This window comes from Indicator indicator, chromosome 1 (genome assembly GCF_027791375.1).
Source record: "Indicator indicator isolate 239-I01 chromosome 1, UM_Iind_1.1, whole genome shotgun sequence".
Taxonomy (NCBI): domain Eukaryota; kingdom Metazoa; phylum Chordata; class Aves; order Piciformes; family Indicatoridae; genus Indicator; species Indicator indicator.
Genome location: NC_072010.1, coordinates 75709942 through 75782030, shown reverse-complemented (window position 1 = coordinate 75782030; position 72089 = coordinate 75709942). Strand labels below are relative to the sequence as shown.

At 39.2% G+C, this 72089-nt stretch overlaps 1 protein-coding gene across 1 annotated transcript; it reads left to right on the top strand.

Moving 5' to 3' along the window:
• The first annotated feature begins 27482 nt into the window (after positions 1-27482).
• On the top strand, positions 27483-46237 carry MXRA5 (matrix remodeling associated 5). Its single transcript, XM_054389117.1, has 7 exons — positions 27483-27682; positions 29945-30154; positions 32330-32459; positions 32752-33142; positions 36285-41279; positions 41920-42820; positions 44326-46237. Exons 1-7 carry the CDS (start codon positions 27483-27485, stop codon positions 46235-46237), a joined length of 8739 nt encoding a protein of 2912 aa, XP_054245092.1.
• The last annotated feature ends 25852 nt before the right edge of the window (positions 46238-72089 follow it).

Below are 72089 nucleotides of genomic sequence, written 5' to 3'. Positions count from 1 at the left end.
TGCATTTGCACAGAATCTTTAGAAGATAAATCACTGGGTTTTGCAGAAATAGAGGACAGCACAAGACAGGCTAAACAGAGTGAGGTGTGAAGGCCAAGAGGCAATGCTCGACTGAAGAATGGCAGAGTGAAAATAGGTGAGAATGAAGTAATTCTACATAGTCATGCACAGCAGCACAAGAACAGAAGCAAAGAAATAAAGTGTTTGAAGATGAGCCAGCAATGGAGATTAGTGAAACAGACAGTGTAAGAGAAGAGATGGGTAGGCAGACCTGAATTCATGCCAACGTGGAGCCAAAAAAAAAAAAAAAAAGCCCAAAAATATCTTGACAACGAACTCGATAGAGGAAAGAACAGAGATCAGAAGACAAACAGGCATTTAAATCCTGGAGAGTGCTCAGAAACTGCCTGAGCATTATTCCAGATCATTGTCCTGAAGGTGGGTTCATTCCCCTGCTCAGTCAGTCTTTAACAGTTCTGCTATATATCTGCCAGAAGAGAGATCCATTTTAATTGAGGTACTAGGCTGAAAATGAAGCAATACGCAGACAGAAGGTAATCCTCCAAAACCACCTATTTCTTAATCTAAATTGCTGAAAGAGATCTGGATTTGAACAGGTGATTCAAGACACATCTAAAGGGCAGACAGTGTTGCAACAAGGGGAGTGTAGCAATACCGTAAGAAGGGACAAATTTAAATTAAAAGAGGGTAGATTAGATTAGATATTAGGAAGAATATCTTAACTATGAGAGTGGTGAGACACTGGAACAGGAAGTCCAGAGAAGTTGTAGAGGCTCCCTCCCTGGAAGTGTTCAAGGCTGTGTTGGGTGGGGCTTTGAGCAACCTGATCTAATGGAAGGTGTCCCTGCCTGTGATGAGGGATTGGAATCAGCTGATGATTTGGGTTGGAAGGGACCTTAAACATTCTAAGACTCTGACTTTTATGATTCGAATTATAGTGTAGTGTAAATATTCCAAATATATTAATTATCCATCTTTGGAATTTTGTGTCACCATAAAACCCAAGTATAAGACTTAGAATCATGGTATGCATGTGCTGCCTCTGTCCATGCCAACTCATTAGAACAACTTCAGACATGCCTCTACTTTATAGTGATATGATAACCAACAGCTTTAGAGGAGAGATGGTTGGTATCCTGTCCCTAATCTCATGAAGCATACTGTGAAGTTAATTTAAAATCAATGATAGAAGTCACAGAAGTGTTTAAAGATCTTTTGTTTTCTATTTTATTAATTATAGTTTAACCATTGGCCATAAAATCAAAGCTCTGGAGCTGGACAAAGCTCCCAACTCCATCTTCAGAGCTAACGTTTCAGCACCAACTATTGCTCACATTCATCTCGCCGCATTCCACCTAAAAGCGGAATCCCATCACTTCACTGAAAAATCTTAATTTCAAATGAAATATATATATATTTAAATGTTCACAACCACAAATTCCCAGATGGTAACTAGTTTGGAATAAAAAAGGGAAAAACCTGCAAGGCATGGAAAAAATGCTTTCTGGCAGAACCAAAGAAAATTACAGGAACTGGCTTGCCTTTGCTGTACTTCCTCCAAGATACAAAAAGAACGCCAATGGATGGCTGCTTGCCATTTGTCATAACCAAATATGTCTCCTCATTACCTTTCCTTTTTTTTTTTTTTTTTTTTACTTTTTGCACTACCTTTATTCCTCCTTGTCTTCAGTAAAAAAAATCTCTACTTCTTCTAAAGAACTGTTACTGCAGTAAGATTCTCCTGGGTTTATTATATTGTTAGAATATTCTAAGCTTGGATCTAGTTCAGTACTCTATCATAGCTATGTAGCACATGCTGACATAAACAAAACAGTCTGGCCCTTCCATTCAAAGTGCCTAAGTGCTCAGAACTCAGAGTGTTAAAGATACCATGACTATCAGATTATTGCCATTAGTCTTCAAAATTATTCGTTATTGACATTTGAAGTTTTGATATAGCTAAATAGATTATTTGCTTTCTAAATAAATATATAATATAATATTCAGGTACCTAAATAGGGAAGTCTAGAAGCACCCAAGACACTATAAAGTATTCCTTCCCAGCCTTCAGATGACTCGTATGTTGTACCTGCTGGGCCCTTCTGATTACCTCAGGTATTCTAAAGAATCGCAGCTGGCACAAAACCTTTGTTTGGGTAAATGAATTGTGCCCTGATCATAGATCTCCACTGAGTTTTGAAAGCTACTCAGTTGATTATGGGTCAGTGGTTTTTTTTACCCTCCAGTTGCAAAGCAACCATGACTATAACCAGTAACAATAAAACCTTGCCTTGGTTTTAACTCATAACATAATATTATAGGAAGTTAGTGGTTGGCTATTTGGGGTGGGCGTTTTATATAATTCTAATATGGATCTTTTTTTCTCTATGAAAATTTTGAGCTATTCTGAGCTCTCCAAGAGTACAGTTCTCTTAACAGGAGTCAAACTGGTTAACCTAAACTTTGCATAAATATTATCTGGACTAACTACCTAGGATCCAATCAGAATCAAGAAGGTTGGAAGAGACTTCAAGGATCATCGAGTCCAACCTGTCACCCTACACCTTATGCCTATCTAAACCATGGCACCAAGTGCCACGTCCAGTCCCCTCTTGAACACCTCCAGGGATGGTGACTCCACCACCTCCCTGGGCAGCACATTCCAATGGCCAACCACTCTCTCTGTGAAGAACTTTCTCCTCACCTCCAGCCTAAACCTCCCCTGGCACAGCTTGAGACTGCAATGATGCAGAGCTCCAAAGCAAAGCTTGAAAAGCGAAATTATTATATGCAAAAGATTACACAAAATTATGTACAGGAACTTTTTAATAAGTACATTATTACACAGAAACATTTCAAGTTCATTCCAGCCCTTACAGCAAATTAATTGAATTCTGCATATACTCTTGTACAAACAGGATAAAGCTCCCTTTTCTCACCCTGTAGGGCAAAGGATATTGGATCTCAAGGCCATAATATCTCTGTGCATAGAAAACTTATTACAAGGCCTGAGCCAGACATACATATATTTTAGGAAATCATTCATTTAGAGAGAAAAGAAGGAATGATATCCCTTTCAGACTGAAGTTATAGGTTATGGGGGGGGGGGCTGTTTTCTTTTTCTTTTAACGAATAGCAGCTGTTCAAATGTGCTCAGAAGGTAGAATGCTGAATAAGCTCCAGTGCATGGGATTATTGGGCAAAGATCTGGGGACAAGGTCAAAGGGGAGCTATAAATATTTAGAGATCACAGCTCTGATTTTTTTCAGTAAGGTATAAGGGCTCAGCAATTCTAAAAATCAGCAAAGCTTTGTTTGGGTGTCTGGATATGAATTACAGATCAAATGTGAGGGACTTTACACAGTCCTGAGATAACCTGCATAGCTGTGGAAAAAATAATACATCTGTGTTAATCTGACTTCTCACCTGAGCTATTGATTCCTGATGATAATGATTCTGATTGTATTACACTGCTGTTATAGATACACCCTTCATTTTAGAAAGGGAAAAAAAAAACCAACCAAACAACAAACAAAACCAACACTCTGTTGTACAGGTATTAGTAGTATATGTGTTTCCAACGCTTCCTTCATCTTCTGAAAATCTGTCTCAAAAATATTGATGCAGCAGAATGAAACCCTTTTACGTGATCTTGGCATAGGTCTTCTAAAGTGCATGTCACAAGAACCTAACTTTAGAGTGTATTCTGTTGATACTAAAAAGTCGTTTCAATATCTGAGGAGATAATTCAGACTGGCTAAAGATATCTTATTAATTCTTATTATATTAATGCTAGTGTTCTCCACAATTTTAACCCAAACTTCTCATGAAGCCATCTTTGGTGCTACTTGCTGACATCTGTGTACAAGCACTAGTACCCTCTACTGGTCATAAACTGACTCTGGTGCTCAAATAGTCTGAGGCAGAGGCAAGCCATTAATAGACATATGGATAATTAATGCCTCTTCCTTTCCTTTCTTCTTTTTCTGATCAAGAGGTCATGATCTCTATTCCAGTTATATGCACGACATTACTTGCTAGCGTGAGGTGGTTTCTATCTGTCTTATAGGTCATTACAACTGTACGTAAAAGCATGAATAGTGAAATCAACAAAAACCAGAACTGCTGGAAAAGACATAAAATACTGCACAGCTAATCATAGGGAAAATATGGTGTATATAATAGTTCTTTGTTCTCCACATTCTTGCTGTCATCTGTTGTGCTGTTTTCAAGAATGTCAGATGCGAATTGATTGGCAACATCTTTCCTTGAGGGAAGCAAAGCTGTATTTAATGTCTATGGTTCCTAAACTTCCGTAGCAGTGTTAACAGTGCCTTGGCAACAGTAAATTCAATTTGAGTGTAATTCTAGTTGAAGAATAAATAGTAACAAAAATATGGTTAAAGGGAGCACCATGGAAAAGAAAGAACCAAATTTCTCAAAAGGCAGATAGAGCAATTTGCCATAGAAGGAATCTAGTTAGCCACTTGGAACAGCTTGGCAAAGTTATAACAAATCATATAATCATTAGATGCCACCAAGAACCCCATCTCTCTCAATAAATTCAATTATAATTTTGATCTTAAATACTGCAACATATATATGCCCAAAAGATTTCTAGTTAAAGTGGTATAGAAGTTAGTTTTAATAATTTCTTAACATTAATCCATAAATAAAGCTATTTCAAACTACAATTGCCAGAGAATGGAAAAAAGAAACACTATTATTATCCTGAGACTTGAAAATGTCTATGGTAATATTTTCATTTTGACTACTGAATAGGATGCTGCACTTAAATAATATTTAATATAGTGTGATACTGTGCACAGATCCTGCTTATCCCATGGCAAATACTCTAAAAATACTACTTTCTGTTTTAGCGCTGGCACACAGAAATGAATTCTTGAAGCGGTTAACAAGATTTTGCAGTAACAATGCCAGAGGATTCTTAGATTTCATAAGCAGAGCTGTGTCACTGGACACTAATCCCACCAGATTCAGCTGTGCCTAGTAAAACCCAAACGACAAACTACTAGTAAAACCCAAACGACAAACTACAGTAGGTGAAGGGAGAGAGCTAAGTTGGGATGTTGGTTTCTTTTGTTTTGTTGGGTGTTTTTTTTTAGCTTATTTTTTTGATGTTTACAGACTGTTATTTTGCATGAGGGAAATAAATCCAGAAACTTTTGGGGTTATTTTTATTGAGTGCATTTTCTATATAATATCAAAGCCCTCAAAGAGGTTTCTCTATTACGCCTAAGACTGGTTACGCATGAACTTTTTCTCCCTTTGTTTTCATACTTGGCCTTGTTACAAAGGATCAGAAATTTTATACACCAAAGAAACTTGAACAGTAACAATAAATTAAGAGACCAGATAATTTATTGTGAGTGTTGGGGGGTTTTCAGTAGTAAAATGTGAAGACTGATCTTTCCAAAGAAGAAAAAACAGATTTGTTTTTCCTCTTGAAAAATATGAAATGGTTTCTGCATTTTCTTATGCAATTAAATGGAAATTATCACAACTGATCTCCTCAGTCTATTTCTCTAAGAAAGGAAGATCCAAATAATCCCCACTTGCTTGTCTATCTGACTGTCTTTTGTTCTCTTTTTCCCTTATCTGGTAACCTATGAAATTCTTAAGCTATTAAAATATCTTTAGTGAGAGATAAAGAATTCAACACCTATTATGTTCTTATATTTGCCATGCAAATAAGATAGTAAGAAGACTCATTTATGTTGCTCCTGTGAAAAAGGGAGGCACAGTAAAGATGTAGTGACTGGTAGGCCAGTCAGGAGCATACATCTATAAACTACTAACTTGGCACTCTGCCTCTTGCTCAGCTAGACAACAGACAAAATGTATTTAGGAGTTATGGTACAAAGCTGAATGTATTGTGGGGGAGCTTTCTGGGATCAGGTGAGGAAGTGGAGTGTTGTTTTCCAAGCTCTTGGAGAAGTAGGGAGAAGGGCAAGTAATAGGAGAGGAAACGAGGCTTCCCTAGTCCTGCTTCTCAGGCAGTCACTGAACAATACTCTTGGTTGCTTATTGTTTGGGGTTTTTTAATTAACCTGACTTGATTATATTTATTTTCAAGAGTGAAGTAAAGATTAGGAACAATCTTTTTTTTCTGTTTTATTTCCAGTTTTGCCTGATTGGATTTCCCCTTACACCAGCAGGTAAAGTATGCTATAAGGGCTGATCATTCCATGTAAGATGAAGAAACGCCTTTTTCCTGCTTCTTGTATAGAGACGGTCAGACACGGAAATGTACCAGCAGCGTAACATTTTCAATGATCATCAATGTTGATGATGTTCATTTCACATTCAGCTCTGTAAAGCAAAATTGACACTGTGCATAAGCATCTAGTGTTTAGGCATAAGACTGCTGTGGTGATAACAGCTAAGTATTCCACCGTTTCTCAGATGGAATAGAAGGGTTACACTTTGAGAAAAACAAAGAAAACAAGCTAGAAAATACCTTGGGAGAGAATTTCATTCAATGCACAGGCCAAACCTAAGCCAAATACACTTAAATCATTGTTTAAAACATAGTTTGTTGAATTGGTCTCAAAAGCTTTGGGTGATAGATATCCCATTCCACTTCTTGAAGCACTCTGTCCTACTATACAAGTTACTTTATTTAAGGTAGAAAAACTGAATCTTCATTATTGCCTTGATATGGTTTAGAAATAAAAACTTCTAAATTTTGAGCCTTTGCTTAACTGTAATGCAGATAAGAGCACAAAAATAACAGACAAAAGCAAAGAGGGCAAAGAGAATTGAAATTATCATCTGGTTGAAATATATCTGCTGAGTCTTTCAAATTTAAGCAGTGCTGACATTATGAGCATTTTTGTGCTTAAATTGTGTGCCTACAACTGCCTATGTATTTCATAAATGCGTAAGAAAATTATAATCTTTATTTTCATTTTGTACTACTGATCTAATTAAGTTGCAGCAATGACTGCTGGGAAAAAACTTGAGATGCAGATCATTCAGGGATGATTCATTTGACAAGTTATCTAAGTAAATATTGTTATGTTGCAAAGGTAATTTTAAAGAAAATGAAGAGTTGTTAGTTACAGTCGCCTTAGGGAAAAATATATCAGTGATATTGTCTTCATACTCCTACTCATTCTGCCCTTTGCCAAAACATTTACATTATTTGTTTTTAAGTTTTTAGTTACATGATGTATTTTTACTGCATTTTGCTGAAAATCACATTTTACACAATATATGAAATATATGCATTTTTAATATATAAATATATATATACTACATATATAGATACATATTTACACACAGCAAAAGAGGAAGAAAAAGAGAGAATATGTGTTACCAAAGGGGAGCTAATCAGCTTTTCCATTATTAATGTCTCAGCTGGCTGTTTTCTGTGAATGGATGACCAAATCAAGCAGAACCATAAGAAAGCCAAACAGATATTATAAACCATCATGTGTAAAGCCAGATCAGATTATACATAGGTGGAAGATTCAACTTAATTATAATGTCACGGCTCATGCTCATCTTACAGCATCTATTTTGCAGTAAATAATAAGCATTTATTTTCAAATGCTTATTTTATTTACTGCTCACCCCTTTACTGTGTCTCCCTTTGGCTTCAGGTGCTGCCTTGAAATAATGCAAGCAGACATACAGTAATTAATATTGTAACACAATATTGCAGTTTTGCATGCAACAATGGAGGTTTCTTTGCCACTGGTGTTATGCAGGGCTGGATTCACTGTTAGTAAACCATATTGGAGGAAATCCAGAGGTTGTTAGTTCTAAAAGGTGTACAATTTAGTAAAAACAAAGCAAAAAACATTTGAAGTATTGAGTCACTACTGCTTCTAGTAGTTGAATTTCAGAAACTCCAGAACTAAATCCATATACCTAAAGAAAGGTAATGGAATTCTGACACACAATATTGTGGTGATTTCAAAGACAGAAAATCCATTTACACTGATACTTAGCCTTTATTCTGTCTCTTTTCAGTCTCTAACTGAAAATTCTACTTCTCTTTATAAAATGTAGACTGAGGCATCCAGTCCATTTCAGCAGCTGTAATCAAAACAAAGAACCTTTCAACCTGGTGGTTTTAATACATTTGTAAGTGAACAGCATATAACGTAAATAAATCTAGTAGCATTTTCATTAACCTTATTTGTTCTCTTCCAGTTCTGATTAGTCCAAAAGGAGCTTTATTGAAAAGGTGGAAATGTTTGTGTTGTTTCCATTATAGAGCCTATTTTTACGAGTTTAAAGCAAATTTATAATAAAGTTATAATTCTGTTTACAAATTACACTGCAGTTGTTTTCCTAAATATAATAATCTTCAATGCAAGTGATAGTATTGCTCCAAGATACTGTAAATAAAGTACTGAAAATTTCCAAGTTAGTATGCATTTGGACAATTTTAAATGGCACAAAATCTTCTACAGGACATGAACATTAACATAATTCAGTTAAATAATATTTGAATAATCAGCATGCCGAAGTATCTCAGACTGCTCTACTCTGTGGAGTCCAGGGTCCCTTTCCTTCCAGCTGGGTCAAAAAACTACAGACTATCTTTGGAACATGACCTCTTTCTTGATAAAAAGTGTTCCAGGGGAATTAAGGTCACAGCTTAGAAAAGCATAAGTAAAAACTGAAACAGCAAAGGAGAAGAAAAATTATATAGATCTGCCTCTTATGCCCACAAAATAGAAAAAGTTGACTTGAGTGCCCCTCTAGCAAAATAATCCTGTGTGAGGAGATCCCAACAGCACGAAGATAATTTATGTTATGAAGACCACAAGTCCACCTCCCTGAGGGACAGGCCCAGGACCGCCCAGAATTTAACATGGTTGTATAAGTTTGGAAACTACGTTAGCATAGTGCCGGGCATGAGCTAACATGTGCACAGGCTTTTAAATCCAGGTTGTTTGCATCTGGCTGTCCTAGAGCAAAGGCGAAACAGATGTATAACTGCCACCAGCTGCTCCTGTACATATTCTATATGCAAATAAACACATTTCAGTCAGCAAAATATGGCTGTAACCGATTTTCTTTGGCTGGCAGATCCCTGTTTCAAAATAACTACCTAGCCAGGTCATCAGTTTGGCCAATAAGAATTTGCACACCAAGCTAACAGGAGTCTCAAGGGAGCCAATGTTACTACAGACCCAAAGCCCAGGGAAGTGATGCCACTTTAAAAACTGCTTCTCATTAAAACCATGGGATATTGGATGTTGCCTCTTTGTATCATTCTTTGGCAAATAGATTAATATATTTTAAACATGATCTTTCCTCTCTTCCAGAAACACTATATCCTGCAATACATAAGGTTTAATGTTTCATGTGGGTACACCTATTCTGGACTTTCATCTCGGTCTCATTCCTCCTCCTAAGATGACATTCAGCAGAAAAGTCATTGCTGTCTGCTTAATGTAACTAAGAATAGTAAAAAATATATTCTTTCTAGTTTTCATTTTATTTTCACTTTTGCTTTTGACAGAATTTAGCTTTACAGAACATCACTGTTTTGTTGTGCTTCATGTTCCTACATAGCAGTTAGAAAAGAGATGCTGTTGACAGCACTGACCAAACTGAAAAGTAAAGTAACTTCTCATGAAGAAGGGAAGGGTGGTGTAGAACTGGGCAGGACAGAGGATAGGAAAGGGTGGGACAGGGAGGCAAAGGCATGCTCTGTCCTTTAGATATTAGATGTCTACTTCAAACATTACTGTAAAATACCATCCACCTTCCATTTGCCATAAAACCTAAATTGCTTGGCCAATTTCCTTCATGTGAAATACATTTTATTGAAAAAAAAATTGGCAAGTTCATAGCTATGAATCCAACCTACTTAAGTGGCTGGTAATTGTGCCATTAACTTGAGTAAACATATGGCCAGGTCCCTATTTAAATGTGCTTTCTTATGTAGCTATATTTACATGTGCTTTCTTATGTATGCTTTTAAGTTACAAGTGTCTAGAAATGCCCTCTATAAAGTTGTTCTGAGAGCATTTGGAGACAATGTATCACACTATTGTTTGTAAATGGGTGCTCAAATTATACTGCAAGAGTAACAACGTCAGGAAACAGTAATAATGTGTGCCTAATAAAATCCAGACTATATTCTAGGGAACTGCTTTTTTCTTTATGAGATTAGTCTTTCCTCATAAGAAAACAAACAAACAAACAAACCCACAAAGCGGCCTAACCACTATGTAATCCTCAAGGAAGTTATAACACATGGAGTTCATGTATCTTGGAATAAAGCAATGTGTAAGTCCACAACCCTGTGTATCCCATCTAGATAATTTAACTCTCTATCTGATAACCAAGGCATGACATCATAAATCACTAAGACGGTTTTTGGTTTGCAAGTAGTTAATTTCTGGTTGTATTACCTCTAGAGAAAAAAAAGATTTTAAGCCATTCCCCCAACTACATCATTACATTGCTTTGTTTATTTATGTGTTTGGTTTTTTACTTGATCTTCCATGCAGTTTTGTGAAAATTTTAAGGCCTGATCTAAACTTTTAAGACTTGATCAAAAACAGGGCACACAAAGAAGTGGCTCATTTGTATAAATCAAGATGGAGTATGTTGCTTTAAACAGATTTCTTGCCACAACTAGTATTCAGTTGCAGTGACACCCCAAAGATTTATCTATATGGTTAGATTAAAAGACGTCTTATGATTAAGGATAACTATGTCAAGACCTGGGACTCATCCACTTCCAAATACTTTTCTATGTGATGTTCTAGAGCAAGGGCTCAGGGCACCCAGGAAAATGTGACTCTTCTGTTAGTGAAATGCACTGTTGCATGGCCCACTGTTTCCAGATCCAGTGGGAACAGTGGGTTACCACACACTGTACACAAAAAACAAGTGTTTGATCCCCTATCTAAGGTGCCAAGCATGTGCAGGCCCGCAGCAGAGGCTGTCCCTGCCTCTGGTCAGCAGTGCACTGGAGCACTATCTAAGCTGGAGAATGAATATGTGTTTACATATAAATACTGGTGAGTCTAGACTAGAAAAAACAAACAAACAAACAAACACAAAGAGGTTTTACAGCATTGTCCACATGCTGGCAGAAGTGGAAACCATAGAAGAAATAATATGCAGTTCTAGTATGTCATCCAACAGGAAACCCTGAAAAAGTAACTACTCGATGTATGCTAAAAGCCAATAAATACACAGTGACATCCTTACATTTCATGATTCATGACACTCAGCTTATATTTGGTTTCCATTAAATTTATGGACTATTTGTCCTTCCTATGCTGCCATACCCTTGACAATAAACATTAAATATTAAAAAATCACAGCTGCACCTCCTGTCATTTGTCTTTTTACTATGTATCTGTTTGAAAGCAGCTTCCTCCCCTACACTTCCCTATTGCCCAATTTCAGATAATATATGGTTCCTAAAAACATGAATCTGTACCTAAATTGGAGAGAAAAAGGTAAAAGGAGCAGGCTGAACTTGATCCATCTGAATTTTCATATTATGCAGATCTGTATTAAATGCTGAATTTAATCACTGAGTACATTTCACATATGAGAACATTGCAACATTAATCAACAGGAAAAAAAAACACAAGAAGACCATTGAACAGATATATCACAAACATGGGTCTGTTGACAAGCTTAATCTTGCCAATTAGATCTGAACCATATTCATTTCTTGAAAGAAGAAAACATGACAACACCAGAAAATGGGAGATATTCTGTCATAAGAGCTACAAAGCCCTACTGGAGATGAGGCAATTCTGGATGCACCAGAGTCATGAAATGTTTACTGACTTTAATGGAGACAAGATTTCACCAGCAAATATTCAGAAATCTGTGAGAATTTAAATAAAAAATATTAAGACACTAAATCTTCTTCCACTCTGAGCAACATATAGGAGCAATCTGTCATGCCAGTCAGGTTTGTCTTTCTAAAATGGAACTGAACACCTGTAACAGAGTGCTCAGTTTTGGTAGCCACTGTACGTTTGGACAGGCTGCAGGGGGTCCAGAGAAGGGCTACAAGGATGATCAAAGAATTGGGAAGCCTGTCATGTGAGGAAAGCCGAGAGAACTGGGTTTTTTCAGTCTTGATAAAAGGTTTAGGGGCACCTCAGCACCATCTTCCAATATTTAAAGGAGATGGAGTCTTCCTTCTTTACAAGGAGTCACATGGAGAAGACAAACATTAAACCTGTTCTCCTAAACTGAAAGTTTTAGTCTTATTTTAGAATAAAGAGTCAAGAAACAGGAACCACAGAGACAAGTTTAATCTAGCACTATCACAACCTGAAAACATTGCTTTTGTAACAGTTGAACCACATCTGTTGAACAAAAAAATCATACTTGACATGGCAGAGAAGTAGACTTCCAAATCCAAGATAAATACAGAGATTTTTCACAACTTTTTCTGTCCTAACTTGTAGTCGCCAAAAGCTTTAAAATGCAGGTGGACTGAAATGGACATAGGGAGATGTGGAATCTTAATTGCTCTGAGAAGCCCTGGAAACAAAAAAAACTGGCATATTATCAAGTTAGCTGCAAGAATTCAAGAAGATTGAGAAGCTCAGGTCTCTCAAGACTTCCATGTTCTTGGCTCAGAAATATAACTCCAGGTGGTCAGATGATGATTCTGTAGCTTGGAGAGGAGGCTCTGCTAAAGAGCCAGGGAGGGAGATTTTCATCCATCAGACATGTCTACATTCCTGCAAACAGCTTCAGCAAGTCAACATTTTTCATTTAAGCAATATTCCATTAAAAAAATTCAGTCAGTTTGAATACTGCCTTCATGCTACAATACAAGGCACATGTGTCCTGCCTCTCTGCATCTCTTTTCCCCGCATTCCTATGCTCTTTTTGCAATCCGATGAATTTAAAATCATAACAAAATGTATTCAAGTTTTATACTGTTTATTCTGTGTTTGGTTCTTCACAGTCTTTTTCACTCACCTATTTAATCCAATGTTTCTCTTGAACAAATACTACAAAATGGGAATTTTGGTCACATTCTAGTAAGGTTCCCTCTCATAGTTACTTTATACTCACTGTACTGTATAAAAATACCTAATAGTCTAATGGATGCTCAACTAAGCTAGCATTCAAGAGTCTGTTTCCATTCTTCGTACCACCACTGGCCTGGCATGCATCTTGGATATTGGGTAAAATGGATGTTCTTTATAAAGAGCTTTGAGTTTTATGGATGAGAAGTAGAATATAATACATATTTATGGATTCAAAGGAAGAGTTTTAAAATGTTATTTCATTTTTTTGTAATAACTGTATTAGTGGTTTTAATCTTGTGCATCGTGGAATTATGGAAGTATCTACATTTCTATGTGAAAGCTGTTTATGAATAGCAAATCTATTGCTGGTTGGACAAAATTGCTTTGCTGCTCTCAGAAACTCCATGAGAAAATTCTCAAGATTTCAGAATAGGAAAATGTATAAAAACTCTTAGCAGAAGAGGGAATGATGTGTTGACTAATTCAGAGACAGAATCATTCAAACAGTCTCAGGTAGCTTACCGTCTTGGGTATCTTATCAACTTAGAGTCGATCATTAAATACCTAGATCTTAGAAACTGCATTCCTATTCCTGTTAAAATCAAGGACAGTCATGCATCTAAAAGTCCATTACATCATTTATAAAAGAAAATCACCTTTCAAACATTAGTGGGGTAAAATTCCTAATCTAGAAAGTTCTGTACCCAGTTTTCAGTTTGACTGAAGACCAAAGCTTTCCATAGCACAAAGTGGAAATGAACCTCAGAAAACTGGTTTTAACTTTTATCTGAACACTTACATGGGGCTTAAAAGCTTTGCGTGTTTCTTTTTGTTTGTTTCTTTGTTTGGGTTTGGGGTTTTTGTTTGTTGTTTTTTCTCCTGAGGACATACCACAGCATATTTAACTTCTTATCATCTATTTTCATTTGTTAGAGGCTATTTGATCCCTTGGAGGCAGCATGATACTTCTTTCAGTCACACAAATTGGACAGCACTATTGCTGGTCGCCCCTGCCCTAAGCAAGAATCTCTGATATCAAGTCAAAACCTATCTATTCTTTAGTGGTCCTTCCTTAAAGATGACATTCATAAGAAAGAAGTAGTTCTCATAACTACTCATAATCTTAAACCACTATGAGCCTGCTTAGCAATGGATATTCTTTACAACTGACTTCTATATCTAATATGCACAAAGGGCAAAGTCATCTTTCTTCACATCTAAAACTCACCAGGCCCACAAGCAAAGCATGAAGTTAGGTCCTTCCTGTCATGGATGACCATGTTAACTAGAGACAATCAAAGCAAAGATCCATAGGGCAATAAAAGTTGAACAGATACAACCACCCATACTGGTTACAGTTGTTACACACTGGATTCAGTTTCCTAAACTCAAGCATCTGAGATACCAGGGCATAAATCACTAGCCTCCAGCTGTCACTTCAGAAGTCTGGAAGTCTCCTGTGTGGTGTCTCAGCGAGGCAGGGAAACTCAGTGGTCACAAGACATGTAGGTGTAGACAAATGGTTCAGTGTTCCTTACAGTAATATGGCATAAAATGGGACTAGGCCTACAGGGTATGCTCGACTGAGGTAGCCAAAACCTGACCATATTACTCAGATTGACAGGACATTTAATATGTAAGGTGAAGTTGGTCTCATTTAGTTAAGAATACTATTATTTGACATTTACAGCTTAGAATCACCTAGCTTCCTTTGAAAGAAAGAGAGAAGTGGGCACCCTGAGGATGTGATTCATCTCATTTCAAGGGACACAGCATCTAGGTGTCTCAGCCTCTCTGTATTGTCTATAAAGGGAGTCTGGACAATTAGCTCGTTTGTATATAGACACCAGTGCATACATGGCTTAATTAGTATTTTGAAATTTTGCTCATGATTCCCACTGACTTTGAAGGGTACTTGGGAGCTAAGAAATTCAGAATATAGGGTGATTTACTGGTATTTTCCTATTACAACATGAAGAATGATGCTTTTTAAATGCAAAGTACTCTCAGCTGTCTAGTACTTGCTGACCAAGTTCTTTCAGATATTCAGATACAGAGAAGATAATGTTTGATACAAAATTTGCTTATTTGAAGACAGATGATATCACATGGGATTTCTGATTTAGCAAAATGATACAAAATATACTGAAAACAAAATACAGTTCAAGCATAATACCAGTGTGATTCCCCTTACCACTCTCTATAATATGTTCATCTTCATAACACTGAGTGTCCCTAATTGCCAGAAAAGAATACATGGAGTAAAGTGAGTAAAGTGAGCTCAAATCCATTATTTTCTTCAAAATCCACTTGCTAGTTGTCTAGTTTTCACACTCTGCCTTGGGCTGAGCCATGTATTTACTTCCCCTATGCTAGTCTCACCAACTCAGGGAGACAGTCGCACTCTTAATGAACTCAGGGAGCTTGGGCCCTGAGCAGCCTGATCTAGTTGGAGGTGTCCCTGCTCACTGCATGGGATTGGACAAGATGACCTTTGAGAGTCCCTTCCAACATGAGGCAATTTGTGAATCTGTGATCCACTCAACTGTTTATCCAAACCAAAGGTGACCTTCCAGTCGTGTTCCGTATTGAGGTACAGTCAGCTTCTTTGCAACAGCTGTGCTCAGTCACACCCTGCTTTTACTCCCTGACTTCCACAGGAACGTCTTCCCTGCCCATATCTTTCTTCCATTTCAGTGGTTTATTGATCAGTTACACTCAGTGAGATGGCTTATAAACATTTTTGTGTTACTGTTTTAGGTATTACAGGTGAAAAAATGCAGCAATACAAGAAAGATTCTTTGCTCCAGCTGGAACAATGGATACCACGAGGAAGCAATTCAGAAGGCCAAGTTGGCTTCACCATCTGCCTGACCCACTTAACTTATGTTGTAAAAAGGAGTGGTTCTGATTAAACAGATCTATCTTCATTGTGTAGGTCTAATTCTGTACCCTTGTCAAAGAGCCACTGCCATGCCCCTGAATTGCCTCTACAATGCATAAAAGATCTTGACCAGAATTTTTGACAAATTTTTTATGTTCTCCAACTGGGGGAAAGTTGTTCTTCCATGCAGTCTTCAAACAAGCTGACACAAGAGAAGCCTCCTGGAGTTGGCTCAGTTTATCTGTGGTGAGCGCAAAAGGACTGAAGCCAATATTCCACCCTGTAGCTAGAAACATCAGCTTATCTGATTAACTGTTTACAGTGAAGCTGGTATACTTGAAGAACCTGGTTTCCTTTCCCTTTCTTTCATGGAAAACACATTCAGTTGAGCATTCTCAGGCTACAATTTACCCTTAGTTGAAGCCTGTTATGAAGTAACTATGCTTTTAGAAAAAAGCTCAAGTGACCACTTAGGGTTTTTACGGCATTTTTACCTAAAGATGATGCTGTCATTCCACATCACATTGTGATGGTTTCCATTTGCTAGTCAAAGCTACTTTAAACTTTTAAATTATCTAAAAGCATGGATAAAACTCTCAGGACACATCTGCAAGCTCAAAAAGCCACACTGAAATCAAACTAGTAAAAAATGCTCCTTGACCGATATCTTAGATGCTAAATTGTATTCTGGAACCATTTTTTATAACCAGATTCTGAACTCTGGAATAGGGGTTTATAATGGAAACAATTACAAAACAAGGACCAATCCCTGCATCTGAATTCAATGGGAGCACCGTAAGGCTTGGATGTTCTACATAAAAGTCTTTACAAATAAATGCTACATACCTCAGTAGCGTAGACTTAGTGGAGGTGCACAGTGTTTTCCTGAGGAAAAGAAAAAGGTATCAAGAAATCTTTTTTAAATGTATGTACATTTTCCAAAGGAAAAAAATGCAGATACCTTTTATTATTTAAGAACATATTTCTAAATACTTAGTACTTTGAACTCAACTCTACATTTGTGCTAATAGATTTAACCCTATTCCTAAATATATCCTCTAAGTGTCATTTATACTATATTGTAGGAGGAAGCCTGGACTTTTGCTATGTCTGCTTATTACAGCAGGTGTATGCTTTGCATGTTTGTCTCGTACCAGCAGGAATATCAAACTTTCCTAGAAGGACATCTTGGTTGTAAACTACAGGAGATCGTTACAGAATGGGATCTGTAGGCTGCTTGAACTTGAATTGCTCACACACCAACCACATCATACAACTGAAGATAGGGATAAGTAAAATGGACTCAGATAGCAAACTGGCCATTCTGCTTTATGCCCCATGCTCATAGAAATATTTTTCTTGCAGCACTAAACATGTGCTTGGGAAGTTTGCTACAAAAATATGCAAGTTACACTTTGTATAGAAACTCTGATTTCTAATATTCTGGTCCACCTGATTTCATTTAGTCTTTCATACCATGAAGATTTGTCTAATACTGAACTATTACAAACATCGTGAAACTTAATAAGACACAGCAAAATATGATCTAAATCTGTACTTATCTGCCATGACATGCTGAGCATTAGGAAAACAGCTTTCCTCCTAGTTCATATAATTTGTAATGCCACTTACACAGCTCACATACAAAACATTTACAACTGTTCCTTCTGTAAGACTATACATAATTAATTCAAAAAAAGCTGTTTATTGCTAAAATCCTCTAACCGCTAAAGATAAACATTGCTTTTGCCACATCTAATTCTGTTCTTATGGAGGGGATTAAGATGTCCATGGCTAGAGGTTTCTTTAGAGAAGGAGAAGGGCGTATCTCACAGTTTCTCAGAGAGTCACTTCAATGTTTGTGCTCACTAGTGTCATTAATTACCTGACACCAACTACACAAAGACTATTTCAGTATGACTACTCTTAGAGCTGCAATAAATTCAATCACAATGTATCCGGGCATCCACTTTAGGATTTCAGGCTTGCCTTCAGACATGTAAAACCAGTGGCTCTGAAATGCTTCTCCGTTAGCCTCTGATGCAGAAACATGTCTGAGAATACCCAAAGGCACAGGAGAGGCACTTGTTTAAATTAAGGGACTGTTTGCAACATCAGGGATAAAAATTCAGAATAGAAAATGGTTTCTAACTTAATATGCTGGAATAACTATTCAGTGAAAGTAAGAGAAGAAAGATCTCTGATTAGTTTCTGAAAAAGGTTGTTCATCAGTATAGCATGTGTTAATAGTAGGCTGTTTATTGACCTGAAGTCATCTGTGCTTCTTAGTGAGGTTACAAGAAGTGACTGCAGATTGCGATGTTTTGAGCATACACCAGGAACAATATCAGCAAGATTGGGATCTTAAAGGGAAGTACACTGCTAAGAATTGAGTATTTGGGTCTAGGTTTCACTAGCAACAGGAACTTGCACAGCTTGAGAATGGATTGGAAGCAGATTTACAAGGACAGAATTAGTTCTTCAACTTGAAATGCTGTTCTTCAGTATAAAATGAACGAGAGTGGTAAAAAGGTTAAAACTGAGAAACTGAGACAGTGGAGGAACATTGCATAATTTGTAATGCCAAATAATACAGCACAAACCACACTCACCCCAGTAAAGTGAAAGACTCAGATGGACAATGTTTAATGCATACTTTAACAGATCTCCTTTCTTTTTAATACCTGAATAAGTTTGAATTCTTGGCTAAGGAAGGAAGACAAATGAAGTAAAGTTCTCATCACCTCTTTTATTTCAGCTTTTGTTTTGAAAAGAGGGAAAAAATATTCTTTCCTTGGTTAATTCTTTAGCTCACAACATAAAAAAGAAAATGTGACTCTGTTATGCTTCATTTGTGAAACCATATATGTGGAAGTAGCATAGAAAATGCCTGACAACAGTTTTCATGTTATTATTCCCAGGTTATTAACAGTCTGATAGATGTATCCTATGCAGCTGAAAGAAAAACTTCCTTTTCACACCATTTCACTGGGAAAATAGAATTTAAATGAGAGGAAAAAAGAGATAAAGGCATACAGTCAAAGGAAACTAAACCTACCAAACCTACCTTAGCATCATAGGATCATTTAGGTTTGAAAAGACCCTTAAGATCATTGAGTCCAACTCTACATCCAACACTTCCATGTCCACCCTAAGAGTCATGTCTCCACATCTTTTAAATACCTCTACAAATGGTGACTGAACAGCATCCCTGGCATGCTGGGTTTGCCTGGAGTAGAGTTAATTTAGTTCACACTAGCCAGCATGGGGTGATACAGGTCTTAGATTTGTGCTCAAAACAGTGTTGATAATTCAGGGATACCTTAGTTATTGCTCAGCAGTGCTTACACAGAGTCAAAGTCCCCTTTGTGGTATCTCTCATCACAGATTGCAGCAGATTCCTTCATTCATCCTTTTCATCAGAGTACATCCTTAAATACCTTCACTAGTTAGTACTTTAAGGTCCCACCTCACTTGCTGCCCTTCTGCTTTGTCATTTAGAGCAAAAGGGAAAACAGCACTGTATCTCTCAATGTAACACAAGGAATGAACTTGGCCTCAAGATTTTTATCCAGATCTCCTCTCAAATATGCCAGGTACAAATGGGCTGCACTGGACTGGGAGAGGCCAAAAAGTCCTGTGTAACTGCAGCAGTGTAGATAACACTTGTTTGTCCTGTGCTTAAATGTCTCCGGATGCAAGTCAGTCTGGAGGTATGTGATGGGCAGAAGTATTAGTGCAGCACTGTGCTCAAGCAAACAAACTCTGTGGAAAGGCAGACATGAGATCAAGATAACACAGCTACACAATCCCTGTCTGGAGCTGGCCTGTAGCCACAGCCAGTGGGCTCCAGCCACCCACCAGACATGGCCAAAGGCACTGGAAGCAAAGACAGTCCTGTGACATCTTTGTTAGCACTGGCATAAGAAATGGTTTTGTTTTGCTGATGACAGCTCAGGGCCCACCAAGGCTGTGGCAGACCTGTAACACAATCTATTGCAAAGTCCCTGACTTCCCTTGTTGCCCAGGTTTTCTACATACCTCAGAGAGTGTTGGCCTATCATTGCTTTCCTTCCCACACTGCTAACCTTCATTTTTCTTCACTTCTTAATCAGCATTTACTGCATTTAGTTTGTGATATAACTTGTCAGGCACTACAGAACAAACATATGCAATGTCAAAAGTAAATAAAGGAAACACTGACACTGGCACTGGAGTCAGCATGCTCTCCCAATACAAATACTCAGTGCCTGAGGACAAGTAGAGAACAAGTCACAACAGCACATGAGTATTATTCTGTTAGTTAACAGTTTGTTTTTCTGCATTATAAAATTGAATGGAGTCCGTCAACTTTCTAGAACTCCTCATTTTTCTTCTGGAAGTTAAACAATGTCCTAATTCATCTGCAGAAATTTATTCCCAGTTCTCTGCCAAGTGGTAAAAACAAGAGTTAATTTAATAGCAGCTCCAACAGAAGACATTATAAAACCTCTGGTTTTCACATGTGTACCACTCACTGGATTTCAGTCTTTTGGGATCCATTCTTCTTTTTAGGATACAGCTGAGAAAGTCAACCTGCCTACCAGGTGTATTCATCAGTGGGATTGTGACAGTTTATTCCTCTCTTCATTGACCCAAACAAATAAAAAAATTCACCTTGTTGTGGTCAAGGGGAGAATTATTAATTACCCTCACAACAATAAGAAACAATATGGAAAACAGGTATTAATAAAAATAGCAACCCTTTATTATGAAAATTGCCAAAACTCATTGAATAGGATTGTTATACAGTTGGAAGATATATTTACAATGGGAATATGAAGTCTTAGGGCAAAATACAAACTATTCTATGCAAATTAGGAGGCAATAACTTGGGAAGAGAAAGTTCCAGAGAGCAGATAGCACTCAATTACAGCAGGGGGGATGCTCCATAAGAACCTTTAAACCCAAAAGGGCAATGAATTACTCACAGCTAGTTTTACCCACACGGGGATGCTGCTGCTGCTGTGTTAGTTTACCCCATGGTCCCAGGCTGATCTGGCTTCAGTGGACAGCAGGCAGTTAACGACGCTCTTCACGACTGGCACTTGCTTGGTTCCTGGGTAAACTGAGGCACAGCATGATTCTAGTAACAAGGGGAAGCAGGCTAGATGGATCCAGCTTCTAGGCTTGTGGCTTCTCCGGCTTGCTGTGTGTGGCTCATGGCTACATCCCAGGCTCTGGACCTGGCACTCGAGGCAGGGCAGGGCAATTCAAGGCAGCTTATACAAGACAGGTCCAAATAGGCTTGAAGCGAGGTTTGAGCAAGGCAAGGCAAGGCAAGGGTGACTACCAAGTCACTTGTATATATACAAATTGCCAGAGATCGGTTGGTCCACTGGGGCACTGAAACTACCCTGTAGCTGCCCAATGGAAAGCATTCTGCCAGGCTATAACCATAAAAGGCAGAAACAAGGACCTTGTATCTGGGGGAATGGCAGTCAGCTTACATGCTCTCACCCCAGATAAACATCTTGTTTGCCAGACAGGCAGGAGTCCTGTCCCCTTTGTTCCTTTTCCCGCTTTGCCCTGTTTTCTGCAGGAAGGAGGGGAGAGAAAGGGACCTTGTCTAGACATCCTAAGGCCTGTCTGGGTTTGTACTGGGCCATGTCATGGCCCTACCATGACACACCTATAGCTTCAAAAAGTCTGTCTTGTTTAATAAACAGAAGCTTAATGCTCTAACTCCTTCCTCCATAAGGCTGCTTGTCAAGGGAAGCCAAGAGAGAAGCCTGGACTATTACTGTGAAAAGGCTGACACTGAACAGAGCTAATAGGGGAGAAGACTGAAAATATAATGCCACATGTAGCTGTTCTTTAAGCAAGTACACTTTGATGTGTCAGGAAGCAGATGCTCAGGCAAGAAGAGTAGCTAAGTGATGGAAAAACAACTCCAAACAGGCCTAAAGGCAAGGAAGAGAGAAGTTCTCCGAAGGAGAGTATAGAGAAGAGAACTTGCTGAGGGCAGCAACATACTGGCACTGTGGCTGCAAGGAGAGAGCAGAAATGGTCTCTGCCCTGGGAAGTTCAGAAAATAAAGATCAGTCGCTGAACACAGTGGGAAAGAGACATAAACCTCCAAAGGTAAGCAAAATCACATAGATGTACAGGCACCATCTCTCCATTTCAATACTCAAACACTCTTTTAAAATAGTATAAATCAGTAATGATGAGGGCTCTCAGATAGCATTTATTTCTATCTCAAGCAAAAAGCCTTGAATACTGCCCAGTTTGGGTTTGGGTTTGGTTGTTCATTTGGCTGTACTGATCTATACCAGTCTATTGGAGAACAAAATTTCCTTAAGATTGTCTGTTATCCACAGTCTTAATCTACTATGGTGCTCAGATTTCAGACTGTGAAAGCCTGCTGAGTTTTGTTCATTTACAGTTATCATTTCCTGTGCTCCCATTTTTGTATTGGTTGTGGGCTTTTAATTCTACACTACCTTGTAGAACACAATACTTGACTGATGAGATTTGTGAGACTATGACTTAGGTTAATGCCCATTATTCTGAAAACTAGGCTGTACTGAAATCTGTAAAATTTTAATAATACTGCATTTTCCTACATATCCTGAGCTATTACAAATCTAGTTTGTGACTTTATTAACATATAAATACAGAATTCCTTTTTGTTTATCAGAGAAATCATTCTTCAAAATCCCAACAGCCTTATGCATTCCACTCCACCCTCACTCCAGGTATTCAGACCTGGTGTGGGCAGGCCACCACTGCTTCACAGTGTAGATGCACTTCCCACAAACTACTTTTGCGTAACTTGCTTTTTTCAGCCCTTTATTTGGATTCCTTGATCCAATCTTTCAAAAATATTTAGACAAGGGAACTTAGGCAAGATAATTCGTTCCCAGGAAACCCAAAACTTCATTCCTGAGAGAGCAGCAGTGCTATAACAGATTGCCAAAATCCTACTTTGACATTGGCTCTTGCCAAGAGAAGGTAACTTCTAAGGCTGTGAACTAACACCACAAGGCTCATGACAGTGGTGGAAGTTTCCCTCACACACTGTTGATCAAAGCTTTTCACAGTTAGTGAAGGACAGTGAACATAAGAAAGATAACTCTTTAGTAATAGCCTTTCTCAAAATGTCATCCTCATTTTCCCCTTCAGTGCCTCTCAGTCTTGTCAAACAGCATGTCATTAGTTTGCTGCCATCATCCATATGCAAAACACAAGTCCTCGTTCATGTGAACAGCATTTTGCCTTCAGGGTGTCTTTCAGAAACTTGCTTGTTTCCCTGGTATTTCTGCTTAGTTTCCCTTCTTTCTTCGAGGCATTTCCTACTCCTTTGTGAACCCTCTGTAAGCAGCAGATACTGTAACTGAAATGGCACACACCAGTGACCTGCATGATTACTTTCACCATTTATTTGTGCTGCCTGTCCCTATGCACTATACAAAACTTTCAACCAACGTAACTAGTTTATAGAGATTTTTTCCAACCAGCTACCAGGTAACTTAGTATCACTCAACTAACATCAGAGAAATTATACTGATGTATAACAGCTCTCAGTGTAGACACCAGTAAATGTGGCTTGTTGAAATATAACTGAAACTTCAAATTACAAAATTTACCATGATCACAAGGCTGCCTAGGCCTATGTAGTATCTACAAGTTCCCTGTCATTAATAATCTTTTACTGCTAACTCCCTGATTCTATCTGCTACACATCAACTGAGAAACATCCTGTCTTTAATACTTTCATTCTTATAATTTGGATTCAAATAGATTTCATTAAAAAACGAGGGGGGGGGAGGGGAGAAAGTAAAATTTTGCAATAAGATAAGCTGATATAATAGAGCTAGATGTGCTTTGTTGTCAGTGTAATATGAATTTAGCCTGTGAACTGTTGATGCATTTACTGATAATACACAGTTGATACAACAATATGGGCTGTTATTGGCATTCGCTTGTCTGAAAAATCATTTACAATGAAGACAGTAAGCGTCGTATTAGTGATGTTATTTTAAAATATCACTGTAATATTTTACTGTCACATTCATGATACAGTTTTTTTTTTTAACTTGCTATCAAACTTCAGCACATCTTTCTCAATGAAATCTCTTCTCTAATGTCAAACCCCAAGTAATGAAGAATTTACTGCATAGACCTATCAATCCAGGCTTCATCATCCTTGTGTTCCACTTCAAGTGATACAGATTTCTATTTCTGCTTGGTCCTACTATATGATTTAATTTCACTAATTTTCAGAATGAACATACCATTACACACCTTAAGTGCAAAGGGCTACCACAACTAAGTCAGATGTAACTTTCTGTATGTATCACTGGAGTATTTCAATAGCTGTTCTCCCACTAACAGACAAAATATGTACTTAGTAATAATACTTGTATAGCTATGAGATATGATGAGGAGATACTAGAGCAAAAGATCGTCTGTCCAAAGGCAGTGGGATTCATGCAAAATAATTTCTTCCTGCTGTCATTATAGCCTACCAGATTCTGTGTGGAGATGAAAAGTTGCCTTCAAATCAATATGAGACCACTGACTACTGCTGTCTTCAATAAAATGTTAGGAAAGTCAAATTATTCTTGGATGTATGCAAACCAACTCTACAGACAATAATTTTACTGAGATAGGTTAAGGGCATCAGATGATACACTAGCAGAAGCCAAATAATTGCACACTGAGCAAAGATGCATGGTAGAAATATTCTCTGTGATACAGAAGAACCCAAAGAGTACTACAATTTGAGATAGTTAGAAAAAATAAAATCCAGTTGTCACCACATTAAATGATAATTTTATTTTTTTTTCAAATGTACTGGTTTTGGCAGAAGTGGAGTTAACTTCTTTCACAGTAGCTAGTATGGGACTATATCTTGGATTTATAACCAAAATAGTGTTAATAATAAAGAGAAGTTTTCATTACTGCTAAGTAGTGCTTATGCAGAGCCAAGGCATTTTCTACTTCTCACACCACCTCATCAATGAGTATACTAGGGGTGCATAAGAATTTGGGAGCAGATGCAGATGTAATAGCTGACTCCAACCAATCAAAGGAATATCCCATACCATATGACATCATGCTCAGCATATAAATCTGAAGGAAGGAAGGAAGGAAGATGATGTTCAGAGTGATGCTGTTTGTCTTCCCAAGTAACTGTTGTGTGTGACAGGCTCCACTTCCCTGGAGCTGGCTGAACACATCTTCTGATGGCAAGTGGTGGATGAATTCTTTGATTTGCTTTGCTTTTGTGCAAGCTTTTGCTTTACCTATTCAGCTGTTTTTGTCTCAGCTCACAAGTTTTCTCACTTTTACCCTTCCAGTTCTCCCACTGGGATGGGGGGGGAAGTGGCTGGGTCATGCTGATCTGCCTGCCAGAGTTAAACCATGACACAAAAGAAATTTAGCAGCTAAAAGCATAGATATAAGCTTGCCTTTTTTTTTTTTTCTGAAAGTGAATCTTCATTAGTGCATTTGAGATATATTAATTCATCCAGATTCTGTCACTGAAAACAGCTTATTGCTAACAGCTGAAGAAGTTTCTCCCCACATTCAACTTTTCTGATAATAACACCTGTACAGGTTTCAAAGCCAAAAATAGTTCATTAATTCCAATTCTGATTTTTTCTATTAATTTTGTGTTCATACACTTACCACAGCTTTAAAGTCTATAACATAATGCCATTCACTGTATTTATTTACCTTGGAGATAAAACTTGAAAGATTCATGCTAAAACTCAAGAGGAATTTTTATGGCTTAAGGTGCATCTATACTGATGCAACTCTCTTGTGTCTTGAAAGATTAAGCTCTTTGTTTTTCTAGAACAGATGAGAGTAACAACCATTTTGGCTATCTAAAGAACAGAAAAATTTGTGTATCCAAAAACCACACAGTGGAACTAAGTAGGTGGTAGTGCATGGTCCTCTGTGGTACATCAGAGTGATGCATTTTTCACTGGACCAGAAATACACTTACTTTCATGTACTGAAAAAATTACTAATACAGGAGGGGAATTGAGGAGAGGTATGTTAATGATTTAATGATTCTAAATTGAAATTTGATTCCCCGATGGATCTTAAAGGGCAATTCATGACAACACTCTGTTTAATTTTGTTACTGGCTGCTGCATTTGCTTTGTTGTTGCCTCTCTATTCCAGCTTTGAGATCACACGCATATATTTGAGTGGCTCTCCTCAAATACAACACAGATCAAATTCCTGCATACAGGCTGGATACAGGTCTCTGCAGCAGCATTGTGCCAGAATGCACTAAGGAACAAGGCTGGTTCTTTGTGCTGTGATGGGACAGCTATATGCCCAAGAGAAGAATAAGAAATCACAGAATCACAAAATACTTTGAGTTGGAAGGAACTTCTAAAAGTCATCTAGTCCAACACCTCAACATGAGTAGAAACATCTTTAATTAGATCAGGTTGCTCAGAGCCCTGTCCAACCTGACCTTGAATGTTTATATTTCCAGGGATGGGGCTTCTACCCTTTTGGGGCACCCTGTTCCAGTGTTTCATCACCCTCACTATAAAAAATTTCTTCCAAGTATCTCTTTGAGTTTCTCTCTCTAAACCACTCTCAAAGTTTAAAACCATTACTCTTTGTCCTATCATTACACGCCCTTGCAAAAAGTCTCTCCACCTCTTTCTTATAAGCTCCCTTTAAGTACTAGAACGGCTATAAGGTCTTTTTCTCTTCCTCAGACTGAACAGCCCCAGCTCTCTATGCCTTTCTTTACAGGGGAGGTTCTCCAGCTCTCTGATCGTTTTTAGTACCCTCCCCTGGTCTCACTCGGACAGGTTTTTGTCTTTCTTGTGCCGAAAACCCAGACCGGTTGCCCCAGATTCGGAGTTATATGCTGAAGTTTCTGTATGCATGTGCGAGAGCACAATGCGAGTAGCCGCAAAGTTGAGCGTTTCCAGATCGCTAAATGCGCCCAGGTCCCAGCAACAAACTTTCCGAGAGCTTTAGGTCCAGGATCCAAGCGTGATCCTCGCGCGGGGGCCGCAGCTCCCGCCGGCCCCCCCGCCCTGCTGGCTCCGGGGCCCACTTCCCCCCGCCCCCTGCTCGGGCCCGCCCGCAGCCCCCCAGTGGAGGTGCCGCCCACCCCGCAAGAGGAGCTGCTCCGCCGCGCCCTCCCCTGCACAGCGCCCGGCGCGGGGTGGCGGGCGGAGCGGAGGACCGTGACGCCCGGGCACCCCACGCCTCTCGTCCCCATGTCGCGGCGGGCGGCGGGGGTGTACCGCCGGGGGAGTTGCGTGTCCGGGCAGCCTGGCAAGCGGCGGACAGCCGCCGGCATCGCCTGCGCGCCCGCTCGCTCACAGAGATCCTTCAGCGCTCGGAGCGACACGCTCGGCTCCCGCCGGGACTGAGGAAGTTTCCGCGGGAACGTGGGGCGCCCAAGGGAAGGCAAGCGCTCGGATAAATTAAGTCACTAAAGAAACCACCATCCCAGGCGGTGTCCCGCTCGGCCGCCCCGTGTCGCCTATGCTTAGTGGGGGGACCCAACCAGGGCGGCAGGATGACGGGCGATGAGGCGTCCTAAAGCGGCGTCGAGGCGGGCCGCCCCGGACTGCGATGAGTCTCAGAGAGCTGGTGCCGCAAGGGAGGCCCGGAGCCAGGTAGCCGCCGCCCGCCCGCCGCGCAGCCCCGCACCGCCGCTGGCCCGCAGCCGCCAGGGGGCATGGGAGCGGCGGGCAGCGCCTGCTGATTGCACCGCGCCCGGCTGCAGGTAAGGACCCCGCGCACGGCCGGTTGCGGCTGCCGGTGCCAGGTTGGGTGGAGAGTGGTTTGGGCTGCGGGCTCCCGCCCAGGAGCAGGAGGGGAGCGGTTGCCTGGCTGGCGGCGGTGGGGCGACCTGCGGACCGCGCCGCCGGGTGTCGGCCCGCGCCCACAGCCCTATTGCTCAGCCCGGCGGAGATACTCTTCCTTTACGGGATGCATCTGCCCTCCGGTATGATAAAAAGAGACGCGGGTGGGATGTACTCGCCCTTCTCCCCCAGCCTCTCACCACAGTCGCGTGTGGCGCACAGCCCGCCTCGGCGGGAGGGGCCTCTCAGCGCGAGAGCCGCCACTGCCTCCCCACTGCAACCACTCCACGGGGCAGGCGCGGGCCCCGCGGGGCGACGTGCAGACAGTGCCGAGGACTCGCCCTGCCCCACGCGCCGCCCCTCGTCAGCCTGTCGTGGCCCATTGGCTGGTCAGCTGTGCGTCGGTGGTGGAGGCAACAAATGGCGGACGGCACGGAGAAGTGCTTGAGGGCGCCCCCGAGTGGTGGGGCAGTTCAATGGGAGCTGGTTTGGCTTCAGCCAGGCCTCCCTAGTTGTCTCCAGGCGTGCTTCTGGAACAGGGATTCTTCTTGGGTGTTGCCGGTCCCGTGCTTAGCCATCAGTGTTTCTTACCGAGGCAAAGCATGGATAAGTCCCTTCAGCCTCCTTTTCCCTAACCATTCACAAATCATTGCAATTTCCTCTTAACATCGTCAATCCCCTCCTGTAAGGAAATGCAGTAACCCCTCCCAAAGGGGGTTGAAATGAGCAGGGTGTTTTCTAAAGGGGGTTTTCATTAAAGACAACATTAAGGAAAACAGCACCTGAATATTCTTAAGCAAATTAAAAGCTATTTGTCTTGTAAAGAATGGTAAACGTCTCATTAACTTGACCACAGATATTTTGGAAACCTCTTCATCCCAGTGAGCATTTCCTTTGAACTATAATGATTTGCACATGATGCTCTTAGAAAAAAAAGCATGTGTCATGTTGCTAGGAGAGCTGAGAAAAATGTATCTTCTATGGTAAGACCAATAAGTAATGGAACTATTAATAGCTGGTAAAACTGAATGCCTTTCTGTCATTGTCACACTGTTGTACAGGAGACGAAATACTAAATTTCAGTTACTAATAGTGGTCTGCATTCCTCCACGGATTTAACCTGAAAAACTTTTGAATTCTTCTGATGGCGGAGATAATAGGGCTATTTCAAACTCAAAATTAGGTTGCTTAATCTGTAATTAAGACATCTACATAAATTATTTTGCTTTTAGAACTGGTTAGTGCTCAAGGTCAGTAATAGCTGTGTTTTCTTTCCTGTTCGAGTACACTGTGCATCTTTAAATGTCTCTTTATGGATCTAACCATCCAGATTTAGACACGTAGTTCTAAAAATCTGAATTTGAGCATCAGTAGATGTGGCAAGATTATAAATATAAACTTTATTGCTCTGCTCTCAGAGCAATAAAGTAATAAACTCTGAGCTCAGTGATTATGCTTCTAAATAAATCTGATCATTCATAGCACCTATTTGGTTAAGATTGAAATGTAAGAGGACATCTGACATTGCAGAGTATGGCAAAAAATGACAGATCCCAGATCTATGGCAAACAAATTCTTTCTTTCACTCACTTTCCCAGTGACACAAAATTTCCCATTTATATTATGAATGGGATTAGGTCAGCCAAATTTTATGCTCCTGGAAGTTAATAGCCTCTCTAAAATTTAGGCAGCTGGGCTGTTTGAGATATATAAAGAAGGCGCTAATGAAGCTGATCTGTACTATTTCTAAGTCTTGCATCAAGTACATAACTGATATTCAAGTAAGTATGGCTAGCTTTTTTGCTTTCATTGTCTGTAGAGGGAGCCATGGCAATTTGCATGAACTAGACTTGGAAGTTTTCTGATTTTTTAGGTGAGGAGTACTACCCTTGGCATATAGACCAAACGTACAAAATTTATTACCATAGGGAGACATCCTGACTTTAGTAGAATAGGTATTTTGTAGAAGAGTTAGAAGTGAATTATGAGGGGAAAGTTAACTTTGAAGTAGCAAATGACACTGAAGAAAGAAAACTTCGTTCATACTGAACTTGTTCTTGATTGTCTACAGACCCTTTGGGACGCTACAGAGCACTGCTAAATATATAAAGCATTTTGAAAGGATTTTTCAAACCATCACTTCTTTTCTCTCCTTCCCCTCCCGTTTCCCCCGGCCGGCCCAGGAGGAGCGAGGAGAGAGGAGGCGACAAGATGGGGGCTGTGGCGGCGGCGCTCTCCGTGGTGCTGATCCTGGGTCTGGGGATGCTGCCGATAGCCCAGGCCTGCCCCCAGCCCTGTGCCTGCTACGTGCCCACCGAGGTCCACTGCACTTTCCGGTCTTTGGCCACCGTGCCTGGGAGGATCCCGAAACATGTGGAAAGAATCAATTTCGGGTTTGTATGGCTCTTTGTAGCAAGAAATGAACTATTGTTTTCAAATAAACTTTTATGTCATGGTGTCAGTTCTTGGTAAATAGGGCATGTAGTCTGTTACAGTGTATAAAAAGATGTATGTTGAATTAAACCTACTACAGGATGTCTGCTAAATGGTGCATGTTATACTCTATGTAGGAAAATATAGTAGGAGTAAAATTCCATAACATAGCTGGGTAGCATTTTGGAGAACAATGAGATAAAGCGTATATTAAAGCAATACAGTAAAATCAAGCTATTCCATTGTCTCTGGAGTTGTTTGGTTTATGGGGTTTTTTTGTTTTTCAAGGACCTTGAAGCAGATGTGAGTGTGTTGGGGAGAAATTGCTCAGACTCCACTCACATTCTTCTGCCAGGATATTGCCAACTCCCATGTAACTGACAGATTGTGAAAAAAGAAGGCAGAAACAGTCAGTAGGCTGTGCATCACATAAGTGCTTTATAGGGTCATTATGTGACATAGCATGGTGCAAGAGTCACACTCCTCTTCTACTTGATACCAGAGTTGTCTCACTACCTGGTATGAACTCATCCTGACCATCTCAAGGCCTGTAAACTGCAACTGACATGCAGTGATTGACAGTAGGGATCTCGACTTTTTTTTTTTTTTGCTTCTTTGTAGTTAAAATTTCTGCCCACCAGCACTTTATCCATATAAAGCCTAATTTTAGTCTAAAATACCCTTGTACATAGTAAATCTGTGTTACAGCATTCTGTATTTTCATGCCATTTTTGAGCCAAAAATACCCCACTCTTCGTATTCAAAATCACACATTCACAATCGACTGTCTTCCAGACATCAATATTCTATGGCAAATTTTATGCCTCAGTTGCTTTTGTAAATGGGGTGTATGCTTCTATGTTATTTAGGTGTTTAGACTGCTTTTCTTAATAAAAGTATGTTATTTGATGCTAATAGCATAAAAGCCTTTTCCTATCTTTGTATTTTATGACTACAAATGCCGTTTTTTGAGTCGTGGTCATTTCCAGAAGAAGCAGTCTTATACCTGTTGCTGTATTTCTTTCATTTTGGAAAAGAGTTTTCACCATATTTCTATTTTAAGGTGCTAAATTTTTAGGAAGTAACGATTATTTTCCTAACTGGAAATAATTTAGAAAAAAAATATTTTGAGACATTCATGTTTTTCAGAAGGGCTGATGTTGGAGTCAGAAATTTTAGTAGAATGACTGCTACAGTAGGACTAAAAATATCAGAACAGTCTACATCTTTGGCAAAATCAGAATCTTCAGGTAGATAATAGAAAGAGGATCTGAAACTGTTTCCTCCATATTAAAGTACTTTAATTTCTTGCTGTCTCTTCCTTTCCTTTCTATAACATGTAAAAAAAAAAGCAGGAAAGATCTTTAAAATTCTATGATTAATTTAAAGGCTTCATGCCCAGGTTAGCTCATGCATTTAATTTTATGTCTGCATATGGAAAATCCAAACGCAGAGCTAGGCTGCCAAAACTTAACATGTTGGCAAATAAAACCTGATTTATTTGTCCAAAATGAAATTGACTTCTTTACAAAAAGTAGATTTTCTGTATTCCTTCTATGAAGGGAATTTCTAGGCTCAAATTACACAATTAGAAGGTAAATTCCTAGATCTCATGTAATTAATTGATGTGGCCAATTATATATTGTAACAGCAAGTGAAGCAAGATGTGATTTCCTGTTTCTCATGCTGTTTGGGAAATACCTGTTTTTAATGTCTTCTCTCCAAATCTTTATTCATTTATTGTTAGATGTTGTTTTGGCAAAACTGCAGCCTGTCTAGTTTTCCAGGCTCCATAGCATCATTGGTTGGCTGCAGGCCATTCATTTATTACCATCTATAAACTAAGCTGCATGGAAAAACATACTAACAACCATTAGAATTTAAATGCCTATTTATTACTTTTACTCCTAAATTATTGCTAAAGTGCCACAAACTGAGTTAAAAGGAATGTTAATGTAAACATGAGCTTAGTACTCTTGGCCTTGTGAAAATATTTCAGTAACTTCTGGACCTTTGACAATGCATTAAGATCCCTCCAATTTTCCCTGAAAATTAGGTTTTACTAGTGTTACATTTGCAGTCCATGACAGTCAGTGCATAAAATGTAACTGCATGTGTGATTTTTTTCCCCCCAGGTTTAACAGTATACAGTCAATATATGAAAACTCCCTTGCTGGTCTTACAAAACTGGAATTGCTTATGATACATGGAAATGACATCCAGAATATACCTAATGGTGCTTTGAAAGATCTCATATCTCTCCAGGTAATTCTCAGGTCTTCCTAAATTCTAACTTTCATGGATAAAAGAAGGCAAAAATAAGTGGTTTTGTAGTGCCTTTCTTAGGATTAAGGTATTTACACCCCAGATATATTGGAGGTCTATCAACCATGCCTTTGTTACACTAATAGTCAGTAGTATTCTCCCTCTTTGACGAGCATATCATTTTGCATGGTTATATTGATATTTAAATGTGGAAGACTTCTGCTTCCCTGGTATCCTGTTTGGATTTAGATAAAAAAAAACAAAACTAATCTCTTTTATTTTATTTTTTTAGGTTTTCAAAATTAGTTACAATAAATTGAAGGTCATAACTGGCCAGACCCTCCAAGGACTTTCAAGCTTAATGAGACTGCACATGGACCACAACAGAATTGAGTTTATTCATCCAAATGCTTTTAATGGATTAACTTCTCTGAGACTGGTCCACTTAGAAGGGAATTTACTCCAGCAGCTTCACCCCAACACCTTTTCAACATTTATGGTCCTTGATTATTTCAGACTGTCAACAGTTAGACATCTCTACCTATCTGAAAATGCTCTTAGGACCTTGCCTGCAGGGATGTTTCAAGGCATGCCGCTGCTGGAAAATCTTTACCTTCATGGCAATCCGTGGACCTGTGACTGCAGTTTAAAGTGGCTTCTTGAATGGAATGAAGTTTCTGGAGGTAAGAGCAAAAATACTAATGCTTCCTCAAGTCATAATGCTAGATTATTTTCTCTTGTTCTGCTTATGGACAGTTTTGTTATTTCCTGACTATTTATTACTTACAGAATGTCTATGTGCACTATTATGTTCTGTTACCACTCAATAAATGCATGTATTTAAAAAACAGTGTAAAGAGGATTCTGGTGTGTGTCACTAGTTATAAATCTGTATTCAGCAACAAAGGAATTAGACATTACATTCAAGATGGGAAAAGTAATCTCAGGGTTTATAATTGGAAAGAGGAGATAGGTTATAACCTGTTAGTGTGCTCCTTTGTAGAGTGGTATACCTCTGACTGAGGGCTGTCAGTTGTCCTCAACCAACAAAGCTAATAACTGTGCTTTCATGGGAGGTGCAAACATTGGATTCGAACTTGTTTGGGTAAGGAAAGAATGGAAACCAGTTTTCCAAATTCCTGGATGAGTGCTTTAGCTTTGATGCAGTTAACATTAATGCTATTTTGCACTATGCAGCCTTCATGTCTGTATGTTCTTTCATTGACTGCAACTTCATTTTGTTATGGAACAAACGTATTTTAAGAATTTCCAGAGAACACCTACATTTCTGCAATTTTTTTCCCTAAAACAACTGGTCTTTCTTTGTCCAGGCTTATAAGTGAGAGACGTATCATGCTACTTAGGCTGGAGCATATCTCATCATGTGCAGAAGCAAAATAGTAAAAGGAAAAAAAGGAAAAACCCCCAGATTTATAGTGCTTCTATACCAGGAATGCACTAAATGAGTGGTTGTCTGAATGTCAGTTCACTGTCTCAGTTAGCTGAGTGCTTACTGTAGTAGGCCGGAGGGGTAGCCTTTCGCTACAGCAACCATGAAATGATAGAGTTTAAGATCCTCAAGGCATCAAAAAAGGTGTGAAGCAAGCTCACAGAGAGCTACAAGGATGATTAAGAGACTGAGCACGTGCCCTGTGAGGAAAGGCTGAGAGACCTGGGACTTTTTAGTCCAGAGAAGACTGAGAGAGGATTTAGTAACTGTTTATAAATATCTGACGGCTGGGTGCCAAGAGGGAGGGGACAGGCTCTTCTCAGTTGAACCCTGTGATAGGACAACGGACAATGGATATAAACTACAGCACAGGAGGTTCCACCTCAACATGAGGAGAAACTTCTTCACTGTGAGGGTCACAGAGCCCTGGAATGGGCTGCCCAGAGAGGTCATGGAGTCTCCTTCTCTGGAGACTTTCAAGACCCATCTGGATGCATTCCTGCACTAGATTCTATGGTCCTGATCTGGTAGGGAGGTTGGACGCGATGATCTCTGGAGGTTCCTTCCAACTGCTAACATCCTGTGATCCTGTGAAGGGTCTTGGACAGGGTTTAGAGGTGGGCCCAAACCAAACTTGTGAAGTTCAACAAAGCCAAGTGCATGGTCCTACACCTGGGTCAGAGCAATCCCAAGCACAAATAGAGACTGGGTGAGGAATGGGTCAAGAGCAGTCTCAAAGAGAAGGGCTTGGGCTGTCAGCTGAAAAAAAATGCAACATGAGCTGGCAATGTGCTCTTGCAGCCCAGAAGGCCAACCACGTCCCGGGCTGCATCAAATGAAGTGTTGCACTTAGCTGCAGGACAATAGTTTAAAGAGTGCGTGATACTTGAACATGTAATATAAGTGTTCCTGCCTGAACTGATACTTGAGGCATCTAACTCGGGTATTAAATGTCACTAACTTACATTTTAGGATTGTTGTATGCTCTCCTTGATCGAAATGAGTGTGTCTATTAAGTGTACTTAGATTGCAGTGTAAGTTATAACAATGAAATATTAGATAAACTTTCTATTCTTGTGCAGTGTTGGATTGTTAGCTTTTTTATTCAATTTGATCCTCTTTTTACACTACAACAGTAGTGGTTATTAGAAAGAGAAATTATTTTATCCATGCCTTTTTTATGTATGACAGATTTCGTGTCTTTATATAACCATAACATTAACTATTTTGGGAATTCTATACATATAGAGTTACGAAAGTTCTTCAGACCAGTATGACCTCTGCCAAGTTGATTGTGGGCCAGTTCTGTCATGAAGCATGCTTTCCTTATCTTTGAAACATATTTGAATCTGCAAGTGGTAGACTAGTTCATTTGTAAGATCTTCTCAAGAAAGACAGGCAAAACACGTGGTTTTGAATTAAAAAACAGAATGAAATTTTGTCAGTCATTTCCTCTTCTTCTAGCATTTTGCCTTATAACCCACACAAATATTGGTCATTCATTCAAATATCCCCCATTCCTCAGTGAGTAATAAGCATGACACTTATTCCTAGAATAACTGGAATACATTTCATTTACAGCCTGTTTCCAAACTAAATAGATAAGGTGACATTTGATATTCTAGTGTGCATAACAATGTATTAAATACATAACTGTTATTTTGCAGACAAGTCTTTCTGGCAGTGACAGAAGAGAGAAGTCAAGGCTGTCATCTCCTGTTTTAGCACTCCTCTATTTTAGTTTTTATTTTATCATTACAGAGTTTACAGTTATTTCAAAGAAGTAGCACTTTGGGGATTTTTTGCTGATGATGAATAGCTTTCAAGTGCAGGAACTAGTCAGAAATTTTGGTAGCCACCAGTGGTCATTAATAACAGACAAACATAAAAAACTTCCTGGATTATTTAATGAGGAAGTTCACCATTTCTCAGGTAAATGCTGCATTTTGGAAAACTGAAAGGACCAACTCCTCATCTTGTTAGATCCACAAGTTAAATGGATCTCACTGTAGAGACACAGACTTTTTGGCACAGCCTAGATTTTTACTGATTTGTAATGCTGCTGTGAACACTTCCATTTCTAGGTATTTTACTCAGATGCAGTGAATCTAATTTTCAGATGGGTTGAATATTCAGTCTTCTCATTAAAGTCAGAAGAAATTGTGGTCAGCTTGAGAATCAGGTGCCCATTTGACTTTGAAAACAATGAGGTACCATTTTAAAAGCCTTGTCTTATGTGTCATGTGCCATAATGAGTTCTTCATGCTGTCCATTTCACAGTTTTGAGAGTTCTCTAACTTTAGAACAGTTCCTCAGCTTACCTAGTATTTGTTTTCCCTTTTTTTTTATTTTACTCTTTTTTGTTGTTGTTGCAGGTGTTTTAAAATGCAAAAAGGACAAAGCTTATGAAGGAGGACAGCTCTGTCCTAAGTGCAATAGCCCAAAACATCTGCAGAAGGAAGATATTCAAAACTTGAAAGATATTTCCTGTGGGAAACCTATCATTCAGTCTTCATTGAGGCAGAATAGCAGCACTCAAAATGAAGAAGATGGTGAAAGTTATGAAGTCCCTCTGGAAGAGATTCAGTCCTCTCCATGGAACATTACTCTAAATATGACTGATGAGCATGGCAATGTAGTCCACCTCAACTGTGAAATCAAAAAACCAACAGGCTCTACCAAAATTCAGTGGAATCAAATCCAGACTCAGGAGATTGATCTAAATGCTACAATTTCACTGGATTTTGAGTGTCCAATGAACCGAGAAAACTATGAAAAATTATGGAAGCTTATAGCTTATTACAGTGAAGTACCTGTCAAATTAGAGAGGGAACTTATGCTCAGCAAAGAGCCTAAAATAAGCTATCGTTACAGGCAAGGCTTAGATTATGATGCTCTTTACTACACAGGAGTAAAAGCTCAAATACTGGCTGAGCCTTCCTGGGTGATGCAACCTCTTATAAATATCCAATTAAACAGACGTCAAAGTACAGGGAAAAAGGTGTTGCTATCTTTTTCTACTGTGTTTTCTCAGACAATTCACACCAAAGACACTGGGCAGCAGAGAAGCTGGATAATGATAGAGCAAAACCAGAGCACAAGAACAGCACAGAGTGTGGTGGAAGGGTCAGAATGTCAGCTGAGCTGCAATGTGAAAGCTTCTGAGAGCCCTTCCATTCAGTGGCTCTTTCCAGATGGAACTAAACTGCAGGTGCCATTTAATGAGAAAAACAGTCGATTTTCCATTCTTAGCAGTGGCCAGCTAATAATCAAATCAGTGAGTTACACTGATGGTGGTCTGTACCACTGCATTGCACAGGTGAGAGATGATGTTGACATAATGACTTTCAGACTTGTGGTGCAGCCTCCATCTATTCAGGTAGCTGATTCAGATATAGCGAGAGTTGAAAAAAATGTTGGAGATCCAATAGTTTTGCCATGCAGTGCAGTTGCTATCCCAGAGCCACAGCTGAGCTGGATTCTTCCAAACAGTCAGGTACTTAATGATTTATCAAACTCTTCAAAAGGATATATGTTGGACAATGGTACTTTGCTTATTCCAAAAAGCCACGTCAGTGATAGTGGCCACTATAGATGTGTGGCTGTCAATCAGCAGGGATCAGATCAGTTTGTTGTAAGAGTTACAGTAAATAAAATGGTGTCCGACAGGTCATTTAAAAGGGTAAAGCTAAAAAAACGCCCAGGCTCAAAAAGTTTGTCAAAAAAAAGAGGGCATGTCATAGATGATGGAGAGGGATCAGGAGCAGAAGGAGTGGAGGAGTTCCCTCGGAGAAAAAACCACCTGAAAGACTGGGAAATATCCTTTAAACAAAAAAGTGACCATGTGACAGAGGCTCAAATTAAAAAAGGAAAGAAAAGCAGAAGAAAAATGAAAATCTGGAAGAGTACTGATAGAAACGAAGACAGCAATGTTGCAGAAGGCCGGAGAGCATTTGAATCTCGACGGAGAATTAACGTGGCAAGCAAGCAGATTAACCCACAGCATTGGGCTGACATTTTGGCAAAGGTCCGTGGGAAGAATATTCCTAGAACAACAGGTACAGCCATTTCTTTAACAACTGCAGTGCCATCAGTCATGCAGAGAACTACTCCAGTCCCTCACCCAATAGCCAGCCCTCCACCTTCAGGAGCAACAGCTGATGTGGTAGATTCCTCTGCTGATGCATCATCTGTGGGTCAAGATGAGCCATTCTCAGTCACCGTTTCCCACAACACTAAAGCATTTTCAGTCCAGTCCATATTAACAAGGTCAGAAACTCAACCCTTCTCTGACCACGGGGATTTAGAAACACCTGCAAGTATATACCCTGTAGAAATCACTGTATCAGGTCTTCATTTGACTCCTGTCTCTGCAACTGTGCAACCCCAAAGCCAGAAGCGTCTTGATGTCAGGACTGATGATTCAGTTGTAGTCAAAGAAGATATCTCTCCTCTCACTGAAGAGCCTCTAATGAGACAAATTGTAACAAACTTCCCTAAGATTCAGAGCAGCCCATTCACAGTGGAAAATATAGATAGGAGTGTACCTTCTACATCAGAAGAGAATTCTGCTTTTGCTGAGCTACCACTGGATGCTACTCTCCTAGACGAATATCAGACTGCAGATCTTCATAGTGTCTTGAAGACAACTGTGAAATTAAATGAAGTGGACCAAATAAGTGTTGACACCATAATTTCAACACCTTCTCCGTTAGATGAGATCATCCCAACAGATTCTGTAGACATGACTACCATTTCTTCAACCATTTCTCCATTTGTTGCAGAAAAAAGCAATGACTTGATACACCAGCACAAAGAAATAGCTACAGATCAGACAAAAATGGCAGGCATAAATACAAGTTTTCCAGCTGTCACATCCATTAGAGTTCAGAGCAAAGAAGAACCTGACACCTACAGGAATATAGTAACTCAAGAAAGCATGTCCAGCCATGATGCAGAGAGTTTCCAGGGAAGACACAGAAACTTGGCTACTCCAAAACCAGATACCGTATTTGTTTTGCATAGTACTAATGCTCATCATAAAACAGCAGGGGGGATAAAATCTGCCTCTGCTGACATTAGGTTGACCACTGTGGCAACAACAACAGCTCCCTATAGAAAAACCATGCCTCCACTTGTTACTCAGCACACTAGAAAAAGGCCTTATGGGAGAAGGAGATTGAGGCCAAACAGAATCCGACAAAAAGCAAAGTCTTTCCACCGCATTGTTTTAACCACAGAGGCAATACCTACTGTTCCAAAGACACCTGTAGTTGAAGCTGTGACCAAAATCCCTTCTGCAACTCTTGAAAGCCCTGATCTTACAAGCAATGTCAAAATATGGGCTAAGCAAGAGGAGCATGTGGCATTCATTCCTTCATTAGTTACTAATCCAGATGTCTTTGAGAAAATTACCAAAATCAAAGAGGCTGTCACAACCTCTAGGCCTACTGCTTCTCCACCTCAAGAAAAACATGTGACACTCTCTACTGCTTCTGAAACCTTGGCACTTCCAGTGACTGCACCTATCACAATTTTATCATCACATGTTGTACATGACACAGGATCCAGGAAAGAATCAAGTGCACCTCTGAAACCAGAGCTAATAGAAGTGCCAGCATACACCTCATTAGACAATGTATCTGAGGAGAAGGGCATTAAAGCAGATTCTAAAACGACGGACAGTAAGGCAGAACAACTGCGCACAACAGTTTCTCCTAAGCATCTAAACAGCTTGATACTATCTACAAAACCAGAATCTCAAGAGCCTTACCTATTTGACTCAGAAGGTGTGGTTAACGAAACAACTGCTGAAACATTCCAGTTGATATATCCCACCACAACTGACTTAGGTATTTCTGTTGGAACACTGGAAGGTTTTAAGGACATCTCCGTTTCAGTGGAGTCATGGAAGCCCACAGTATCTTTAGAAACACCAGGAATAAGTGAGCCAACTCAGCAACATGAGATGATTACTTCATCCTCCTCCTCCAGAAGGACAGAAACTCAGACTTTTCCACTTAGAGAAACAAAAAAATTTGTTGCTTCTCAGACTGAGACAAAGCCATCTTCCTCAGAAAGCAAGGAAGCCATGTCAAAAGTATTTCATCATAATCCCACATTGCAAACAACTGAAAAGCCTTCAACCACATCCACTGCCTTTATTCCTTTTATAAAACTTGTCACTCTTCTACCTTCTGTTTCACATCCTTCACTTCATTATGGCACTGAGGAAAGTAATACCTTCAATCAAGAAAGCCTCACAGAAGAAAAACAAATTGAAACAGATGGGGACAAAATGGTAGTGAGATCAAGGTGGAATGTGCATCCTACCCCTTCTACCCAAAACAAAATAAGCATGCAGTCAAAAGAGGAGCAATTCAAAGAGTTATATAGTAGCATGTCAAACAACAGTTTATTGATAAATCCAAACATTCCACATCCACCTGCTGGAATGATACCAAGCCTAAACCAAAGGCTACCCGTTGTGCCTCCAAAGCATGTTCCAGTAAGAGGCGCAATGAAGCCTCCATATATTGCAACACAAGGTTCATTTCGCTATTTTGTAACACACCAGCCTCTTCACTACACAAACAAACCAGAGATAACGGCATATGCAGCACATACCATACAGGACAAAAAATCTTTTGCTTCTCAGAAAGAAGCAGCTACCCCAACACAAGCCTCTCTATTTCACAAAACAAATCCAATCACTGCAAGCAAGTTTGGTATTCAGGGTCAGAACAGATACAACATTAGTTCAAGATTTTCCGGAAGTAACTATGTTCCGGATAACAGAAGCACAGTAGGGAGACTACCAAGTCAGTGGATCCCCTATTATCCTAGTTCCAGAATGCCTTTCCTTTTCAACAGAACAAGGATATACCCTCACTTAAATATGCATCCTAAACCAGTGGTCCCTAGTCAACCAGTTCCAAAAGACATAAATGAGAAGAAGGCTGACCAGGTCTCCCCTACTAGCATTACAGTGCAGAAAGCTACAGCTATTCCAGTGCCTCCAGTGTCACACACCACAACCACCACATTTCCACCAGCAGCAATTTTGAAGATTACCCCTTCAACCTTTCTCTCTCAGCACACAAAACCTCAACTGTCCACTACAGTTCACCCAGTTAAAAATGTGCAGCATCATCATCAAGTTCCATCTGTGCCGTATGTGGGAGGCATTCTGCCACACAATTCAACTGTATTCCAGTCTTCCAATAATTTCAGGATTCATGGAGAAAGACCTAAAATAATCACAAAAGGGTCTCAGAGCTTCAGCATTCTTGCTGAAACAGATACTTCTATCCCTTGTGATGCAGTAGGGGAACCCAGGCCTTTTATTACTTGGACAAAAGTCTCTACAGGTAAGACAGAAAAATGTGGTTTCCATAATTTTCTTTTTCAAGGGTACAAACACTTGGCTTGTGTAAAAATGCAACATGATTTCATGAATAGTCCAAAGTACTGAAGAATTTCTGTCTCATGTAGTTGTTACAGATAAAAATGTGACTAATTGCAACTAATCATTACAGATAAAACAATTTTGCAGTCTTTCTTGTAGTAAAGAAAAGCCTCTGCAATTTAATGAGTTTATTTTTTTAAGAAGAAGTAGCAGCCAATTCTGATTATTCACAGCAGTTAGAATTTATGACAATGCTTGTGCATATGGGTTTGTTAACACTGCTGTCTTAAATATTCATGTGTCTGTCATTTCCATAAGCAAATGGAAAAGGGAAGTTCCATTAAGATTTAAGAGGAATCCTAAAGCATAAAGTACTTAAAAGTTCCCACACTATACATGCTTGCAAACTACTATGATTAGTTCTGCAATAGAAACAAAGATTAATTTGTGCAATGAAGTGTCAGAAGATGTCGTGTGATCCATCTAAACTCGTAGTTGGTGTTAAGTAAATCTAAAGTCTTACATAAGATTTTTTTCAATGCAATGTTGTATGTCTTAAACCCTATTAATTTCCATTTCTTTTCATTCTTTCCCTTTTCCAGGAGCTCTAATGACAGCCAACACCAGGTTACAAAGGTTTGAAGTCTGGAAAAATGGTACTCTCCTTATCCGAAATGTTCAGCTTCAGGATCGTGGACAGTATTTGTGCACAGCTCAGAACCAGCATGGCGTAGATAAAATGATCATTCTGCTCACCGTTGTAGCCCACCAGCCCAAAATTTTACTTTCCCGCTATCGGGATGTCACAGTCTATTTTGGAGAGACCATAACAATGGAATGTCAGGCTAGTGGGACTCCCAGCCCACATATTTCATGGATTTTCCCAGATAGGAAGATTTTGCAGACAGTCACTACCACAGAAAGCAGGATAATGCTTCATGAAAATCGGACCTTGTCTATCAAGCAAGCAACTTTTTCAGACCGAGGAGTTTACAAATGCATTGCAAGCAATGCTGCAGGAGCTGACAGTATCGCAGTGAGGTTGCACATTGCAGCCTTACCCCCCATCATCCAGCAGGATAAGCAAGAGAACATTTCCTTGCCCCTTGGTAGCACTATTAATATCCACTGCACTGCCAAAGCAGCACCTCCTCCCAGCATCCGCTGGGTGGTCTTTGATGGCACGCAAATCCGACCTTCGCAGTTTGTCAATGGGAATTTATTTGTTTTTCCCAATGGAACTCTTTATATTCGCAACATCTCCCCCAAGGACAGTGGGACCTATGAGTGCATTGCTGCTAACATGGTGGGAGCTGCCAGGAGAATAATACAACTTCATGTGAAGAAGCATGCATCTAATGCTAAGATCACTGGGAGCTCTCCTCAGAGGACAGATGTAACTTACGGCACCACCCTGCATTTGGACTGTAGTGCTTCTGGTGACCCCTGGCCTCGGATATTATGGAGATTGCCTTCCAAAAGGATGATTGATTCCTTACACAGGTAAATTGCTATTTGAGGTGTCACATCTAAATTACAGTTTAGATGAAGTTGGAGAAAAGACAATTCATATCTGTACAAGTTTCATTTTTCTATGAGTTTTGAATGAGTCTCCTGAGTCCTTAAGGAAGAATCTGAAATTATATGGAAAGTTAGCCAAGTCGTAACCAAGCATAATTTGCTTGAAAACAGTAGCACTTTGGAAAAGTCAGCTTGAAGTGTTTAGGATAAGCTCCCACTATTTGTCTTGTACAGCTGCTTGTAGTAAAAAGTGAAGATAGACAGCTTGTGTTCTGCATGTTCCAATGTTCTTACTCTGCATAGAGTTGCATAGGTGTCTGCTTGACTCCAGGAGAAATGGGATTGCTGAATTTTGTTATCTGTTGTACAAATCACTCTATGAAGTAAATATGGAGCAAAGAAATAATCTTATAATTGCTTAAACATCGTCAGTTTAACATCAATATATAAATAAACATCTTTCAATGTGGCCTGTGCAACCCACTTACAGATAAATGCCTAAAACAATTCCTCATTCAGTGTTTTAAATATCAAGTAAAATATCCATTCTCTAAACTGAGAGTAGCTGTCCTATGACTTAGCTGAAAAGACAGTTTCTGCTCTATAAATTGGTCATTGCTCATGCTTTCAGTACTGTAGACATACGAGAAATGTACTGAAATTAAAATGCACAACTATCAACAGCTGTCTTAATAGCTGAACTTAGTCATCTTTTTCATACTGATAAAAGATATATTTAGGTAGCCCATAGATAGCACAACCCCCAAAATTCATTTTATGCCTCATAGTGGTAGCAACAAAACACTGGTGTTGTTTTTTTTTTTTAATTTTCTCTTGTGATCTTTATGTGGGCTGATTTTCAGGCACAGGATAACGTCTTTGGGAAGAAAACTGGGGCTACTGGTGAAACTAGTTTGGACACAATTTACCTATTACCTAGTGAGGTGGAAAGGAAAAAATAGCTTTTTAACACATTCAAACTCTTTTTCTTTCATATTTCAAAGTTTAACGATATTGTACTTCTTTGTGATTATTTTAATGGGAGGGTGTTAAAGGGAGTTGCTCACTTTGATTTAGCTTTGTTTTTAGCTGAGGACCCAAATGTCAGATTCCATAGTTTCCATGTAAGTTTGTGTAGAATATGTAATTCAGAAATCCCATATTTTAATGTTGCAAAACACTGTATTATGCAGTCAGAAGAATCAAAAATACCGTTGTTTGGTATTTAATGCTTGTTTCATGGTCAAAACCACTGTTAGTCGTTGAATGGAACATAATTGCTTGAATTATTTTTTTCCATTGCCTTTCTGGTGGTGAATATCTTGGACATTTCAGGTGATCTAATTATCTAACAACACCAATGCTCCTTTCCTTTCTATTCAGTATTACTGAGTTGGGGTATTTTGAACTCCAGTTTTCACTCAATATTTATTACCTAAGATGTGATTTTGTAGCTCATGTTCTGTTACTTTTTTCTTTCCTTACAGTAGCTTGGAGACTAGAATCAAAGTGTTCAGCAATGGGACTTTGGTCGTCCACTCAGTTACAGATAAAGATGCAGGAGACTATTTGTGCATAGCCCGCAATAAGATCGGGGATGACTATGTGGTCCTCAAAGTGAATGTGATGATGAAACCAGCAAAAATAGAACATAAGAATGATAATAACCACAAGGTCAAGTATGGAGGGGACCTGAAAGTTGACTGTGTAGCTACAGGTCTACCGAATCCTGAGATCTCCTGGGGTCTCCCTGATGGCAGCATGATCAATACCTTCATGCAGTCAGATGACAGTGGCAGCCGGACAAAGCGATATGTGGTCTTCAATAATGGAACCTTGTATTTCAACGATGTTGGACTGAGAGAGGAAGGGGACTACACATGTTATGCTGAGAACCAGATTGGGAAGGATGAGATGAAAGTGCGGGTCAAAGTAGTAGCCGAGCCTGCAACTATCAAGAATAAAACATACGCCATTATCAATGTACCCTATGGTGATGTTATCACAGTAGCATGTGAAGCCAAAGGAGAACCCACTCCCAAAGTCACCTGGTTCTCCCCATCCAATAGACCCATTCCTGCCCTATCTGATAAGTACCAGGTATATAGGGATGGCACCCTCCTCATCCAAAAGGCCCAAAGATCTGACAGTGGTAACTACACTTGTGTAGCGCGAAACAATGCTGGAGAAGATCGGAAAATTGTCTGGATCCATGTTAATGTTCAGCCTCCCAGAATTAATGGTCATCTCAGTGCAATAACATCTGTGAGAGAGAGAGCTGTCAGGGACAGCAGGAAACTTATTGACTGCAAAGCTGAAGGCATCCCTGCTCCACAGGTATTATGGGCTTTTCCAGAAGGAGTAATCCTACCAGCTCCCTACTATGGGAACAGAATCACTGTGCATAGCAATGGTACATTGGACATCAGAGAGGTGAGGCAGACAGACGCAGTGCAGCTCATATGCATCGGACGGAATGAAGGAGGGGAAGCAAGACTGATTGTGCAGCTCTTCATTACAGATGACATGGAGAAACCCTCATTCAGAGACCCTGTCAGTGAAAGGATCACTGCCATTGCTGGGCACAGCATCAATCTGAACTGCTCAGTCCAGGGGAACCCCAAACCCAGCACAAGCTGGATCCTTCCCAATGGCACTGAAGTGCTGAGTGGCAGCCGCCTGCACAGATTTTACCATAAGAGGGATGGGATCTTACACATCAGCAGCCTCTCTGCTGGGGATGCTGGAACGTACCGCTGTACAGCTAGAAACCCAGGAGGCTATGTGGAACGAGTAGTCTTCCTGAAGGTGGGACTCAGGCCAGAAATTAGCAACCAGTACAACAACCTAGTGAGCATCATCAATGGAGAAACTCTGCAGCTCCATTGCATCACCCAGCCAAACCAGCGGGCACAGATCTCCTGGACACTGCCCAATGGGATGGTTATGGATGCTCCACAAGCACTGGGTCGCTTTTCCCTGATGGAGAATGGCTCACTGACAGTGCGCGAGGCTTCTGTATTTGACAGGGGCACTTACCTGTGCAAGGTGTCCACAGAGTATGGCACCTCTGTTATGAATGTGCCTGTCATTGTGATAGCCTATCCTCCCCGAATCACCAGTGAGCCAGCACCTGTCATTTATGCCAGGCCTGGAAATTCAGTAAAACTGAACTGCATGGCCATTGGGATTCCTAAAGCAGAAATAACATGGGAGCTTCCAGATAAATCTCATTTGACAACGGGAGCTCAATCCCGTCTGTATGGAAACAAATTCCTCCACCCTCAGGGGTCATTAGTCATCCAGCAGTCTTCTCAAAGGGATGCAGGCTTCTATAAATGCACTGCTAAAAATATACTAGGCAGTGATTCAAAAACAACCTACATACACATATTCTAACGCTCAAACGAATGCAGTTCAAGTCACTGCCAAGTGAGTGCAATGAGGAAAGTACTGTTTGCAGCACAGCCAGGATAACTGAGAACAGAAAAAAGGAATTAATTGTATTTTCATGCAAAGTGTATTGCTTTGTATTTGATGTGGTAGTAAGTCCCTGCAATAAAGGAGGCAATAGGCATACTGAAACTGAGGAGACTAACATGTTGGAAAAGGTCTTTAAATTGTTCAGACAGTGTAGTGCATTTTTTCATGCTGATAGCACCTGAGATCTGAAGTACTCTATTCTTGTCAATAGTGCAAAGCTATTCCTTGTTCTAACAAGCACCTTAAAAGTACCAAAGAAGTATTAAGTGTTAATAAATGAGCTGCAGTGATAAAAGTGCTTTAGTGAAACATAATTTTCTTTATACCCTGCAGCGCTTTTACATAATCTAGCCTTGTAGAATATGATTACTAACCTTTCTGTTCATTCTTTATCAGCTCCTCAAAATCAAAGACTAACTTAGCGAATAAAAGTGATCTATTTTAATAAAAATACATGCAGACATTAGTTACCTTAACATATGAACAAACCTCTTCCACCTACTAAGGACACTCCAGTCAAATCATTTATTATATATTTTATATATATTTTTAAATCAGACTATGAGACTAGAAAGAATAACAATTAATTTGGTCTCATTTTATAAATTATTGGTCTTTACAAGACTCTGATGCATTACAATGTTTTATAATATTAAGGTCAATATACTGTACATTTTATAATAAAAAATATTTTCCAGAAAAAGTGTATTCACTGTGGTTTTCATTTGGTTTTGAGAAAACATGGAAATTCAGACAGTGAGAGTACGAAGTTAAAAATCAGAAGTTAGGTAGTGTTATACATACTCTTTATCCTTCTAAATGTGATTTCCTAATAAAATCATAACACTCTGTTATGTATATTTCAGGATACATTTGTGATTTCAATACTTCTTATGCAATCAACAATACCTTATTGGATAATATATGTAATTTTTAGTAAGATTTGCCAATTATGCTCTAGAACTCAATTCTATAAGGTGCTTAATATGCCCATGTTTCAACAAACAACTCCAAGCAGAATTTTGCAAATGTTGACTCACCTTTGAAACATATGGAGTCCCTAAGATATTCTTGAATTCTTAAAGTTCTGCATTGTTCATAGAACTTATGTTCTAGAATATGATGAAAATAAAAGCTTTAGTTTCTCTATTGTTCAAAACATGGCAGCAAGTAATGTAAAGCACTATTCCAGTATTTAAATCTAGCAAAAACTGTAAACTAAGATTTCCAGACCCCCTGATTTGTCCAGTTTAGGAAAATGGTAAGCTGTTGCAAAATGTGTATTCATTGTCATTTTAATCAAAGTGAGCTACTTGCAGTAAAAAAGCATGTGGTTAGAACAAGGATGTTGAGTTAAATGACAAGGGCAAGAACATTGCTGAAGATACAAGGGACATAATTTATGTGATAGAATATTTTCTAAAACTTGGTTTTTTAAAATGTCACTGCAAGCTAAGAAGTTGTGGTTTATGCACAAGCATTTATTAAAGTTGCAGTCATATTACATGCCTAATTAAATATCACTTAATTATGTTTCTTTTTCATGGTTTAATCCCTTGGGCATGAATCAGCTAACAGGTGATCAAGGTGAAGCATGTGCTTAAGTATCTGGCAGGGATGTAACTGCTTGTGATAGCAATTCATGAAGAAAGGAACAAGATTTTTAACTAGAGTAGATGTGTCTTTTCTAATATGACTATTTTCCTTGAACATGTCATAAATTAGGTATGTCTTTAGTTCCTTTACTTAGTTTTAACATTTTTTTAAATTTTATGGTAGTTCTTGGAAAATGGTTTGAAAAAGAAATACACCTTTTAAAAGAGTTCAGTCAGCATTTTAGCATTGGAGTATGAGTCAAGCACTTCATTTTATTTGTCAGGTCTTTAGTTAACACTGAGTAAATGTAGATATTCTTGGTTGCTGAATGACTTCTATATATTTCCATTAAACAGAGGTTTGGGGGGTTTTTATGTTAAAGGAAGACAACTGAATCCAGAATCAAACATTTGATCTGTTGGGATTAAACAAAGCATCTGATAATGTTTTATTCATCAGTCCAGAATTTCCACTGCTGACAATGGAAGTTTGGAGGCACAAGAAATGAAAGATTTGGCTCAGGACTTTTTTTTTTTAAATTTGAGACTTGCATGCTTGAAAAATTCCCTCAAAATTGGACTTAGCATTTTTTAATGTAATTTCCATGATGTTTGACTTTACCCCTTTCATGAAAATATACTCCAACTATAAGGCCTATAAAATATACTTTTCTTCCAAAATAAATGTAACTACAGCTTAACAAATATCATATGAACTTTTTTACACTCAAACAGTATTTGGCAGGATGTCCTGTCTGTCTTATTCTTTCTTTTCTGAGATACGGGTTGTTCAGGATATCCATCTTTTGTAAAAATAAAGAAATTCACAGGGAAACCAACTCTGTCCCAGGACTTCTGTTTTAAGGGCTGAATCTACGTGTCAACTCATTCTGAATTATCCATCAAATACAGGTTGTCATAGGACACAGAATTCATATCATAACATCTTCCTTTATTTCCAGGTAATCATCTGCAAGTTACATTAAATAAATCAGTGACAAATTTACATTACTTCAAGGACAGAAGACTTCATTAATTTTTTTTTTGTTGGGTTCAGAAATCTGCATTCATCTTTCACACCAAACAGAGCCATGCATTCAAACACAATGAAGCTTATTCCTTTTCTGTTTCTAAGAGATGCTGGTACATGAACCATAGAATCACAGAATGGTAGAGTTTGGAAAGGATCTCTGGAGATCACTGAGTCCAATGCCCCTGCCAAGCAGGATCCCCTGGGACATGTAACACAATCACAATGGGTCTTGAACGTCTCTAGAGAAGGAGGCTCCACAACCTTTCTAGGCAGCCTGTTCCAGTGCTCTGTCACTCTTACAGTAAAGTTTTTTCTCATGTTGAGGTGAAACTGCCTGTCTTCCAGTTTGTATCCAGTGCCCCTCATCACAGGACACCACCGAAAAGAGACTAGCACCTTCTTCTTGACACCCACCCTTCAGATACTGTAAACATTGGTAAGATCTCTCAGTCTTTTCCACACTAAAGAGCCCCAGGACTTTCCACCATTCCTTATAAGACAGATACTCCAGTCCCTTAAATATCCTCATAGCCCTCTGCTGGACTCTCTTTAATATATCCCTGTCCCTCTGGAACTGGGGAGGCCAGAACTGGACACAATACTCCAGATGTGGTGTCACCAGGTCAGAGCAGAGGGGGAGAAGAACCTCCCTTGGTCTTGTTTTGAGAAGATTTCGCAGTTTTGATTTGATCAATCAAATCAGGTCCTGGATAGTTTCCATGGAAAGAAAATGGGTGGGTTTTTTGCTTTGAAAATGAGGTAAAAAAAAGAAAAAAAAGTTTATTTGACTCCTATTTTGGAGACACACAGTAACTACATGTGTTATTATAAGTGTTCAGACTGAAAATGGAGTTGTACAGATTTTTTTTTCTCTGATTTTCACAAAAAGACGTTCACTGTAACCATATCCCTAATAAAACTAACAACTAATAACAACAATGAAGTTAGGAATATAGGCCAGAAATCCAAAACCCATGGAAATAAATGATATTCATGTCTTCAAGATCTGATAAAGATGTGATACATCTGTCATAAAGTAGAGTAAAGTAGTAAAATAAAGTAAATGTTTTCAAAACATTTAAAAACAAGTGGTGATGAATTTGTTGTCAGTTAGGACAAACCAATTAAATGCAGGTTAGGTCTAGTACCTTTCCAAATTTTCATTAATGACTATCAGATATAGAGAAGATACTTTGAAACGTGAATAATATGCAACCAAAATAGATTAAATCACATAGGCCCGAATTGCAATTCAGACTGATTTTTCTAGATTGGTGAAATGACTGGATATTAAAAATAATAGTTATTCTGTAAATACAAATGCAAGCATTATCTCCAAAAGGAAGAAATTGAATGCATATACAGCAGACAATTAGTGAAGAAGTAGGAGTTGTACAAGTTAACAACATGATGCCATTTCAAACAAAACATTGTCACTTTAAAATCAATTTGTAAGGATTGGATGAAGCAACATGATGGAAATAATTGCTCTCTTTTGCAAAAATCTGGAAAGAATCCAAACAAGTGTTCTAGGAAAGATAACCTATAAGCATAAGTTGAAATAAAAATATTTTTTTTCTGCCTAAGAAAAAAAGAAAAAGGCCAAATATTAAATACAACAGCTAATCAAATGTGTAGTAAGCCCTCAAAGAGACAGCAATTATTTAATTTGGCTGGAAAGCTGCGACCTGGAGAGGGACCTGGGGGTATTGGTTGAGAGGCGACTAAACATGAGTCAGCAGTGTGCCCAGGTGGTCAAGAAAGCCAATGGCATCCTGGCTTGTAGTAGAAACACAGTGGCCAGCAGGAACAGGGAAGTGATCATCCCCCTCTATTCAGTACTGGTGAGTATTGTTTTTCTATTCTGAGCCTCTCACTGTAAGAAGGACATTAAGGTATTATAGCATGTCCAGAGTAGGGCAACGAAGCTCATTAAGGGCCTGGAACAAATGACCTACAAGGAGCATCTGAGGCAGGTGGGGTTGTTCAGTCTGGAGAAGAGGAGGCTGAGGGGAGACTTCTCTCTGTACAACTACTTGAACAGGACCAGCCTCTTCTCCTTGGTGGCAAGTGACAGGACTAGAGGAAATGGTTACAAGCTGCACCAGGGTGGGGGGTTAGGCTGAATGTTAGAAAATACTTCTTCAGTGAAAGGATTATCAAACATTGGAACAGTCTGCCCAGGGCAGTAGTGGAGTTCACTGTCTGTGGAGATGTTTATTAGCGTGTGAACCTCGTGCTTGGGGACGTGGTTTAGTGTTGACCGTTCAGTGATGGGTTGGACTGGATAACCTTTGAGGTCTTTTCCAACTGGATGTATTCTGTGATTCTGTGATTCTGTGCTTTTAAAGTTCACTGAGGTTAATATGAAAAATAATAGTGGTTTTATTTCAAGCAAGGTAGGCTAGGTACTAGGAAAACTTTGTAAGAACAGCTGAATATTGTATTATTATTATTATTGAGAGCATTGGCTGTCATATCTTGACTTCAGTAAAGCTTTTGATACTGTCTCCCATAACATCCTCAGAGAAAAGCTCAGGTGTGACATAGATGGTTGGTCAGTGAGGTGGATTGAAAACTGGCTCCACAACAGAGTTCAGAGGGTCATCATCAGTGGCACAGAGTCAACTTGGAGGCCTGTGGCAAGTGGTGTCCCCCAGGGATCAGTACTGGGTCCAGTGTTGTTCAATATCTTTATCAACAACCTGGCTGAGGGCATTGAGAGTACCCTCAGGAAATTCGCTGATGATACAAAACTGGGGGGGTTGGCTGACACCCCAGCAGGCTGTGCAGCCATCCAACGTGACCCGGACAGGCTGGAGAGCTGGGTGCAGGCAAACCTCATGAATTTTAATAAGGACAAGTACAGGGTCCTGCATCTGGGGAGAAATAACAACAGGCACCAGTACAGGTTAGGGGCTGCCCTGCTGGAAAGCAGCTCCACAGAGAAAGACCTTGGAGTGCTGGTGGAGAGCAAGTTCTCCATGGAACAACAATGTGCTCTTGTGGCCAAGAGAGCCAATGGGATCCTGGGATGTATCAAGAAAGGTGTGTCCAGCAGGTCTAGGGAAGTTCTTCTACCTCTCTACTCTGCCCTGGTGAGACCACACCTGGAATACTGTGTCCAGTTTTGGGCTTCCCAGTTCAAGAAAGACAGAGACCTGCTGGAGAGAATCCAATGGAGAGAGCCATAAGGATGATTAGGGGACTTGAGCATCTCCCCTATGAAGAGAGACTGAGATCCCTGGGGCTATTTAGTCTTCAGAAGAGAAGACTGAAAGGAGATCTGATCAATGTCTATAAATATCTGAGGGGGGAGTGTCAAGTGGAGGGGGCCAGGCTCTTTTCGGTGGTTCACAGTGATAAGACAAGGAACAATGGGTTCAAACTTGAACATAGAAGATTTCACCTCAACATGAGGAGAAACTTCTTTACAGTGAGGGTGACGGAACACTGGAACAGGCTGCCCAGGGGGGTTGTGGAGTCCCCTTCTCTGGAGACTTTCAAAACCCACCTGGATGCATTCCTGTGCAGACTACCCTAAGTGATCCTGCTCTGGCATGGGGGTTGGACCTAATGATCTCTTGAAGTCCCTTCCAACCTCTGATATACTGTGATACAAAACATCTTTGAATGGGCAATTCATTTACCACCAAAATAACAACAAATGCGGTCATTTTTCTCCTTCAAAAGTCGAGATTACATAAAATTTCTACATTTTCTCTTCTTTGTGTGCAGGTGAGAAATACCTATGAATATTGCATTTGCAGATATTTTACAGAATGATACTGGAACGGGACAACCTCATTTCTGTCGTGCTTTGCCTTCCCTATTCCCAAAGTACACATCCTAGCTTCTATGCTAACATCACATATGAGCATACTTTCTCTGGGACCTAGTGATTGCATGACTAATGTTTGATTAGATGAGTAATTTTGGTCCACACAGTATGGTCATAGAGCACTGATCCAAGGCAAGGATGTCCAGGAGGTTTGGATTTCTTCAGGCTAACTTTGCACTCAGAGGCTTTAAGCTGTATCAGGGACCATCTGGTCATGCTTACACAGAGCCAAGATGGGACAAAAGTACACAGCCAGCCTCAGCTCCATATCATGCACTCTAGTGAATTTAACAGGACAGAGATGTTGGCGTACACTTACAGCATGATCTGCATCATGTTTGTACCCATGGGTGGCAAAGAGAGACACAGACTGGGAAGCCTGAGCCTGTTCACGCAATGAAAAGCTTCAATGGAGAGGAAGAATATTCTCTCTACCCCCGAAACATATTAGCTCTATTTAGCAATATTCCCAGAGTGGTTTGGCACATCACATTTTTCTCTCTCGGTTCTTGTGGGAACCAGAAAATGATGTCTCCCAAGAAGCAAAACTGCAACAATCAGCAGCTGGAAACAGCCGGCTCTCACAAGCATCCTTCAGTGATCTACCAGATGTTGTCTCTGGTGAATGTCGTTCAAAAGCTGCTCTGTCTTTGGCCCCAGGGCCTTCATTGTTGACCCTGCTCTGTTTCAGAGTTAATCAGCTTTCTCAGAACAAGGTGTATCTGGGTAAATATGCAATGAGGGAGAACCTCATATCTTCCTCCACATGTTCTGCAAAGAGGGACAGATCTTTATACCTCTCCACAGCGCTTAAGCCTCTAACTGCAAATGACAGTTCAAGACAAATTCCAGTGAAAGGCAAGTAGAAGAAAACAACCACTTTTCATGTTTAGAGTGAGACTCAGAAAGCCCAACTGTTTTCATCAGCACCTGTTGATAATTTCTGGAAAATTATTTTACTGCCTCTGGCTGTTTTTTGCATTTTTGTATTATACAGTGCTCCTGTAAACTAAAGCCCTCATAGAGGGCTTTAATTCTGCTGCTCAGAATAAGTACCTTTGTGTATGGAGGCCTGAATGTCTGTAGCAGTAACACAAGGAAAAGTGAATTTGTCTGTACTTGTTTATGCATCTCAAAAGTATTTGACTTGCCTGACTACTCAGTAACAATCACAAATCATTGATCAATTCCAATGAAATAAAAACTTTTCCCTCAGCATTACTTTTCAAGTTTTCTTGTGATAGAAGCCTTGTTTTACTTTGGAATAGAGATAAATGCATCTCTCTCTTTTTTTACAATTTAAACCTTTTGGACAAAATGCTTTACAAATCTCGATGTCCAGTACATACTGGACCAATTTCTTCCCACATGTGTATCTTTTCTACCCTGCATATTTAATTAGCACCTCACATATTTAGATGAAGAGGTCTTGGGTCTTGAAGAGCTTAAATTCCTTCTTTACATGGAAGCATATTTTGGTTTAAAATCTGCATAAATTTTCACCAAGTTTATCCATTTCTTTTTCCAAAACCATTGTAGATTCATACTTGATCATCTCTTTCTTTTTACATCTGTCATCTGCTAAATATTTTTAAAAAATTATATGATGCAAGTCAAATTCTGATCTCAGACAACCCTGACACTCAGACATATTACCTCATTTTCTTTCTACAAGTCAGGTACTAGCATTTTACAAACTATTGACTAATTCTGAAAACCATATGAAAGAAAGCAGTTAAACAATATGGCTCTGAAATACAGGAGAGTTTTTTTGTTTGGATTGTTTTATAGAGGAATGAACGGTTACTTGAACTGACATGGTGCAAATCTTGAACGTGTGGCATGCCAATCAAATTAGCTCAGCTGACCTTGCCTTTTGTGTACTACAATGAATTCCAAAATGAAGTTATGGTGCAAAGCAGTAGATCAAATGCTTATCCAGACTCCCTGTGCAAACTGTCTTGGATCCAATCCAAGATAAGGCTCCAGCTGTGCCTCCCTGCTCCCATCAGACAGAAAACTCAGAAATCTCAGCTTAACCATGAAACTCTCATAGCTGTGTATTAAAAGCTTTCTCTTTGCAGAGAGGCCTACTTTATTAATCAGGTAAGTTTGGTTAATCAGTTATGAACAATTATCCTGTCTTCTATCATGTGTCTTTGTCTTCTGCAGAGCTGTTTAGTAAACCTATAAACCTAGGCTGTCCTTGAAGCTGTGCTGTGTAACAGAACACTTTTGTAATATGTTCAAGGGAAATTACCTGTAAATCATTTCTTTGGCTTGTCATACTTATTTTTTTTTCCTCCATAAGCAGAAAAGGGAACTTCTGTAATTCTGTTCATAATGGCTAAGAAAACCTTTCTCTAGTTCAAAAATTATCTGGGGCCATACTAAAGTGTTGCCATATGTAGCAGGCACCATCAACCCCAGCAGTACCAGCCAGAGCCAGTACAACGATACAAACCCTGCCAAATTCTAAGGCAGAGTTGTTTTTTACAGATAGTCCAAGACATGAAACAAAGAGGCAGGATATTAAACACTGTGGGAGAGGCTGTTCTAGAGGTAATCAGGTCTGGCTGGTAGCACAGATGTCTTTCAAAGACGCTTTACTGGTGGCAATATTTAGCAGATAAAAACGACATCTGGATACCACAGAAACACAAATCAAACTTTACAATCCTTGGAAGATACCTTATCACAAAATCCTAAGGACACTGTTCTCTTCCTGTTTTGCAAATGCACAACAGCTGTTTTACCCTAGACAAGCTATAAAGCATGCACCCCATCACCTACAGCAGCCATCTGATGGACACTTACCACAGAGGAACTGTTGCTTTACATGGTGGATACCATTGGTTTCAAATGGGTTTTACATGTTATAATATATTTTATTGCTGTATCTTCCTCCACTATTAAAGCTATGATCCCTCTGTTTCCAGCTGTTCTGCATTTCCACCCTTGTCTTTGGGGCTTAATAACTGTCTCCAAAAAAGTCACCACAGGCTCTGTTTTAGCAAATAAAACATCAACAGAAGTAAACACTGCAACATGAACTTTAAATGACCATCATGTTTATCTTCCATTATTTCTATGAAGTGTTTCTTGCTTCTGATTTCCTAAAGAATCAGTTTACGCAGTAAATGAGCTTTACTTTTACAGAATGACCAATAGTAAAGGTGCAAAAAAAAACCAATAAAAATAAAGTAGTTCTCATTTAGTGTTGCAACCTCCTTCTATTTATTATGGCACTTACTATGTACCTCACTATCTGAATGAAGAGGTTTCTGATATTTCAAAGTTTTATTCTGTCAGAGTCAATCACTTGCAACAGTGGTGATATGACACAGAAACACATGCTACTGCATGGATGCATTTTTATACACATTTCATTCTCATTCTTCATACTCCTTCTGTTGCCCTAGTTATCATCAAACTGTCTGTATTACAGAGTTACCACGGATATCATGGCCATGTCTCCAATGCCCTTTACATCTTGAATTCTGGAGGAAAAAAAATTAAAAGTGCATTTTACAAATAAAATTAACAAATGCTTCATAGAACTCAGGATTTAGACATCATAGCTATTAATTTTTAAATAATATTTTATATATCTTCAAAGTGAGGTCTTCTCAAATAGCCCCAGAAGATACCTGTGTAGCATTTAAAATAAATCTTGCCAAATGAAGAAATAAATGACAGGGAAATATTTCTGACTTCTCATAATTTGTAAAGAATAAATCCTTGATGCAAACATTGAACACAGTCTTACCTGATGTTGTTAGGCTGTCTAGTAGAGGTATGTCTCTTGACAATTATCATGTTTCTGTTTCTTCTCCTATCTTTTTTTTTTCCTTTTTTTTTTTTTTTTAGTACTTCAAGAACTGTGTCACTGGCCACTTAGAATGAAAAACATTCTTGAATCACACTTACTGAAGGCAAGTTACCCTCTCCCTGGATACAGATGTTTTGCTCTCTTACTGCTTCCTGTCAAGGAAGTGAACTTTTATGAAAAGGAGTACTGATGTCCAGAAAAGCCAACACACAAAAACTTCACTTTTTTTTCCCAGATTTTCAAGTATGTCTATATGGATGCCAATAATACGGAAGATTACACAAGGGTTATTTTCAAAATGTTGTTTGGACCTTTTTTGGGTCTGTTTGTTTTGCTTTTTTCTTCTGTAGAAACACAGATTTTTATAGACATATAAGGAGCATGGTCAAGTACACTGAAACACAGAATGGAGTTAGATCTATTTTCCTGGCCACACAAGTTTAATTCTGAGTTCTCCTCTGTTTTCTCACGAATGGAGTAAGCCACAAATTTAGGCATTAAAAGCAACAACAACAAAACAGAACAGAACAAATATTGGAACAGAAAAGATTTCAAAAGGGCAAGTGAGAAGGAAAACCTCCTTCCCATGCCAGTTGAATGCTTTGAATTGAGAAAATCTGAATTTAATAGAACAAAACATAGTTCCTCAATTTAAGTTCCTCAGACAACTCCAGTTTTGGCCCTGAATCCCAATCTATAGGGACCAGCGCTCCGGCAGACATTTCATCCTGCACCAGTTCTGCTATATACTTGCAAAATAATTTCACCCTTGAGTGTGAAAGAGATTCAAAATCCCTGTTCGTTAAGTTACCCGCAAGTTGAAGTGTCAGAGGTAGTGGATTTATTTTCTTTTTTTTCTTTTCTTTCCTTTCCTTTCCTTTGCTTGCCCTTTTTTTTTTTTTTTTGTCATATTCTTTGTTTTTAATTTTAAATTTATCCTGCTAACATTGTGCTACTTCTCCCAAGTGATTTTTTTCCATTTAAGGATCCTGTTTGATTTTCATTAGTTTTCAGGGCTACAAAAGGCATTGGGTGATCAGCATTGTAGGTCATATATTTTAGGATTTAATTTTATATTTAACTTTATAAAATTTAGAAGGTTTTATCCACTTATGGCTGCATACATACATAGGCATTGTTTCTCAGTTCTGAGAATATTTGTTGTTTAAATAACAAATCTGTTTATGTTTTCTACATTTTGTTAACCGTATTGTCACTATGGTCTCAAAAGCCTCTAAGCGGAAGTAGCATATATATGTTTCTAAGTGCAGACAGATGGATTTTAATATACAGAATACACAGATTAGTCAGTAATTGCATTAACATTTTGGCAGGCTCAAACTGACCAGACATCATGAGAAAAGAAAAAATAGTAACAATGATAATTTATTTTTAACCAGAAATTATTATTACAAACAAGTTGGGTAATCAAAATTAATGAGCAATTCTTGCCTTTGCTGGTTTGTTTGAATTTATCAATTCATTATGTACACACAGACATCCTTTGAGTAAAGCCATTGACATTTGCTCTCCAAGTGCCATGCCACAGGACCTTGGTTCTGCTCCCTGACTGGAAAAGCCAAGCTCTACAGATGCTCCATTCACAGTGAATTTTGTTTCCCTGTTTACTGGAAAACATTTTGAGACAAAACCATGACTTATGGATATGGAATCTGGTGTCTGAAAACATTCACAGAAACAAAAGTTTTCTCAAATTATTCACAAATGTTACTGAATAAGAACATTCTCTGAGCAGGCTGAAGCCACACCCAGCATCTAATTACTTTGTAATATTTTACATTGTTTCACTAATTCTAATCCAGCACAGTGTGGGTTTTTTTTCTCCTTTTAATGTACTTCCGTAATCCATGTGTTTTGTTAAAATGGTTCGTCTTAAAATGGTTTCCCTCTTTGAAGAATTTTGGGAGTTTTTTTTTTTTTTTTATTTCTGCCAGTTCTAAATATAAAAATAAATCACTGATCTTGGCTAAACCAAATGCAAAGAGGAAAAGAGGTGTGATTTTTAAACTCACAGTTTTACATGGTAATTTATATTGGAAAAGAATCACATATATCCTTCCTATTTAGTCTCCTGGCTGTATGTATTATTTCATATTCTATCAGCTAGTTTACATTCTGGATGTCATATAACCAATGAGGCAGCTATTTCTCACACTTCATAGAGGCAATAGTCCACTACTGCATTTAACAGGTTATACTTTAAATATTACTGAAGGTCATTAAAAATAAAATAAATTTAAAACAAATTAAGGTAACAACATATAAAAGCTTATTTAACCAACATCCAGATAGCATCAAGTTTACAGGATTTTTTCACCTTTAAAAATGACATTTAATATCAGCAGTAAATAGAAGAACTAGATTCAGGATTTCTTGAGTTGTTATTCAGAGTGTAGATAGTAAATTTATTAATAAAATTAGTTCTATATTTCATATTTTATTTTTCAATATTCCTTCTCCTTGAAAAATAATATAGAAATTATTTAAGATAAATAATTCTCCATTTTTAAAAGAATATTTTAAATATATATGTTTTTTGTATAATATAGTGAAATACCCTTCATCTGTTCAAGTTCTTTCAACTCGTTAATTCTTTTGAGTGCCTTTTTTTCCCTGAATACCTACTTTAATCAAGTCATACTCAGAAATTAGTAAATTCAGAATATTGCCATTGACATAAAGTATAAACCACAGGTTTGTGTTCTTTTTAATTGCATTCCCTTAAAAATTGCAAAGATTTGTGAGTTAGGTTCTTTTTCATGTTCAGCAGCATGCTTTGATTCATTTTGTATTCTGTTTGTCATGTATCTTTGCTCAATGAACAAGCTTCTATTGAAACTGCAGGACTTAGGGGAAGGTTAAAATAAGGAGATAAATTTCCTATTTGGTACCGGCTGGCTAAGCATCTAAGGTTGGATAAGGGCCAGATGCTAAACAGAAGATCTTTAGGGGCATGTTCAAAGCACGATCCATATATTGTATACCGCATCTGCCATAATGCCATAACACAGTCCTTGCCTGGATAGGCTTTAGGGGACACAAAAATAAAACTTTTCAATGAGTATCACTTCCATGTGGTCACAGAGCTGCAAGGAAGCTGAGATGTGATGTCCAGGGTGTTGGACGTGACAGTGTTTATTCACAGATGAAAAACTAAGGTTATTGCCAGCTTCTCTATTAGGGGAATAGGTGGGTTAGAAAGTTTTATTTTAAACCAGATGTTATGGCTATTCATCTCAGGAACTCATTTTACTCTGCCAAAAAGGAAGAAATGGAAATAGATTAATTCAGTGATAACATGAATCTTCCAAGTGATATCTTCCAAGACGTGGAATTTACTTGTGAGTACTGTGGAATAAGGGAAACTGTAGCTGAAGGATACTTTTATTTAAAGAGTCCATAACTGCCAAAGTGTTAAAGACGGATTATGAGTGACCAGGACTAAAAACAGAGAAGAGGTGTACACAAGATATTCATTTAAGAGATCTAAAATATTCTCAAGCTTCTTTTAACTTGTTAAAGCAACTTTATCCACATCCCCAGTATAATTATAAGTCATTTGACAGATTGTGTTAGTAATTTTCAACAATAAGAAACATTACCTACTTGAGGGGAAGGGAAAGACTTTCAGTCTCAGAAGGGTATCCCACAAAACAGAAATCTTGATGCTGCAGGAAGGTGAATGCATTCTTATTTACTTTATCCAGTCAAATCTACCCTGAAAATTTCACAGCCAGTGAGGTTGAGGAGGATGGTGTCTAGACGTTTCTTGCTCCAGTTCATGTGCAAATGCTGTCAGAAATAACAAGAGAAAAAGTAGTTCAGTGTAGAAAGGAAACACAACGGGCAAATTCAGACTTGATCGTTTTATAATAACGTTGATGTAAATGTTAACTTTGGAGGGAAGAATAAATTATTGTTAATCATCTTCCTCTATCTTTTGGTCAAAACCACATCTTCAGGACTCAGTTAGATGAAAGATAAATGAGTATACAAGAGACCAAGAAGTGTAAATCATGCTTTTTGAAATAAGTAGAATCCTGTAAGCAATACTAGTTGTAATAATACAAAAATTTTAAATCAATAGTTTGTTTCTAAACAGTTTATGTGTCTTGAGCTACATTAATTACTTGTGTATGTGTATTGACATGGATTTGTTCTGAAGACTAGTAAAGCCAATGTCAGGCAAATTCACAAAGCAGGCTCCTAATAAGGACCATTCTGGCTGATTCCCAGTCACTAGTGCTGTCTTCCAGGGTTCAGTATTGGGGCCTGTCCTTTTTAATATATTTATCTGGATTAGAGAATTGAGTGCACCCTCAGTAAGTTTGCAGATGATGCCAAGCTGGGTGGCTGTGTTGATCTGTTAGAAAGCAGGGAAGCTTTCTAGTGGGATCTGGACAAGGCCAAGTGCTAGGTTGTCCACATGGGTCACAACCCCCTGGTAAGCTATGGACTTAGGGATGTGTGGTTGAAAAGCTGTGATTTGGAGAGCGACTTGGGTGTATTGGTTGATAGTCAGCTGAATATGAGTCAGCGGTGTGCCCAGGTGGCCAGTCAGACCAATGGCCTCCTGGCTTGCTTTAGAAACACAGTGGCCATCAGGAACGGGGAGATGATCATCCCCCTGTACTCGGCACTGGTGAGGCTGCACCTTGAGCACTGTGCTCAGTTCTGAGCCCCTCCCTATAGTGTCCTAGTTTAGAGTGGGACAGATGCTCTGATGCCCCAAAAGGAGCAAAAGAATGACACTCACACAAGTGGATTGGATAGTGATGGAAAGTTTAAATGGAAAAGCAATTAATATTCTACAAAAAAACTACAAAGCATATCCCAAAGCATACAGAGTTCCCTTACACCAAACCCAAAAGCCCAACACTTCCTTTCTCCTCACCTGGGGTGCACCCAAAACCCCCAGGGCTCTTTCTTCCCCCCACTGCTAGGCTGGTCTCAGTCTGGCCAGGCTCCCCTCCCCCCACCGCCTTATCCTGGCATTAGGCCTAAACAGGCCAAAAATGCCTGAGATAGTCCCCTACCATTACCCGACAGGAAAAGCATCTCCCACGGGAGCAGAGAGGGAAGAAAGAGAAAGACAATGACTTTGCAGCCAGATTTATAAAGGTGCAGGATTTATGGGTAAAAATACACTATTTCTTGTGTCTACCCACTGGGCTGGACACTCTGGACACTGGAGGTGTAATTCTGTGGCTTCAGTTTAGGAGGCACCCAGCCTAAACTGCCACATATAGGAAGGCTATTGAGATTCTGGAGCGTGTGCAGGCTGGTGAAGGGCCTGGAGCACACGACCTATGAGGAACATCTGAGGGAGGAGGGTGAGGGGAGACCTCATTGCTCTCTACAACTAACTGAAGGGAAGCTGGAGCGAGGAGAGGGCCAGCCTCTTTATGACAAGTGACAGGACTAGAGGAAATGGTTTCAAGTGGCACCAGGGGAGATTCAGGCTGGATAACAGGAAATACTTCTTCACTGAAAGGGTTGTCAAACATTGGAATGGTCTGCCCAGGGCAGTGGTGGGGTCACCGTCCCTGGGGGTGTTCAAGCAACATGTGGACCTGGTGCTTAGGAATATGGTTTAGTATTGACTCTTCAGTGCTGGCTGAGGAGTTGGTCTTCAGACTGAAAATGTGTACTGTTGTAACAGATTGTACCTTGCTTTCAGCTTGCGACAGTTTTTAACCTAAAGCGCCACCTTTAGTTCCTATTCATCAGCAACAAAACACTTAGCAAACAGAAATATCTCTGAAGAATTATAAGCATCCTTAACCTACACAAGGATACCACAAAGCTGTGCAGGCGTTCCCATGATCTCATGACATGGTACCTGCTTTCGTGTACAGGGATAGTATAATGGTCCCCTTTGCTAGCCTTTAAATCCACTTATCTTAGCAGCATAAATAGAGCTAAAATTACTACCATCTATATATTACATGAATAATTTTTTCAAAAATCTAATTAAGTCCTCAGATAAAACTACATTTCAGTTGAGTTTCCTGATTAACATTTTGAAATTGGTCAAGGGAGACCCAAATCCACTTTAGAAATACTAGCACCAGAACCCGAGTACACATGAAGAAAAGACTGTGGGCAAAAGCAGAATGTTGGAAGATGCTCTCTAAACTTTTCCTTATCTCTCACCCTTTAAAACCTTGTTCTGTAATGTTTGTTACAGTGAGAAATCTAAGAACCTCACTATAGAGTCTTTAGAAATGTATAAAGAGACTTAGTACACAGTACAGGCAGTAGAACAGTGGAATGTCAATACAGACTTAGGTTAATACAAAGCATTATGCCTCCCCACTCTTCGTGCTGCTCCCAGACTAAGCCTATTACTGTGGTGTATCTGGCTTCAAAAAACATAGACATTTTACATTCCATCAGCTTTTCTTCATTATAGAAAAGAGCTGAACAATTATATGTACATATATGAAAGGAGAAATGTCCTAATTTTGATGAAACTTTTGAAGGGTGAAATTTAAATCTCCTTTTCAGAGAAAGAACTCTTTCTCTTCCAGTCTTTCTCCCAGACAATTTAATCCAGTGGAAATCAGGCATGAAGGGAAATTCTTAAAATTTTTGTTCTAATACTGAATTGAAACCCCATCAGTATTTTCACACTTCTATCAATAATCAATTTTTAAAACTAATTCTCTGATGTTTTTTAAAGCTGTTACGGATTGTGCGAGTTTTGGTTTTAATTCATTCTGCTCTGCAAGAATGGAATAAATTATGTATTTTCTTTCAGAATTCAGGAAGCCAGACTTTTCTCATTTAAAGTAAAACCAAGAAATCCCACCCTCTCTCATTCCTCAGGAGAAATGTTCCTTTACTTCTCTGTATTTGTAAATACTGAGCTGAGTAAATATTCATATGTAAAAGTCAACATGCTGTTATCTTCTGTGCTCTACATAATCACAATTCTGTTGAGTTACTAATTTACAAACACAGTGAAAATAGAAAGTAGACCTGAAAGGTACTGTTAACAGCCCTTCACTTTCCAAACTTTTCTAAAAAGTCTTGTCTGACCAGATACACTTCAAACATCTGGACTTCAAAGCACCACTTTTCCTTTTCAGGCCATATAGGAATTTCTTCCCGCCAGATCTTGCCTGGTGGTTATGATGTGATTTGATGAGCCAACTCTGGGCAGCAGGAAGGTTGTACTAGATTCAAAAATCCCCTTGGAGTAAATTAAGGTGAACTGACACCAAATGGCAAATGGTCTGTTTATTTAATCTGAGGAGCGTTGTGTAAAAGTTCGTGGATGCTTGCACATTAAAGACACTTGGTTAGATATGAGAAGAGTGAAATAGGAAGAAAAAGGAGAAAAAAGAGAGCGTGAGATAAGAAGAAAGAGAGAAAGAAAGATATCACCAACCTTGAATCCATCAATGTCTTCACAGGATTAGTCCAAGTTCTTCCATGATGGGTATAAATCCTGCCAGGACTTCTGTGGTAGATGGGCCCAAGAGATTGAGTTCTTTTATACCCTTTGGGTCTGGGGTGGCCTTCCCAAGTTGCAAATAGGGACTGTGCTAATTTGCACAAGGCCCTTCCAGGATAATTCCTCCCACAGGCTTTTCCATGGCACAATTGCAGTGGTGTGGAGTAAGGACAGAAACAATGCCACCAATGCAGAACTTACCTGTTCCCATTGTTAAAGCATCTGCCAGGAACAGTTCCAGAAAGTAGCTCCAGAAAGGAAGTAGTTGAGAATCATGGAGGGTCATCGAAAGCTGTTGCGTTGTCTGTTCAGGACAGTTACTGCCACACACTGAGACAATAGAAAGTTTGGCTCTCACACTGGCTCAAATTACCTTCGTTAATTCCCTTCCTGGAAGGGAGACAGTAAAGGGTGATTTGATTCCTAAGATGAGTGGTTCAATTAGGTACCTACATGTGGATGAGATGAAGACAGACCTCACCAACTAATATGCTGGACAGACACTACACTACTCTAGCACAAGTCTATAGTCATCACATACTTAAGAACAAAGCAGGTAGCATTAGCTTCAAGTTATGTACTAGCTCACCCTAATCAGAAGCTTTTTTAAGAACACAATGTAGCCTTTTTTATCTTTTTTTTTTTTTGGTAAAAGAAAATTAATTTCTCAGTGGAACAAAATCTTATTCGATATTTGTGTATGTAGGTTTGTTGATAATCTAAGTGTGTGTCTAGTCTTTTCAGGATTTGAAGAGTTTTGCTTAGTTGGTTTTGCTTTTCGTGGGAGGATGAGAAAGACAGAAGGAGGAGGGGAGGCTTGATCAAATATACATTATGCCAGAAGTTTTTAAAATTATAAGAAATGGACAAACAAAAGAGATTAAATTCTGAACACATTGAAGACAGGACACCTTCTGCTCTTCCCTGTCCAAAGTAGAAATAAAAAGTAGAGATGTGTAATAAAGGAAACATCTGGGTTAGAAAATAAAATTCCCAAATTAGATCACCACAAACCAGTAGTTAATGAAATGTTAGGCTCTCCTCAGCATTGGAACAAATTATTCATTTCCAACTAAAATTGTGGGGTAATCTTTTCTCATCTGAATGGAATGTTTTATAACAGTTATTTGGTTTATTTGCATTTATTCTCTATTTCTATGTAAACTTTTAGCCCAGATTGAATTAAATAGAAAATTAATTTCACATTTTGCTTTGTTGGAGTTCACTGGAACAATTACAGATTATAAGATTTGATTTTAAAAAAACGTATGTAGGACTCGAATGTTAATGTTTATGTAATTGTACATACCTCATAAATTTTACATCACAACACTGAGAGTGTATGTGCTAGCTCCTTACTTGTCTCTGTCTGTTTAGGAGAGCTGCATCTGCCGTGAAAATACCTACTCTTTACCACCTGGAAACTTTATGAACCATAGTGCACTGTCTTACATGAACAGGAATATTTTCAGTTTGGAAATAATGTACCAAACCAACTTTAATTGCCCCATTTCAAATGTGCACAATATTCCAAACAACATGATTAGACTCAGGAATCAATGTGAGAGAAATCAACTGAGTAATTTGCATTAATGGCATAAGTGGAATTAAAATTAACCAGTAAAAAGAAAAATCAGTAGCTGCTCTTAAATGTTTATCCCAGATTCTCCTGAGATGTGTACTTTGTTTGCTGATAATTGCTGAGCTTTTCATTGTGCTCATCTAGAATAATCATTTCATTAAAAAGTAGCACACTAATAGGTTTACTATTAGCAGTGAATGCCTCACTTCTGTGCATTTTCATGGAACAGGAAATTGCTTTACCACAGAAACACTGACATAAAAGTTCTAATTTATACCTCACTACACAGAAAGTATATTTTTGCATGACTTCAGTGAGCTGCAGAGGCAGTACTAAAATTGTTGTGTCACTCATACCACCTGAAACATCAAATGCATCTCAGAAGGGCACTGAATCTCTCCTTCATTTGTCTCTAAGGCAGGCAATCAGTGTTGACTTTGGACCAAAGTATTCACTTTCTTCCCCTCTGGCCTAGCCAGTCAGTGAGTGACCAGATAAGATATTTCATGTCCAGTGCTGTTCCTGATCAAATCGCTTGTTTACAAGAACAGTACTGAAAGGAATATGAGCGTGCTAATCATAACAGCCATCCTGGGAGTGTATCTTTGTCAGAACAATTGCTCAATTAGGGAACTGGTCTATTGTCCCTATAATTAAAAAACAGTCACTTTAAAGATGCTAAGGTAAGCTCTCTTTTTAGTCCAAAAGCGTTTAACCCCAGATGATATTGGGAGGAAAGAGATGGTGGGAAGGACTTCTGAAGGTTAAAAAGCAGCTGCAATGTGACAAGGCCTTGCAAATACAAAATCTGTTAATAAGTAAATTAACAAAACACAAAAGAAGACTGAAAACTGTTTTTTTTTAAATAGTGAAATATTACAAATATTTTTCATAAAAACTGTTAAAATTTAAACTTTCTGCATATAATAACCCATTCCATATGAATAAGAATTTACCATATGCTTAGGCTCTTAATATTTCATATCTAGAAAGCAAGTACCCTACAACTGGACAAACACTCATTAATGTGCCCCTGGTTGACATATAACTAATAAGTAAGAAGATACAGAACCACCAACATGTGTGCATAGGTACATGTGTCACATGCCTTTCTTCCCTTTGAGAATCCTAGAGATATTTTGACTGCAAAAAGTCAAACTTATATTATTCTTTTTAGAATAAGAGCATTAGATGTGAAACTGATCTGTGGAATTAATTACCGAACTTAATATTCATACTTAACCACATTTGTATTGTATTTTTTGTGATAGATAGAATGTCTTGACAAAACTGAATACTTATTTCATTAAAATTATTTTTTCCTAACTCAGTGTTTTTTCACTTCTCCCATCTTGCAAGATCAGACCTCTTGTCAAGAGACTTTTACTACAGAAAGTTTCTTAATCAAGAAGTTCAGGGGAAGGAAACGTTTGCTTGAGAAGGTGGCTGAAGGACAGTTGTTTTTTTTTTTCTGTGGGTTTTTTTTTCCTCTTTCTCCACAAACGACTTTTGCATATTCTCATACTGCTGTGCTTAGTGTTTCCAACCAAGATCAAGGGGTATTTCCTACTGTTTTGAGCTTGTATTAATTATTCTGCACATCTGTTCCTCCCAAACAGAGAGCACAGATGTGAATGCTTGTACAAAAGGCAAAAGTGGGGTGGTCTACAAGTATTTTAGATGGGTGCTTTCCCTGTTCTCAGTAGGCAGACTACTTCAGGCTTCTCCATAACTCTTCCTAAGCTAAAGGCAGTAGGGATCAGGCTGAGACTGATTTTCTTCCACCCTCCTGGAACCGTGCCCTCTGAACTTTGCATTTTTCTTAAAATGACAGCATTCTCCAGTGAACAATAGCACAGATTACTTTCACTGAACTGTTATAAAACCACTTTCTACAATGAGTTGTGCTATAGATGATAAAAGACTTCTCATAATATCACAAACAAGTTAAATTGACTTGGTACACAAAGGAAATTAACAGGAACATATGCTGTATGCAATGGTTTCACATGTCATTAATTTTCCATAGATTGGATTTCAGCTACAATTCCATAATTTTCTCCATTTTGCTGAATCCCTGTTGACATCTCAATAACTTTCTTCCAACACAGACACTTTGTCTGGCTCGTGTGGAGGTATTAGCTGTTTCCATGGGAGTTGCTAGATAGAAAAGTGCGTGTATAGATCACCAAAAAAAACAAATAAAAGGACATTTTCTTCAAAACCAGAGATATGTCAAAAGCAATTTGTGTGGCATTGAGCCAAATTCACACAGAGTGGAATGACTACTCAACTGCAGAGAAGAGAAGATATATTTCCTGGACCAGAAGGTGGCCCAGTAATGAGAGCATCTACCTCAATGGGGGCAGCTGAGATTTGAGTTTCCCTTTTTGCCTGGTCTATGCCAACAGTTTCGGTTTAACTGAGGTACAAGACACTGGTTTCATGACTACAGAACAACTTGATATTTCTTAGGTAAATGGGTTTATCCCCTCTTATCCCAGTTTCCTCTCTCTTTCTCTTCTCAATTTCAAGCCTTTTTTAATGACACAGATAAAGCAAGAAGACGAGCTCTCTTTTTACCAGGCAAAATACCCAATTGTAAACAGATCTGTTTATCCTCTTTGAAAGTGTAAAGGTTTTTCTGCCATGCAATTGGCACTAAAATCTGAAGAAAAAGGAAAGGCTGATCTGAAAAATCTCCTAATATTCAACACATCTTAATTTACATTTTGCTAATTCCACCATACAGATCTAAGTGAGTTTAAATTATTTAAGGCAGAAAAGTTGATAAATAATCAAATTCAAAATTTTCTACACTATGCTCCACTGGTGGTTGAGATGGTCCTAAGCCATATATGTTGACCTGGGCTGCAGAGGAGAGGTATTGCTGTAGGTTCAGGCAGAGCAGAGCTATGCCAGGTGGCGTGTGCATAAAATAGTTTGCTAGTTCACAGCACCGCATTAACACAAAGGCATTCTGAGTATCTGAAACAGCTTAGACACCTCTTACAATGTTTTCCAGTATGGAAGGGAGTTGTGGTCCTAAAGCCCTATTAGTTTTCCCTTCAGTGAAAGAGAAAAGAAGAAACATTGACTTATAGAAAAGGCAATGTAACCTGACCCACAGAAAGAGGTGAAAGGATGTTAGCAACTTTACTGTTCCCATGTTATGAAATCAAATGCTATGAGTGCTAGTGTGGTTAGCCCTGGCTGGGAGCCAAATGCCCACCAAAGCCACTCAGTCACTCCCCTTCTCAGACGGACAGGGGAGAGGGAGTATCATTTAGGCAGTACCAGTTTGGCACAGTGAGGGGGATATAAATTTTGGTACAGTTCCTATCACCAATATCTGAATAAGATGAAGCAAAGCAGCTAAGGGATTAAGAAAATCAGTTCTGCTTACAATTGAATACCAAGCTTTTTTTCAGGATTTTTCCTATCTTCAGTAGCAAAAGAAGCCATGACAATCTTTTTTTTTTTTTTTTCAGACAAACACTTCAAAGATTAGATTATAAACCCAAACCTGACATCTATATAATGAAAGACATCTTGAACTGAGTGGCAAGAAAAAGAATCAGTAAATGTCTTGGATTTGAACTTGGCAAAGAGTAAGGAGTTAGGGTTCTTTTACTACTTCCATGCTTCCTATCAGTTTTGACAGAACCTACTTTAGGAAGACCACAAAACATTTTTGTTTTTCATTTTCAGATGATTTCTCCAAATGGATTCAGTCAGAAAAAAGCCACTATAATTTACAGAATGAGAATAAGCACTGGGGACAACTTTTTTCTTGCCAAGGACCTTCCCTGTACATCAAAACTCACTTTCAAAAGTGATCAAGGAAGAAAATATTTTGACACCATCTGAATAATGAGATCTGACAACCAAAACACTGCTCTGATAACAATCTCACTTCTAAAAATGAATTTCAGGAGTTACTTCCTCCTCTACTTTTGCTCTGCAGAAAACAAACTTTATGATAATTTTTTTTTCTTAGATGACTCAATTCTGGTTTACCTGTGAATAAAATATAAAGAACATCAGTATAGCTGGAGAAATATTTTACTTTGTACTCTGGAGTACATGTTCATTTCCTTTCAGTTACATGTATAAATTTAAAACACATGTTGAAAAACTCAAGAGTAAGCAACTGGGAAATTGTTTCAGACTATTTGGTATGAGTGATGCTGACTGAGTCATGTTTGTTTAATGTGCTACTTGAACTGGTAATATTAATTAATTTATGGCAAATAAAGCCATCACAGTGTTCCCCTGAATATGAAAAATATGCAACAATAATTTCTTCTTTTCCTCCTATTGAAAATCCCTTAGATGACCCAAAAATCTATAAGCATATTATCCTATCATTAAAAAACTTACCCAGACAATGCAAAAAAGTATAACTGATTCAGAGTATTTAACTCTTACTATGCCTCTTCCCTATCTCCTGCCTAGAACTTTTTGGCTTTTCTGAAACTTTTCCCAATCTTCTTAAGTATGATTTAGAGTAGATATTGTATGTATATAAACAAGAGGAGCATCTGAGGTTCTTCCTCAGTCTCTGATGAAAATGACTGATAAGAATCAGAGTGAGAGCTTAATCTAATGAGCATGTCTGAAAATTAGAGTCACAGAATCAAAGAATAACATAATGGTTTTAGTTGGAAGATTCTGTAAAGATCGTCTAGTCCAAACTCATTGCTCATAGGAGCATCTTCCACTAGATCAAGACCCATACGACCTGACCTCAAACACTGACAGTGATGGGGCATCCACAGCTTCTCTGAGCAACCTGTTCCAGTGTCTCAACACTCTCATCATGAAAAGTGTCTTCCTTACTTCAAATTTAAATCTGCCATTAGTCAGTTTAAAACCGTTACCCCTTGTCCTGTCACTACAGGCCTTGGTAAAAAAAAAAAAGTAAAAAATCTCCATCTTTCTTATATCACCCTTTATATACTGAAAACCTGCAATAAGATGTCCCCGGAGCTTTCTCTGCAGCTCTGCTCTCAATCCTTTCATCCTCCAGTCTGCAGTGATACTAGATATTGCCCTCACTCAGGTGCAGAACCTTGCATTTGGCTTCGTTGGAATTCATGATCTTTTCAGAGGCCCACTCCTCAAGTCTGTCAAACTCCTTCTGGATGGCCTCCAGTCCCTGAGGCATGTCACAGAATCATAAAATCATAGAATTGTTGGGGTTGAAAGGGACCTCAAGGATCATCTAGTTCCAACCCCCCTGTCATGGGCAGGGACACCTCACACTACATCAGGTTACTCAGAGCCACATCCAGCCTGGCCTGAAAAACCTCCAGGGATGAGGCTTCTACCTCCTCCCTAGGCAACCTGTTCCAGTGTCTCACCACCCTCATGGTGAAAAACTTCTTCCTAACATCCAATCTGAATCTACCCATTTCAGGCTTTTTTCCATTCCCCCTAGTCCTGTCATTACCTGACACCCTAAAAAGTCCCTCCCCAGCTTTCTTGTAGGCCCCCTTCAGATACTGGAAGGCCACAATAAGGTCACCTCAGAGCCTTCTCTTCTCCAGACTGAACAGCCCCAACTCTTTCAGTCTCTCCTCACAGGAGAGGTGCTCTGGACACGCTCCAGCATGTCCATATCCCTCTTGTAATAGGGGCTCCAGAACTGGATGCAGTACTCCAGGTGGGGTCTCACCAGAGCAGAGGCGGAGAATCACCTCCCTTGACCTGCTGGCTATGCTTGTCTTGTTGCAGCCCAGGATGTGATTTGCTTTCCGGGCTGCAAAGGCACACTGGTGGCTCATGTTGAGCTTCTCATCCCCCAGCACCCCCAAGTCCTTTTCTTCAGGGCTGCTCTCAAGACAGTCACTGCCCAGCCTATATCGGTGCTTGGGATTGCCCCGATCCAGATGCAGGACCTTGCTCTTAGTCTTGTTGAACCTCATGAGGTTGTCATGGGCCCACCTCTCCAGCCTGTCAAGTTCCCTCTGGATGCCATCCCTTCCTTCCAGCATGTCTGTCATACCACACAGCTTGGTTTCGTCAGCAAACTTGATGAGGGTTCACTCAATGCCACTGTCCATGTCACTAACAAAGATGTTGAACAAGACTGGTCCCAGGACTGATCCCTGAGGGACTCCACTTGTCACTGGCCTCCACTTGGACATGGTGCCATTGACGGCCACTCTTCGGGTGCATCTGTCAAGCCAGTTCTTTATCCACAGAATGGTCCATCCATCAAATCCAGACTTTATCACCTTGGAGACCAGGATGTGGTGTGAGACAGTGTCAAAAGCTTTGCTGAGCTCCAGGTAAATGACATCAGTTACTCAGCCTTCATCTATTAATGCTGTGACCTTGTCATAGAAGGCCACCAGGTTTGTCAGATTTGCCCTTGGTGAAGCCATGCTGATTCTA

Coding starts and splice junctions, on each gene's coding strand:
- MXRA5 (XM_054389117.1), top strand. CDS start 27,483: ATGAGGCGTCCTAAAGCGGCGTCGAGGCGGGCCGCCCCGGACTGCGAT. Junction 33,143..36,284: donor ATGGAATGAAGTTTCTGGAG/GTAAGAGCAAAA, acceptor TTGTTGTTGCAG/GTGTTTTAAAATGCAAAAAG. Junction 41,280..41,919: donor TTGGACAAAAGTCTCTACAG/GTAAGACAGAAA, acceptor TCCCTTTTCCAG/GAGCTCTAATGACAGCCAAC.